The sequence below is a fragment of the Anopheles ziemanni genome, chromosome 2 (genome assembly GCF_943734765.1).
Source record: "Anopheles ziemanni chromosome 2, idAnoZiCoDA_A2_x.2, whole genome shotgun sequence".
Taxonomy (NCBI): domain Eukaryota; kingdom Metazoa; phylum Arthropoda; class Insecta; order Diptera; family Culicidae; genus Anopheles; species Anopheles ziemanni.
The window spans coordinates 82,492,628-82,563,973 of record NC_080705.1 but is presented as its reverse complement, the minus strand read 5'-3'; the positions used below and the strand labels follow the sequence as shown (position 1 = coordinate 82,563,973).

At 44.5% G+C, this 71,346-nt stretch overlaps 5 protein-coding genes across 5 annotated transcripts; 3 read left to right on the top strand and 2 right to left on the bottom strand.

The window, feature by feature from the left end:
- Nucleotides 1-42,309: 42,309 nt before the first annotated feature.
- On the top strand, nt 42,310-45,854 carry LOC131281384 (membrane-associated protein Hem). Its single transcript, XM_058310713.1, has one exon. The coding sequence runs from the start codon at nt 42,435-42,437 to the stop codon at nt 45,801-45,803; it is 3,369 nt and encodes a 1,122-aa protein (XP_058166696.1). The 5' UTR covers nt 42,310-42,434; the 3' UTR covers nt 45,804-45,854.
- Nucleotides 45,855-46,243: 389 nt separating this feature from the next.
- Nucleotides 46,244-47,036, bottom strand: LOC131288020 (phosphomevalonate kinase). The gene has a single exon (XM_058317120.1). The coding sequence runs from the start codon at nt 46,979-46,981 to the stop codon at nt 46,400-46,402; it is 582 nt and encodes a 193-aa protein (XP_058173103.1). The 5' UTR covers nt 46,982-47,036; the 3' UTR covers nt 46,244-46,399.
- A 652-nt stretch (nt 47,037-47,688) lies between these two features.
- On the top strand, nt 47,689-50,383 carry LOC131292463 (transmembrane protein 161B). The gene is made up of 7 exons (XM_058320827.1): nt 47,689-47,862; nt 48,049-48,423; nt 48,493-48,572; nt 48,673-48,888; nt 48,958-49,074; nt 49,140-49,280; nt 49,353-50,383. Exons 1-7 carry the CDS (start codon nt 47,860-47,862, stop codon nt 49,963-49,965), a joined length of 1,545 nt encoding a protein of 514 aa, XP_058176810.1. The 5' UTR covers nt 47,689-47,859; the 3' UTR covers nt 49,966-50,383.
- A 1,049-nt stretch (nt 50,384-51,432) lies between these two features.
- LOC131281674 (heat shock 70 kDa protein cognate 4-like) lies at nt 51,433-53,811 on the top strand. The gene is made up of 3 exons (XM_058311021.1): nt 51,433-51,557; nt 51,765-51,971; nt 52,058-53,811. The coding sequence occupies exons 2-3, from the start codon at nt 51,767-51,769 to the stop codon at nt 53,782-53,784; spliced, it is 1,932 nt and encodes a 643-aa protein (XP_058167004.1). The 5' UTR covers nt 51,433-51,557; nt 51,765-51,766; the 3' UTR covers nt 53,785-53,811.
- A 3,650-nt stretch (nt 53,812-57,461) lies between these two features.
- LOC131281551 (uncharacterized) lies at nt 57,462-68,875 on the bottom strand. The gene is made up of 7 exons (XM_058310893.1): nt 68,524-68,875; nt 65,822-65,965; nt 64,893-65,054; nt 62,955-63,131; nt 61,436-62,026; nt 57,638-57,924; nt 57,462-57,551 (listed from the first exon to the last, which is right to left on the bottom strand). The coding sequence occupies exons 1-7, from the start codon at nt 68,873-68,875 to the stop codon at nt 57,462-57,464; spliced, it is 1,803 nt and encodes a 600-aa protein (XP_058166876.1).
- Nucleotides 68,876-71,346: the final 2,471 nt, after the last annotated feature.

Sequence of the window (71,346 nt, the reverse complement as noted above, 5' to 3'; positions counted from 1 at the left end):
ACGGGTTCGGGGAGGGGCGAACGGGAGGGAGGGGTAAGCGAGTTAATAATTGATCGTATCTAAAAGTGCGGGCTAGAATTTCGCAGCTCGTCTGAATAATGCAAGAAACAATGTTACACACTTTTCATCATCATGAAGCTTCGGTGAGCTGCGTTAGCTCGGCGACTCCTCAGCATTTCCTCGAAAACTACTGGCGGGGGAGGGGGGGTTGGACACGTTGGCGAAAGTCACTCGTAAATCGATCAACATTACACACTCTACCGTAGGCCGGCCTGTTAAACCGTTTCTAGAACGTCTCGAAACGCCAGCCCATGTGCCACGGTGCTGGGAGGAAAACCCACGAGAAAGACACTCCCACTGGGCGGATGAAAAGCTCATTTCTCAGACGTCCGCTACGACGGAAACGGTGCAATACTTTCCCGCTGTAGGAAACATCTTTCACACAGGTGTTGGTTTTCTAAAACATTATTTTATTGTAAGCTAATCCTCCTTTACTCGCCACAGTTCTCTTCCACACGCTGGTGAAGTGGGTATGAATTCATTCGGATAAAAATCGCCCAAATGCGATGCTAACGAATATCACACTTTTCCTCCTGGCCGCTATCGATTGGATGGCAATAATTCAACGACAGTATCCTGCACACACCAGTTGGAAGATATTTTCCAGAATCGAACTGCTGGTCCACTAAAACGGTGCAACCCAACCAGGAAGCCGAGGCCTCCTCGCTGGCAGCTGCGACTGATGTACGCGTTGCTGTCTCTGCTGCCGGCGGTGATCATGCGCACTTTCCCCGGGTGGTCCGGACCGGTGCTGGTGGACTCACCGAAAGTGAGTGTTTGCCAAAAAGTGGGAGGGGGTTAGCCGTTACACTTCCGAGAGAGCCCTTGTAACGGGGGAGCTTTTTTGGGGAGGTGAAAGTGGAACTTCATCATCACCATCATCGTCAGTGAGTGACCGAAGCCACTCACGGTCCGTTATGAGAAAATGAGTTCGCGTGGGGAAAATCCCCTTCAGGATCCATCATTGAGCGCCGGACTTCCGGCAATTCTCCCTCCCCCCGATGAGCTCACTCACAGATGTTCACTCATTTTTCCGCCCCAAACCTCCATGGTGGACTCATTTTCTGCACCCCCCCCCGCTCCAGTTAGATGGATTTACTTTCCGTGTCACGCTGGAAGGAAAACAAAAAAACAAAAATATGCAAACACATCATCCCAGTCGTGGCTAAGTATTGCTCCGTCAATCCGGGAATGACAGATCGGTAAGGTGAATTTTCCGGTCCGCCATACTGGAAACGCAGGGACGTAGGAAAATCGCTCCCCAAAAAAAAAAAAAAGATAAGACATTCGGTACGCGGTTCTGCGTTAATGCATAACTTTACTTACCACCGTAACTTTGATACGCATAATTATTTCCTTACCAATCATGGCGTGATAAGTACGAAAACTTTTCAACTTGCGCACCTCGGACGGATGGCCGGGGAGGGAAGGGGGGAAAATGAGGAGGGGAAAAAACTTGCTAATTTTATTCCGTCACCGTTTACGATCGGTAATTTGCTGTGTGAAGCGTGGAGCGGTGTTATTGTGTACTTAATACATTTTTCCCCCCCCCGTAAGGCTCATAAACCTGATTTTTGTGATTGTGAGGATGTTTGATGGAAACTAAAGCTGGCTTTAAAAGTTTTCGGTGTTTAACGGCAGATACTTTTTTGAAAGTCTACACAGGATCAGCGATGAAACTATGAACTATTAAACATTTTTAAATCGCCATCAAGCATCAGAAATGATTGTATCTGTAAACAACTTTAAGAGCTATTCCTGCCTTTGCCTCGCGTTGATGCCAACAGTACCCAAGTGCACTATAAAACATTCAGCAGCTTGATGCCGGTAAACAATCCCCTCCGTAACGATGTGGTTAGGATAAATGGCACGCATTTTCCCCAAAAAATACCCACCTGAAATCATAACGTGGAAATTTACGCATTGCAAATATCGTTAAATCCATACCGGAAGGTGGAGAGTGGGAATGGGAAGTGAGCACGAGATCAGTTGAACCTACGGGGGCCTCACCAGAAGTACTACCCCTGCCGTCGCACCGACCGTTCCGACGCTGTAAAAAGCGTTATAAACCGTGCTTATTAATACTGCTAAGTGGTGACCACAAATCAACCGACCAAACCAACGACGTCTACGGCGACCAATTAAACACATCATATTAGTGGTTAGCTCGGTGCGACTGGAGGATTAGGAGGAACGACTGGCTGAAGGTGATAAAGTAAATTATTAATGCCGAAACTCATCAAACGCACGTTGGCAAAGTGTTGCAAAGTGCTCGCCGCCGCTGCCGCTTTGAAGCGTCCCGTATTTCCCTCGGAACCGTTTAAGGGCGAGTGGAGATGGATGCCGACGATAGCAACCTGTCATTAGCCTTCCACCGTGCCACACGGCTCGCTGTCGATGACAAATCCCCTTTCGTAGGGGCGGTGAGGCTCGGGAGATGTTGGAGGTGGTGCCCCGTAATCCGGCCGATGATTACCACGCACGAAATGGGGAAGAAGGGCGGAAGAAAACCAGCGAAAAAGTGGAAGAAAAAATAATAATAGATTGGCTACTTTTCACGCACTTTCCCCGGGGTAAGGCTCCGAGGCTATGGCTCAGCTTCCAGATCTGCCACCAGCGACTGGGCGGCTCCATCGGCATCGGCAACAACAACATCTGGAAGAGGAAAAACACCAACAACCAACCGGGACGAAGAAAAAAGTAAACACACCGAGAAACACCGAGCCGACGCTCAAGAAAAATGAGATAATTTCCCAGATAACAAAACCAAGACATCCGAAATGGTTCCCTCCTCTGGCTGCTGGCAGGCCGGGATCCCGAAAACATCCAGCCACCACCACCACCCCCGCCTAGTGCCGAGCCACCCCGGTGGCTCAACCGCACGCCTAAACATAAATAATCCAATCAAAGATATAAATTACTTCCCATTACCGCTGGCATATTTCATTTTCAAAATTAATTGAAGCTCGTGGTGTTGAATCGTATGCATCGCCCGGCATTCGTACACACGGGTGTCGCGGGGGAAGGAAAAACATTGGTCGCCTCCACAGCCAGCACCTTGGCGCTTAAGGACCGGTTTGGGGAGTTTGGGGGAAATTAAGGATGATCGGAGCCCAGAAGCTTTACTCGACTCGTGTTGATGGGGCGAGGGAAAAGATGCCTTTTGTTTGAAAGCTCCTATCATTCGCCAGCGTTAACCGCAATCTTTCACCGACACGTCCTCGTCAAGGTAAACACATGAAAGGTTTCGTGGAAAGCACAGTTATCGTCGCGAAAGGGGGAAAGAACAGGAAAAGCACCACCGCCTTCTTTGCGGAGCCAAGCTAAACAAACACCGTCGAATGCTTTTAACACTTTTTCGCCATTCGGTTCGTTCACAATGGATTAACCGAACGACGAAACGTCGAAAGAGTTTACTTCCACAGGCTGAAAATTATTTGAATGAGAAAGAGAGATTTTTAATGAATTTTCGATTTAGGTCACGAGTAGATTTAATTCATCTTAAACTTTATCTTCATTTTAATTTACCAGATTTTGAATGATAAAACAAAATCTCAGCTTCAAGAACGAATAAAACTCGTTTCCCGAATTAGACCCAGCACGTTTGTAAAAAGGTGCGTGCAGGTGTTTCGCTTAAAATTAGAAAGTTAACCCACCAGCTTTACTTTCCAAATAAAAATCAGTAATCAGACAAGCTTCAGCCCGTTTGCGGACGTTAAGGACCTGCAAGACGAAGAAATAAATAAGTCGAGTAAGCGATAGAACCAACTCCTGATAAGCTACTACTCCGTGCCAGCAGTCCACAATAATGACATCTGAGGTTAGTAAATTCTCTAATCAAATCAGACGGCTGTTTTCTTTTTCTTTCTCCGGCTCGTACTGGCAAGTGCTTGTGGTTGTGGTTCGTGCCAGCTCAAAAAGAAATAAACCATCCAGCATATAATGGTGCGGCGCAATTCTATGGGTCCGTTCTGACCATTTCAGCGTTCGTTTTCGTGCAGCTTTTCTTTCTCGATTTTCTCAATTTTTTTTCTCTGCTGAGTTATCTTGACATTGGTTGGATATGTGGAGGGCCTTGTTTTTTTTCTCTTACTTGTACTTCCAGTTAAAGAAATTATTTTTCCTTTTTGTAAACCCCCTTACCGTACCGTTTGCATCGGAGTTTTCACCAGGCTGGCACAATTTTGGGACGGCGAAAGATTTGCCCCGTTTGTTGTGTTTGTCCGGGGAAGATTGAGAATCTTCCATTATCTCCTCACCGGTGGCCAGCGTCCAACATGAAACGGACCGACCGACCAAAGAAACAACCAACGCTCACGAATGCCGTGCGGCCACGGCGTATGTCTTCCCTCCTCCCCAGGCAAAGCACACTCCAACGAAAACAACCGGCAGCATCTGGTGAGATATTATGTTTTGCAAGGGAAGCGTAGAAAAAAACGGCGCAACATCTAGCTACCATCAACTTCACGGGTCGTCTCGGAACAGGCCCTTACACTAGCGCCACGATCCGATCAACGACCGGGCGTTACTTTAATGGCGGCATTTGGTGATTGCCTTCACCCGGTAGGGGACACCCGTTTCCTCCCGCGGGGGGGGGGGGGGGGGGCGGTTTTGGATACTAAACATACTTAGCCCCAATCACGCCTGCTTGTGCGGCAAGAATTTATCATCGCGAGTCCCTTTCGGTGCTTCCATCAAAAGCCCCCTAAGGATGTTTTAGAGCGGCGAATGAGAAATTACCCGGTGAAACATTTGACAATTAGATCCGCCTGAACGATTTGCAACGAGCACTAGAGTCGAGGATTGGAAATGGTAATCTGAGGGCTATCGCTATGAAAAAAGAACACAAAAAGCGTATTTAATAGATTTTAATTTTACCATAACTTTAAGTGAATTTTACATTTCTATATAGGGTAACTGTACCAATAGTAGTGCACTTAGTACTGTAAATACCAATTAGGTGTAATTTATGAGTGTTAAGTACACAATATTCTACATATTTGAAACAATTATGATCGAAACATGACTTTTCTTCTGAAAAACAACTATTTTCACCGTAGCCCATACAAAATACACGAACAAAAGCGTATTTTTCTTCCTAGTCGGTTGCTCCTATAATGGTGGTATGTTGTAAAGAAGTTGTGGTATCGTGTTCCTATAGTGGTGGTAGTACGAACTTGAATATATTTTGACTATGACATATTTTTGAAGCATATTTCAAGCAAAACGGTAAAAATACTCCTTGACCAATGCGTTGTCATTGAAAAGACTGTATTGTTTTAGAGAAATATGTCCAATTATAATTCATAAAAAATGGTTTGAATATTACAGCTAAAACTATAGTATATGCTTCATAGTGTATCTTTCGCCCGCTTTCTCTTTTCTTTCCTCTGCTTCTTCTGCTGAGCCTCCTCCTGTTTACGCCGTCTAAGTCTTGCTTTTGGGGGGTGCCCATGGAGCAGCGGTAGCGCGAGGAAACACCACACCACAGATGTGGGATCGAATCTCGAGTCTGGCACCCTCCGGTATTACGAACGGCTGACCACCGATCTATAATATACCGTCTTTCGGTCACACAAACTCTCTTCGGAGAGAGGCCTTGTCCCACTAGGGGATGTCGTGCCACATTAAAAAAAAAAAAAGTCTTGCTTTTTCGATTCTCTCCAGTTCCACTTTGTTTATTTTGTAGAAACTGAATAAAATCACTAAATTTACCTGATTGTATTGATCAAAAACGGAATAAAACAAAAATATACACGTTCCTTTCTTCTGTGTGTTACTTGTGAAAAATCTATGGCTACTATAAAAACATCTTAGGTTTTTGTGCCTATAGTCTTCTTCTTGGCGTAACGACCTTGTTGGTCATGCCTGCCCTGTAAAGGGCTTACGAGACTTTTTACCCTATGTGTACGTGGATAGTCAGTCCTCTCGTACAGGGGAGGGTCCGGTCTCGGTTGGGATTCGAGCCCACGCCGTCGAGGTGGTGAGCCCCGGCGCTCATGGGCCGATTTTGTGCCTATAGTGGTACTATCAAAGACAATCAACAGACAGGTCGGGTCAAAGCTGTGTTTTGCTCCGCCATTGTTGTGACAGTTGGTAAAAAAATGTTTACAAAATTTCCAGGATACTTGTGGGAGATCTTCGCCAAAATCTTCGCGAAATAGGTAATTGGTAATTCTAGATCACAGTATCCATGGTTTTGCGGGTAGAAACTGCTCTTCTGTGTGAAATCATGGGATATAGATCCTTTTGCCCTCCGTGATTGCCGAAATTAAGTGTGTTGGTCTGCTTTATACGGAGCCTTCCTCAAGAACATATTTCGAACGCCTCAACTCTTTGTTCTGTTGATGAAACATACCAAATTTACAGTTTTACCCCACTTTCTTCGCCGTTCGTGAGAAATAAACAAAATTTTAACCAACTGTCAAAAATTTTCCCACGGTTTTCGGCTCGTTACATGGTATGCTGCGACCTGTCTGTTAATTGACTTTGGGTACTATGGTAAAAACTATGAAAATAGAATAAAATTATGCTAAAATGCACTAAGTTCGTATAAATCAATTAAATTGAGGTATATAAGTAGCGAAATCATATGGTTTTAATGATTTGGTAGTGATTTATAGCCTAAAGGAAATCATGATATTCGATATAGCTTCTTAAGGAATGAGGCATATTGGGACAACCTGTTTAAAAATTTGAATTTTGGAGCTTCTATATTTAGCGTGTTCTTTTCTCAACAAATTAATCAAACCGTTCGCGATGAAGTCTGAGATCGGAAGAATCGAATTTTATTCCTACTTACTAAATTACACTAAGCACACTACTACATCTTCAAAGCTAAAATTCAATAGTGTCTCGATTTGAGGTAACGCACATTTTTATAAAATATACAGTGCTGTGCGCAATTGTAAGGCTGCCACAATACTCCTCTCCTAGACTAGGATCCCTCTATTGGTATCTGGAAGGGATAATAACTCGTCTGCCAGAGCGAGTTACTCTAGTCGGTGGAATCTCGGCAGGAGTTGTGGCTGCTGGTTCTGTTGACGTTGGCTGTTCACTGCATATGTACGCGGGTTTCAAACGGTCGATCGAAATGTTGACTTCACGTCCCCGTATGCTCAATTTGAAAAACTTTTCCGTTCGATTAAGAATCTCGAATGGTCCTTCATACGGAGACGATAACGATGGTCTTATTGAATCGTTGCGAACGAAGACGCTCTTACATGTTCGCAGGTCCTGGTGCATGAAAATGTTTCGCTTCCCGTGCCTGGCAGTCTCTTGGGGGCGAAGATCACGCATAGTCGATCGGAGTTTAGCGACGAATTCTGTTTCGTTAGGTCTCTGCAGGTTGTCAAAAAAAAAAATTCGGACGGTATCTTGAGAGTCGTGCCTTCGGCAGGCGAAGTTTTGATGTCCTCTTTGTAGGTTGTCCGTAACCCAAGTAAAATTACCGGTAGATGTTGACTCCAGTAGTTGGGATCGTGGCAAAGGATCGACGACTTAAGGGTCCTATGCCATCGTTCGATGATTCCATTACACTGGGGGTGGTAGGCAGTCGTGCTCAGGTGTTTGGATCCGATCAAACGATGATTTGAATTGTCGTCCTTGATCAGACGATATGAAGGCGGGAACACCGAATCGGGATATCCATCCGGAGACTAGAGCTTCGGCGATTGAAGACGCGGTCATGTCCGGCATGGGGAATGCTTCCGGCCTCCGAGTGAACCTATCGATGACTGTAAGACAGTAACGGTTTCCTTTACTCGTAGGGAAGGGTCCCACGATGTCGATATTAATGTGCGAAAATCGGCTGTCCGGTGCTAGGTACCGCGCTATTGGCGACTGCGTATGTCGAGTCACTTTCGAGCGTTGGCATTGGAGGCAGTTTCTGGCGAAGGCGATGCTGTCCTTTCGAATGTTCGGCCAAACAAATCTCTCAGTCATTAATTTGGCTGTTGCACGAGTGCCAGGGTGGGATAGATGATGCGTTGCCTGGAAAGCTGCGTTGCGAAACCGCTTTGTAACGAAAGGACGAATGCTGTTACTCGAACAATCACAAAGCAGTTGATGCCTTCCGCCTGGAACCGAAAAATATTTTAGAATCAATGAAGATTTAATTTTACCCTGCTGAATATCCTGTAGTTCGCCGTCCTCAGCTAGCGCGTCGAAATCAAGCACTGGCACAGTTTGGATGCTTTCGATGCGAGAGAGTAGGTCTGCTACGATGTTGTCCTTGCCCACTATGTGCCTGATGTCTGTCGTTAACTGCCCGATGAAGTCCAATTGGCGAACTTGTCTGTTGGATGCTTTATCAAGCTTCTGCTGGAAAGCGTAGATGATCGGTTTATGGTCTGTGTATATGTGGCAACTCCGTCCTTCTAACATAAACTTGAAGTGCCGCACTGCGAGGAATATAGCAGTGAGTTCACGATCGTATGTACTGTAGCGTAGTTGAGCGGGGTTAAACTTCTTCGAAAAAAATCCAAGCGGCTGAACCTTATCATCGACAATTTGGTGAAGGACCGCGCCTGCGGCAATATCTGAAGCGTCAACCCAGAGGGACAATTCACCTGTTTTAACGGGGTGAGCCAGTAGGGTTGCTTCGGCGAGCTGAGTTTTGCATTTTGCAAATGCAGCTTTTGTTTCGTCGGTCCACGTCAACGGCGTACGATCGTTGCGCTTATTGCCGGGTGTCATTGCTAATAACGGTTATTACGGATTGGGATGGTTCATCTTTTGAACACTCCGCAGAAGATCAAAGAACATTTCATGGAAGAACAAATAACTCCATTGTATATATATCGGCGTAGAACTAGGATTTTATTCCACTAAAACGACTATTGGTATTAGCTTCACTATGGGTGCACTTACCCTAAAGCTATTAATTTTGTTTCTCTTATAAATGTTCTAAAGAGAAACAAAATAATTCATAAAGGAAAACAACGGTACATCAGAAAAAAGGCTTAGTTGTATAACATTTTATTGAAAAATATATATGATAAACGCATCACTATAATTTTTATCTTTTGACTGTCTCTTTAATTTATTTTACCATAAACCGTTTGCTACATTTTCCTTCAATACTTCCCGAAAAATTGCTTGTAAATGCATGCAATTTACGTGCCTGAGGGGACTCAGTTTTCCAGTTTTCTTTATTGTTAAAGCTTTGCGGAATCAGTTACGTTACCAAACCAGCGATGGTGAGGTGAAACTAATTGGTGCACCAGCTAAGCCCCCGAGTGGTATGTTGAACAGATAAGTATGGGACTAATTTGGCCATGTCTTGGTGCAGCCGGGTCGGCAGCCTCCACCGACAGTTTCTCCTGCACCCCACCAAGATGCCGAGTTCCGGCGACATTGGAAAACCACGGCTCGCACCGTAGCGCTAAAAAACCGTTAAATGTTTCGGTCGTTTTCCATCCGGTCGTCGCCACTCCGGAAGCAGCTCTTTCCCGGTGCCCCTGCCCCCTGGGGGCCTTTTAATGATGACTGTCGCCTCTTCCACCAGCAAAACAATGCGAGAAAGATTGTCTCGAGTGGCCTGTAACATCTGCGTCTCGTCTAATGAGGAAAGTATTTTCTTAATTACGTAATAATACTATTTTTGGTTTTGCTCGAGAAGCCGAGACCGAAACTGTCTCCACTCGTTAGTGCCGGGAAACTCGTTGGGCCGTCCGTCCAGGCGAAGGCTAGGAGTGCCATAGTGGTATGGGGCTTGTGGTGACGGCAAACGGCAGGATAAATGACAATCACAGCTGCCGGAGTGTAAGTAACCGGAGCTGAAGTCGGACAAGTCATCGGGCTCGACGCCAAAATGCGAAACCCCGGGCCCACTGGAGAATGTTAATGCGCCCGGAGCTTGCCTCGAATGACATTTTGCCTAATTTCACCGAAGAATTCATAGACTTTTGCCACGAGATGAATGTAAATGAGTGGACCGGGTGGAAGTAAGACGGTGCGACCGAGACCTTCGCAAACGAGAACGAGAGAAAGCGAGAGAGGGAGTGGCACGGGTGAGTGTGTAAGAAACCCTCCCGACCAACCCCTTTGGCGAAGGACATTGACCTGGGCGACGGGACGATGGCGTGGCACGTCCGGCGGTGACATTCGATTTCCGGCCAGGAGTTTATTTTAAAACGCCACTTGGGCGCAAAGTTATCTGTGCATTTTCTTGACAAGTTTATTAAAATCCGTTCCATTCCAGTGGCCCCGAGACAGATTCCCGTGCAATCATTGGCATCACATCTCCATCGTTCGCATCTGCTATCGGGAGATATTGGATCGGGTTGGTTTGCAAGGGGGGAACACTACTTGCTAACCCTTCCGAGGTGATAGCAACTATTTTCCACAATGCTGTTCTCTGGATGGACTCATAATTTGTTTATATCTTTTTCCAATTCCATACGAACTTTATTGAGATTGAATTGAAATAATATGGTTACATGTTTTATGAATAAAGCAAAATGTGAGTAATTTTTAAATTTGTTTTTGAATGATGTAAACCTAGTTTAAAAATAAAACAAATGAAAAATATTAGCAAATCAATAAACAATATATCATGCAATCAAATTGGAGTATCGTAAGTAAACTTAACATAGTAAAATTGTCATTTTTTTTTAAATGTGTATAAATTTTTAAACTATGATCTAAACACCGCTCACGGTAAACTTGTCTCACGTTTTCTTTAACACTAAAACCCAAATAGCGGTCATGTTGACCGCAACACGATTTTAGATTTAATGTCTTAAAAATGACTGAACATTTTGGTGGTATAAAAATTGCTTGAAGTTAAAGTTACATCTACAAAAAAAAATATCGGTTTGACCCGATGTGTGCAAGCAATGATTTATAATTTTTTTATTATAGGCTATGAAAATTTAAATTATAATATTTTTATTGAACTTCGAAATTGATTCATTTGTTTGAGATGTATTACAATCCTTCTTAAAATATGGTCTACGATTTCATTATTCAATTTCCATTATTTCATAGGCATTTATGTTATAAGTTATCTTCAATTGTAAGCCCCATAAGAAGCAATACTTGAACGCCTAAGGATGTATTTTAAATATTTTAAATAACAACTGGTAGGTAGATTGCGATCATCCTCCTTAGTGAAAGATAACCTATGCAGTATGTGTGCAATGAAAGAACAATGAATTGTTTTGATACATATAGAAAATTGGTACCACATCTGTCTCATACAAAATAACAATTTATTAAAGATTTTTAAGCCCATATTAAAAGACTCTCCTTGAAAAACGTTCAGAAAACTTTCAACCCTTGCGTAAGTGAATTGCCTCACCGCAAGTGAACCCATCATTTCAAAACACAAAGCACCCCGATGAAACATTCATCGAGCCGTAACGTTTTGTAATTTGGGGGACATTAGAAACTTCCGGAAATTAATCAACGAGCGGCGCTAGTGGACGGGCGAGTTTTTGGGAACAGCTATCATTCAAAATCTTCCCTCCAAACGATAGAACAAGAATCCCGCCCGTGGAGTGGACGCCATCCATTCAAATGGGGGGACAAACGCAACACCAACGCACCCGGCCAAGTGATTCGTCTCCATCGAGCTTATCCCCGATATAAGCTACCGGGTTCTTACGCAAGGTTCATGGCGAGAAAAGAACTAACCAGGAGAGGAAAAAAAGCAAACACCCCCAAGGGGGGCATATCGCCCACCATTGGCTTTTCCCGTCGTTGGTTCCTCCAACGAGCGGGCCGCCCTACATTAATCAAGATTACACTTGTCCTGTTTCGTCTTCGAATCATCGCCGCAGGCCTAATCCGGTGTGCTTCCGGCGCTGACAAGACGTGAAAGTGCAGTAAGTAAGTTCCGCCTCGAGATCCGTCCCGGGCGGGCTTGATAAATATGTCAACTGACTTCTAACGGGTGGGAGGGAGGGTGACTATGATGGTGACAGTGTGTGGGTGTGGCAGGATGTGTGTGTGTGTGTTTGGTTTTAGCCTACGCCCTCAAGCGCTCCACAGGGTAGAACGGGCTGCAATCCGGAATCCGATACGCACTGGCAGAACAAACATAAATCTTGCACCATGCCTTACATGCACGAAAGCGGTAAAATATTACGATCGATTCTAAAATTCCGCCACTTTTTGTCACCGCAATAATGTTGCCGGTGTTGGAATAATATTTTTTCTCCTCACTGTACCTCATATCACTGTCACAGTGCTTCCTTTCATTTGCCCCTCTTTTTTACCGCTCATTGCTGTGCTACATGTTCCGGCGCTTTCGGCCGGAGCGGCCATTCCCGGTTCTCACACTTGACCACACCGTCGTCGCCGGCACGTTACGTAATAAAGTGTGGGTGGGCGCCCGTAAGGAAGCGTATTGGAGTTGACAGAATCAGAACTCATCCACCCACCGGGGGCGTGTGTGGGGTGGAAGAGCCAAAGGCAAAGAAAAACCCGGCCCCAAAGGGGGAGGACTCGGGCGCAGGGAATGGACCGCTCCCGAAAAGAGAGCGGAAACTTTCAATCGTGTAACTGTCTCGGTTTGAGCGATTTATGGATCGCTATAATTAAGCGGCTACAATATCTACCCTCCATTAGGGGGAGGTTGGGTTCCAAGTTTGCACAAGAAGCTCCTAAGTATGGGACTAGGGAAGGGGGAAAGAAGGGGGGTGTTTATTTTACGCATCGTTTACCTCACGACGGAAAGCATCAACTACGCCGTCGTGGATAAAGGGCGAACGCACAAAAAAAAAACGCAAGCCGGTTTGTGTCTCGTAGCCAGATTGATAGGAGGCTGGGAAGGATTTCTTCAGATCCGCCCACCCTTGCCTCCCGAGGGTACCTTGCCCTGTACTGCAAAAAGCCACCGTTTTCGTTTCATAAAACTTCCAGCAAGAAGTGATTCATTTTTCTCGTTCTGCTTAAAACGTGAATCAATCTTGATTTAATTAGAAAAAAAACTCCCTTAAGCCCTCCCTGTATCTTGAGTGTACCGACGTCCAATGCCTCTTTGCTCCTTGAACTTTCCCTACAAAGCAAGGAAAAAACACACGAAACGCTCACCATCGGAAGGAAAACCACGACATAGCCATTGCTGCCTGCACCGGCAAACCGCAGAAGCGACACGAACGAAATCACGGCGACCTGCCGTGGTCCGGGAAAACGCCCCACCGAGGGACTGGAAAAGCGAAATTTAACCGACCGACCGAACCTCGGAAAGGGGTCTCCGAAAGTGCCGGCTCGAAGAACTCGCGCTAAGCACTTGTACAAGTCCCGGCGCTGCTAATAATAATGAAATAATCCGCGTCGCCCTCGAAATCGTCATCCCCCCGCCGGTTGCCCCCGCTGCCGCCGACTTGCCCGCCCGGAGGGGAAGCCGTCCTCGAAATCTCGACTAGATTTTCGCCAAAACAAACTTAACACACCGAACCCCGGGCGCAGCACCGAAGCAACCACGAGGGCCAGGGCATCTTCGCTGCGTCTTCGATGCTTTTTCCGGTCAGGCCACAGCGGATTACGGGCTCAGCGTGCCGGCTCGAGATCCCCCGCCTCCGAAAATCCCGGGTTGTGCGAGAAATTTTTATGAGCTCATAATAGTTGTTATATTATGGAAATATAATGAATGCTAATCTGCGCTGGCTTTAATTTGTTGAACTTCAATTATTCAACTGCCCTTAAGTGTGAGTTGTTTTTCGTTTTTTTTTCATCTTCCTCTCGTTTCGCTCGCTTTCTTTGTGAAGATATTTATTTGATGCCTCCCTCGACTTCCCCCCCCCTTCCTGTCCAGGCTAATCCATGTGGATTTTAGGTGTCCTTGGAAAGTGGTAACTAAGATATTATTTATTCAGTCCCGAGCAGATTCCACGCGGAGAAAACCTTGTATCGGACGGTGCTTGGAAAAGGTCCACTCAAGGTAAAGTGTGTTTTCAATGTTGTACACAAACACTGTCGATATGTTTATCTTTGAGCTCGCTTTAACTTTATTTATTATGTAAAACTTTAAAAAAGTAGTTAAAAAATATATATTAACCTCTAGGGAAGTCATGAAAGAAATGCAATTACCAAATGATCTACATCTAAATGAGTTTATGTTCTGCACAAATGAGTATGAATTAAAAATAATAAACATGGAAACATGTTGAACACTAGCCTACTTTGATGAGGGTTATGAATAATTAACATAACAAAAAAGTCTGGAAAGTCATGGGGATAAGTTAAATAAAAGTACCATAAATGAGTTAAAAACATGATCCTTCAAAAAACAATGAAATATAACATGCTTAAAGAACAAGTGTTATCCATTTGTTACACAATGTGTTTATTAATTTTGGCGAGATGACCGCCCAAGCTAAATTGACTACGTCACATCTCAAACTTGAGGTGGTAGTAGATTTTAACCCTAGAAAGACAGAAAATAAATTTAGTGCTTTTTATTAATGTTTTAAGACTATTTATTGCAAAAATGTGAAAAATTAGTTAATCTCATGCATAACTGTGTTATGAGAGAATGAGTGAATCTTATTATTTGTTTGATTTATTAAAGCTCACACGGGCTTTGAAGTTAATGCAACTATTTTTTTGTATCCCTTATAAAAATTTGAATCCCAAAAGAGTGAATGTGTGATTTAAAGAGTAGCTCGTCGCCACAAAATCCCTAGGAAGGATTTGAATCTGAAGAGAAAATTCGAATCTCAAGAGAGGGTAAATCAGTTAGTAGTCGCTACAGGAATTTGAATCCGAACAAGGAATCGAATCATACTCAGAGATTTGAAACTCAAATAGGGGTTCGAATCTCATATAGGGATTTGAATCTCAAACAGGGATAAGATAAGAGTAGAATAAACTGGAAAGAAAGTATATTAATAATGTTTGCATCTGGATGGGAATCCAATCCTTGTTTAGGATTCGATTCCTTGTTAAGGACTCAAATCTAAGTGGTTTACCAACCTGCTACTAACCTACTCTTGAGATTCATATCCCTACTTTGGATTCGAATCACTATTTGGGGATTCATATTGACTTATAACTCATTTCTCGCGGTTTAAATCACAAGTAACCAACCTAAAGAGTAGAGAGTTAGTAAAAGATTCTAATCATCGTGATAGCCAGTCTGATTCAAATCTCTAAAGGGAGTTGTTATTCTCATCACCATAACTTATCATGCAAATCATACTTGTTAGCCATAGAAAGTCATATAAACGCCGAATCTACTGAAACCCTTGTTTAATAAAAGACCCATTTTTAACTTCAAAAACAAAAAGCTCTGATTTACCGTAACTCGTCGTACTACTCTACCCAATATAGCTGTTCCTGCAAGCCTAGCTCGTGCTGGACCGTTTGTTTGAATGGCTGAAAATTATTTTTTATCACATGATGCATGATGCAAATAGGAGTCTGCATCCATTGTTGCTATCTGCTGATCTGGCAGTGATTTAGCATCACCACCCAGTGCGCGCGCCGACTTGCAGGATGCATTAGAGCCAATTATGATGCACTCGTTGAGCTATGAAGCAATAAAACATACCTCCCGCCACGAGCCCACAACGCTGCATGTCATCCGCCGATTCGCCATTGCGCCGTCTTGGGCGATAATATAGCGACCATTCATCCTTTCATTTCGCTCTGGTGCGGCCGGGTTCGGGAGGCTAGGGATCGCTCCCCCATTCCGGTTACATATTCATGAGTACCCCCGGCCCATCTTCGTATTTATTAGCGCGCCAAGCGTTGGTGCATTCCAGCCCGGGCCAGGGCCCTGGACGCTTCTCGGGCGAAGATAATCAATGAAACATCATAAAACATGGATTCCATTCCCGCTTTTGTGATGGACAACTGCTGGGGCCCCAAACATTTCGTGTATTTATATGTAAATTCTCCCGGTTTTGATAAACATCCGAATGGGTGCCGCCCTGCCCGGAACGGTCGCCGCTCGGCCTGGGCGCGCTCGCACGGCGGGAATTCGTGGCCGCCGGTAATTTCTGCGCGCCTCAATTTCTACCCGGGATGATTAATTATGTTTTGCCTCCCGCCCCGCCCCCGCCCCGCATCCGAGGCCCGGCAGAGAAAAGCCCACCTATCCGCCTTGGCTTTATTTCCGTCTCAATGATTAATATCATTGCATCGCTCGCAGCAACCTGGCCGCGCGTTGCGCCTATCAGTGGCAGGCCTTTATGCCGACGCGTTGGAATGTTAATTTCGATCCACAAACGCCATCAGCGAGCGCTGATCAAAGAGAATTTCCATTAATGCCACCGTTTACACACACACACACACACACACACTCGCCACCTGTCAAACGAAGGTAGGCTCGGAGACTCTGACTAACTTTGTAGTCACCAGGATGCCTCAAAGGACTTTTCATAACGGTTTCATCCACGCTCAAAGTCAGTGTAAATGTTTAGAAAGCGCGCAAACCGTTGGCTGGTAAATCAAACAATGAACTGCCGAATGTATGGCGAAGAGCCTAAATAATGTATCCCTGCTTGTTTCCGTAGAGAAAACTGTACGGAGTCATCACTCCATGATGCTTTAAAATGCAACGAATCTCCAACGGACCACATTTACTCAGCGGTCCTTTCTTTCTTTCATTTCCACCTTTTACGCCACCCACCCCCCAAAACCCCCAAATACCCACGCCATTATCGGGATGCATTTCATTTTGCTCCCGCACCCCAACTCCAGCTCCCATTAATTCGGTGAAACGTTGCGGGAAATGTGCACCGACGTCAAGTGTGCAATTGAAATTATTCGCATTCATGTCTTCTGAACTAAACATTTTAAATTGGGAAAAAGGGATCCGTTGCGAGAAAAATGCGCGAACTCCCGGTCCCTTGTGCGATGGGCAAGTACATAGATGTGGTTCAACCACGGAGGGATTTTTCGTTCCTACCCGAAGGAAATGTGCATGGCTAGGCAGCGAACCAAGGGCCGGGCTTTCGCTACGGATGCCGTAAATGAACCTGAGTTTTACCTTGGTTTGGTAAAAACCTGAAGTACGCGAATATCAACAACGGGGAAAAGGTTGAACCAAAAAAACAGCTGCACAGCACACAGTCCCTCAAGAGCACTCGGGAAGGAAGGGACTTTGTTTTTTTTTTTTTTTTGTTAACAACGACCTTCCAGTAGATGCATGTTTGCCGCGAGTGACGGGCTCTAACATTTCCTTCAACAAGAGTCACGCTCAAAACTGCTAAGGCATCCACTTTATTCATTAAACAACCCTCTTTTTCTCGACATACTTATTCGAATTTGGGTAGCAAATGTTGGTTTTCCAGTTCATAGTGAGCTTTTATAATGAAGATGACGAGATCTCTATACCGTTTAGTTGTCAGCTGAAATAAATTATCATCTTTAACACGTTCTGTACTACGTTACCTATAAATGGGTGACGCTATTATTCGTGTCAGACATAGATTTGTTAATGCTCCTTCATTTTTTCTTTTTTTTTACATGTGAATTATTTTTTACTTTTTCCTACGTTCTCGTTAACGCCCGTCTTGTTTATTGTGAAAAGATGCAAAACTCATCCATTGATAGTATTATATCTCAACGAAAACCAAACTTTTCAATCAAACTATTTTTTATGATGGATTTGATGAAATTGCAATTTGATGAAATGGAAACCAGAAACTTCAGAAGTTAAAAATATATCAAATCTGATTGTCTTCTCTCTCGCCACGGTGCCGGAAATATTCTCAAACTTTGATGGCACGTTTCAATGACTGCCTATTGCTGGCCTCAATATTTTTACTCTCCATCCTGCTTGACAATGCAATAGATATCGAGTGAAAACTGAGATAAATAACTAACAATTTCGCTTCTCTGCATCAACGGTTCGAACGATTTCCACCGCGCTTCTCTTCTCCCGCATCCACCACCACGCAGGGGGCGAACTATTAATATCGCACCAACTTTTCGTTCTAGCCGATTTCTCTCTGACCCCGTAAAGAATCTTAAAAGCAATTCATAACAATACAACTTTTCCGCTTGCCAAAAGTTGGGGAAGTCATTTTTTACACTTAGAACCGCACGCGGACCTCCGCCCACTGCCCCGCGAACCGTCGCCAATGTTTTAATCATTGGGTCTGTCGGATGGTTGCGAACGCTTTCATTCATTTCGTTTCGTTGCTTTTTTTCCCTCTCGCACACTCTCTCCCATTAGAAACGGGATACAACGGGATTCCAAATATAACTCGACCCAAACCCGGTGCCCATCAGGGAGGAGGAAAACCCGTGGGGTGGGGGGTGGGAGAGGGAGAAAACGCTTATACCAGCGGTAAATATTGATTGGAAAACTTTGTTGGACCATATTTCGGGCCAAGTTTATTCAATCAAAGGGCTACAAAAAGCGTCGGGAAGATTTGTGGTCAGAAATAATTATTTTTTGAGCATCTTACGCTTCTGGTTTTGCAGTTCCGGCCTTGATCCGTCCGCTGGCAGTATCCTTTTGTTTCATTAGTCGCAAGAACAGCAGTTTATCTTGCCAATAAGAAGAAAAAATTGCGAACGGAATGAACGGTTGGACAGAGATTTGCTACACGATGAGCTTATGAGTGTTTCACGGTCGTAAACAAATGGAACGGATTGGGGAAACTTTTTTTTCCACTTTGTTTGTTTTCAAATCCATTTCGGTATTGCCACACATCGGTGCTTACTTGAACCTCACCCATGTGCCTATGGTTCATTTAACATTATAATCTCTCGGAACGTTCCAAAACGCCAGAGCGGCCGCTCGGCGGAGCTTTCGGTCATCATAAATCATCCTAACGCGTTCGTCAAACACGGCGTTTTAATCTGGTTATTAATTAAAGTGACACTTTTCAGCACGAGACGTACATCTTCGGCACACGGAGCGGCCCAATGACCTATCCGTACGCCCGGGCGATGGTGCTGTTGATTTAATGACTTTCACTAATGACTGATACTAATCCTCGCAGCAAACTGTCCCAATTGATAATCATCCGGTGGCTCAGCGATGCAAATGAATCTCGTATTTGATTCGCATTGACAACATTATTTAATGTGCATCACCAGCGACAGATTGCTAATGACATCGAGCATATGTTCGGGCGCGTGGATTCGCTTCACGTTCCCACGGTGGCTGGATGCGTCGGCAAACTACCACATGCTATAAATTCGATTTAGGCAAAAAAAGGATGACTGGTAAAAAAAACCTAGTCTGCCTTTAAAGTGCTTGAAATGAGTTGCAACCAAGTGGTCCAAGGTCACTAAGGTCCAACATTGACATGCCTCTAATCCAAACAGTTATCAATCAGAGTATTACCTGTCTTTTTAAAGCTACACTGTTGTTAAACACATTATTCCGATGATTATCAATTCTCATAACAATCACTTTTATTAATCTTTACTTTGTTTCGGTTTTGCTCATTCTACGTTAATGAAAAATGAAGTAAAATATAAAACTAGATCAATAATATATCTTTCAAATTGGTTTACAATTAATTCCAACCCGCTATCATTGGAGTTGATTCAAGAGACTATTTATTTCATCCATCACATATGTAATTCGACTAATGTGAAGACCCCCTTTAAGTTCAAAAATGACGAACACCCGATAAAGGGGAACGTTATACACGGGTTGATACTTTTAGATGCTATATCAATGGATATAGAATTAATGCAAAACTAATTGAAAAACTTTTTCCTAAACAATGAATAGTTTATCAGAGGGTTGTTGTACACGGGGAGTTCATGCACGCTAAAATACGAAAACGAACTGTTAATTAGTTTTAGTTTTAGAGTTATAACAGTGAGATGAACGTCTAGTAAAATAAATCCAGAGCAATCATAACACAAAGATCGCTTTTAAAAAATGTATCATAATCAATCGTGTAGTATAAAAATTAAATTGCAACATAAAAGTTATTACTTACAACCGAGAGAATATAATGGAAATCCATGTGGATGTAATTGAATCTCAAAAATTGTTTTTATATCGAAACAAACATGTGAGCACAAAAATGTGTTGTAAAGCAGTATGTTTTGTTTTGTACAATAAAGCGATGAAAAATCCTCATAAAATACATGCTGGTCTTACAAATAGTAATAAAGAACACAAATAACCATAGTTCAATCAACGAGAGATGTTCATCACAAATGGTAATAATAATTCATACCTATAGCTGTTGAAGTTTCTTCTTCTTTGAGCACGTCGTGCTGACATGGTCAGTTGTTGAAGCTGTTTTCATTTATTTCTCAAAGGTACGGTAACTATCTACCCATTCTAAAGCACGACGAACCTCCACGCCGTTTTCGGTGTGATGGACAGGCTATTGCTTAAAAACGCAAACTACATCCGACATATTACATAATTTGCAGTCATAAACATCAATTTGTGCCGCGGCCGCTCCGAAAGTAAACCCACGCGTCCAGTTTTCCCTCGGGGGGAAGAATAATCAAAATCTCATTTCCGCACCACCGTTTGATGCGGTTTGGTGAAGTGGAAAAAAGCGGATCCTAGACCACACATTCTCCCATACGTACACGGCCACAGGAACATTTGTGATGCTCCGCCGATGTTCCCGGCGTCCGTCGACAGCGGTCCTGATGACGTTTCGGTGCGGATCGTCGCCGGCAAGGCGTCCATCTATTACACTGCTCCAAAACATACCGCCAACTCTAGCACGACAGCTACTGTCGTTAATCTACCGCTGACAAAAAGCTTTATAGCGATGCCACAAATGCTCGGCCATCGCCCCGTTTTCCGGGGGCGCCCCAGCTGGCCCTAGCGCATCCGTGCGCCGAATTTCACTAAACACTTGCCAACACCAACAGCGAACCGGCAGAAGCGACCACCCTTTTCTAAGCTGCGATGCATATCGGGATGAGCGCCTGCGACTGAGCACATCATATTCCGGTGTCGGTGGTCTTTCCCCCCCCCCCCCCCCCCCCCCCCGTCCCTCCCGGACAAAAAACACGGCTCACTCCTGCCCAACTCATGCACCAAACCCGACGCCACGGTTGCAAAAAGAACTATTTTTGCATCATAAATCAAAACAGCAACGATACATCACATCACATCGTGATACACTTTCGCCCCGTGATTGGCCATCAGCTTCACCGTGTGAGCGGAAGTGCCATCTTCCGCCCGTGCCTTGCCCTCCCCCCTGGATAACGGACACGGAATCGGTGGACCAGCCCCGGGGGCACAAAAGAGTTGCAGTTATTAATCATAATATACACCCACCCGAAAGCATTCCGAAAGCAATTTTTAATGTCTTCGTGCACACGCCGGCTGGCTGGCTAGCTGACTGATGCTTCCGGTGGTACAGGCAAGTCAAAACTGGGGGTGGGGTCGACGGAAAGGGAACGGGAAGGAGGGGCAAAATAAATCCGGTTCCGTGCCGTGCTGCTCTCGTGACGATGCATTCGACGAATTGTTTCGATTGCGACGCCCCGGCTGCACGACGCAAAAGGAGCATGTACTACACGTTTATTGCTATTTCATAGTGAGATTGCGGATGTGTTGACGAAGTAAGAAAAAAGTGCACGACAAAAGGATCCCCACCCCCATCGCGCGAGGCAGCTCGGGTGGAAACCGTGCAATGGGACATGCAACCGTACGAAGGTTTTTATTTAATGCGAATGTACGAATGTGACCAGAGAATTCAATAAACGCTTGATCGTGACAAGTGCAATTTACGCGACAATCATGTGGTTGCGCGCATCATGCAAGATTAGTAAAAAGTAAGTTCTATAAATTGTGGAACCCGGCTTTATTCAGTTGAATAACAGAATATTCTAGATCTTGTGGAAGCTCTACAAAAAATTAAAAAAAAAAAATTTCTGCTACGCGTCGTATGAAATAAAATATAAACATATTTTTTCCAACACTAAATCAACAGACAAACCAATTTTTCATTGAATATTTACACTGAAAACAATCGATACCGATGCTAAAGATTAGCAAACTATATTAGTTTATTATTCCCAGCAATTCTAAACGCATTTCTTGATACAGTTAACACGTTGACTGCCAAGCGTTTTTAGCACACTTTTTTTGTACACTCTTTTAGTATTAAATTTGTTTACACAATGTATAAAACCGACGGTTTTCTAAGGCTAAGCAAAGACTTAGCTTCGCAAAGAATGTTTTTTAAATATTGCTATATTTTTTATGTTGCATTTTCATTTACTTAGGGAACAAAAAATATTTAGAACTAATGACAGCTGGCTATCAAAAATGATAGCCATGGCAGTTAACGTGTTAATAAATAATTAGTTAAAAGGGGCCCGTCAAAATCGCGAGAAAAGCAGCCAAATTTTGGTGGATTCACTTTAAAGAAAGTTTGTCCTTTAAACTTTACAAGGTATAAATTGCATGGCATAAATTAATACACTTTAATAACCATAATGCAATGCTAATCTTTTCATCTTTCCTCTAACAAAAAAAAAACATGCAACTAGTCCTAAAACACAACCCACTACGTAAAAAATCAATTAAAAGTCGGGAGAGAATAAAACACACCGAAAATGGAGTGTGGAAACGGTGAGTGAAGGGAAGCCACAAAGAAACATTCACACCATGGGGCACTTATCTCCTTACAAAGCATTAGTTTTCCCATTCATCACATTTCGTCCGAAAAGAATTGGCCAACTATTACATGCCAGAGCGGAAGCAAAGCAGAAAAAAATGCATGGTACAAGCCGAGCGCCCGGCGAAAAACTGGCCTATCCTTTGGAATTGTTTCGTGTGAAGCGGTAGTAAAGAAAATTATTTGCGCTATCGTTACACATTCTTGCCGAACATTTGTGTCTGGTTCACTCGCCACCGTCCGTCCGTCCGCCCGCCAGAACCCCCCATCAGGTCCAGGAAGTGGATTACAAAACGGGGCAACGGTGGCACGACAAGGAAAAAGAAGACTCCAATCTAAGCCACCCTCCGATGTTTTTCATGTTCTCCACCCATGCCAATACAAGCGCGGGCGAGATAAAAAAAACGTGCGCCCAGCGGAAAAGCCATCATCCAAGCGTGGAGAAATTATTGCACTTTTGGAATTATGATTTATGCCGCCAGCACACACCCAACCCATCCACCCCCCCGCTCACGATCAACGCCCGGAGGCGTTGCATGTTCTAGCCGATCTTGTCATGCGTCCGCTCCATGGGTCGTCGTCGTCGTCGTCATTGTTGGTGGCGTCGGCGGCCTCATTCACACACACACACATAAACATTCGTACACTCGAAAGCGCACGCAAATTGCCCTGTCTATTTATTTATGGGCTAAGAAAGTTGCTCAATTGTTGCTTGCGCCGGGGTGGTCCGCCTTGTTTTCCACCGGGCGAAAGCGAGAGCAACCGAGCGGTGGTCGTATCATGCTTGAAAGATATAAATTCTAGTCCCGCCACCCGGCTTAGCTGCCATAAACGGTCACTTTCGGAATTCTTGCTGAAAGTTTTCCCGCGCGCCTGACACACTTACACACACACTCACATAAATAGTTCCACGAGCCATTAGTTCCGGGAAAAGCAGCGTGCGAGTTACACTGATGAATATCTTGCCAACACGTGAATTTCATTTCCATCAGGTGTGTACCGCCTTTGAAAAATTATGGATACAACCTCAACCGGTGTCCCCCGGTGCAACTCACGGTCCACTTCCCAGCGCCAACCGTCGGGGAAAGGAGGTTTTCCACCGCTTGGCCACAGTCGTGCCGCAGGAGAGTTACATCGGTCCTTTAAGGCATGCCACCTTCACCTGGCACCGACCTGCTGCACTCGCATATTTCCAATTTGGCTCCATTTTTTACCCACCAACCCCTTCCGCCCCTCGGCCAGCTATCCTTCCCCTTCGTCGTGTTGATTCATTATGAAATAACGCCGGACCCGGGAACGGAAAGGTGAATGAAAAAAAAATCCGAAGCAGAAAGCTGGAAGCAACCCTTCGTTTCGTTTGTTGACCTTTACCCACCGCCCACGGGTGGTGCGGATGTGTGGGATATTTTTCCGATGCAATTATTTCCGTGCAATTGCACTCACAATTGCAACCCGGCACCCTGGACGCGACGCACACAGCAACAAACAATCATAATTATTGAATTTATGGGCTTTCGTGGACTAAAATTTACGTTCGATTGAATCGATTCAATTAATCAATTAATAAATTATGGAACGCTTGCGAGTTTTGGTGGGAAAGCGAGTGGGAAACAGCAGAGGGGGTGCGCTTCGAGCACTGTATCGAGCATTTGTTGGAATGGCCCCTTTCGGGGGGAAACGGCAACAATAAAAATTAATCAAAATGTAACGTTGGCGTTGTTCGCAGTGCCAAATTTGCTCATTTTGTCAACTAAGAACGTTTCACCGGAAGTGGAACCCTCTTGGATTCCCAGAATATATGAGGAAATGTAGGAATTCGTAAGTAAATGCGGGTAAAATATGATTTATCAAGAAAATACCATTACAATATTATCATTAAATCACAGTTCTAATCAGCAAACAACATATCAATGTACATAGCTCGTTCTTTTCTGTTTATGTGGATGAAATATGATTTATTAAGAAAATATCATTACATAAAACCAAATTCGATGTTAGCTCGGGGATTACAGTTTAAAGATTTACTTTATATTAATGGCTTCTAAAGTATTTTATGTACCTCATATGCTTGGCATTGTCATTTTTCATTGGCAGAGGGGTTTTCTCCCATTTTCCCCTGCATTTAACTTTCACAACTATTCTCATAGAAAACAAATTTAAATCGCAAATGGCATCTTAACTATAATAACTATACCCAATTTAATATGAATGTGAATAACAAAACATTGAAAAGGTACAATAACATGATTTCGATGACAAAGACTCGCTTTTTCGCCTTCAGTTAAACGGTTAACGTGTTAAAAGGAATATTGTAGTATAAGTATATACTAAATTATGAAGGCTTAAAGTAAACTTCAATTCAAAATATAACTAAGCATATTCGGAATCAACAAAATCTGTAAGAAACCCTGTTTATTTTTGTTATGTTTTTAATATAATTTTTTAAATTTTGTACTACCACAGTCATAGTCAATCTCTAACGAGCATAGTGATTAACATGAAATAAACATTGCAAAATGCCGAGTTGTCGGTAGAAAAGATTATATTTATTATTTGGCTTGTGATGCTTTCATTCAAACCCTAACTCCCCTTTCAAAGTACAATCATACATTGTAGAAAGTGGGCAAAAAATCGAAAATCTATGAAAAAAGGCCCCTGGTACACGCGCCAAAACCTCAAATAAATTCATTTCGGTTTGTTTGGGGGCTCCAAAGCTGCAGACGAGCGCAACGCAACGCGTGTATCTGATGCGGTTAACCGAAACCGTACGTATCATCGACCGATCGGCAGCTGCAACTGATGCACTCGCTCCGTTAGCAAAACTATCATCCGGTCTAACAGCTTGCATCGAATTATTTGTTAACATTGTAAGCAACATCCCGAGCCTCCCGTCCTACGCGCCTGACGCTTTGTGTGATTACGAACCACCGACCGCAAGCCGTTTCCATGTTGGGGGTGGGCAAGGACTTTGCGTGGAAAAACGGGCTGTCCACAACCATGCAGATCAACCGCATTCGCATCTCAGCTTATGGCAAAGTAGTGCAAATGTTTTAGCTCCAACCGACAATTTGGGGGCCGTTCACTGGCCCGGTCGGTCGGGGTACTTTTTTTTTGCATTCCCAACAAACATCACGCATTACATGCCATAATATCATGATACATTCGGTTTCGGTGGTTTGCAGTTGGTATGTTCGAGTATGTAGTTTTTATTTTTAATACTTTGCTACTGTGGCTAACAGTTTAGAACGCGTGTTCAATTCTATTATTGTACTTTGGTTGATTTGCATTCGAATTTATTATTTAACGTTCGCTTTGAGGGTTTTCCAATGGAAATGTTTAAGGGAAAAATTATGGTACCCATTTTTGACAAGTCTTCTTATGCTACCCAGAGGACTTTCAACCATTATCCAGTCGATTGGGAGACATTCTTAAAGTTGACCTGCCATCAAACTCACCCACACTACAGGAAGCCGACCTGCCGTAACGTGGACTTACGATTGTAAAATAAAAGGACGGAACCCTGTACATTTCCCGCCCCAGTTTACAAGCCCTACAAGCCGCACCAACCACCCTTAGGTTTGCGGCTATGAAGCAAAACATAAAAATCACCATTACTGGCGAAAGCCTTAATCGAATGCAATCCCAAATCAACTGTTTCGCGAGCGTCGTCCGACGTTTTTCGCCGACTACCCCCAAGGGATCCGCTGGGGGAGGATGAGGGCGTCGAGTTGGTTTTCTTTTTCTTTCACCTTGGTGTGTCGCACACGACCTTTTCCCTGTTTTTACACACTACACCCGCACCGGGACGTAAATCATTTTCCAGAGTATAAATCTTTACACAACGACATAAACAATTTATGGCCTTCTTGAAGGCGGCCGGCGGTCTCTTTCATGGTCAAAGTGAGGTGGTCGGGCGAGCGACACGCAGCTTTCCTGGCCGTGCAGACCGGCTTTCGGGGGCAATGTTCGGTCGTTGTGACAAGAGCGCTGAACAAAAAACACTGTCACAGTCGTGAAAGAGAGGGAATCGGGATCGTGGTCGGGAAACATGAGGTAAGAGAAATGAATCCTTATGTGCAATATTGCGTACCGAGGGCGAAAGCGTGACCGGTGGATTGTTTCATTACATGCCATTTCCTAAGATGGTGTGATTTTTTACATCCGCCCGGGAAAATATTCGCCATTCCATTCGGCCGAGTTATCACCGGGGAGTTTTTTCCTCGTCGTAGCGTTACAATGGCCTGTATGTTTACGGTGTATTTTTGGAGGAAGTGTTCTGTTAATAAATCTCGATCACTTTGTTGCCACAGGTTTATTGGAACTCCTTTTTTTCTTTCATATTTCATAACATTACATAACCGGTTATTCGTCTTTGTACACGATTTGAAATATACCTGTTATTTTCCATTTCGATTTGAAAAGGATTTCGAACTTCTTTACTTGCCATTCAAATAAATCAATTTCCATATTATCCGTCGGCCTCCAGACATTTTCATTACACTAAATGTGTCCATACTACTGAGAGCATGTAATCCATTATACATTTTAGCAGTATTGCCATATGTTTTTTTACGTTAATCAATTGAAATAAATTCTAAAAGCAGTATGTAAATTCTTCAGCATGAGTACTTGTGATATAGCAAGAGAAGTATTTAAAAAAAATCATTAATTTGAACCCGCTATGTTTGTTTAATTTCCTATCGAATTTCGGTTCAATTTCGATTTTCAATTATTTCTATACTTTATCAGCAATATGACGATAGAAGTAATTGACAGTTCCACTGTTTGTATTTTGTTGCATATGTATTTTTAAGAATTCATAATATTCAATAAGGCAATGTGTATAAGTTAAAAAATTCCCTGCAATCCGAACTTTGCTGTTTATTATGGCTTCCGAATCCTGCACCGCGACTACATGATAACTTGCTATTGGAAACTACTCTTTTTAATACTCTTCTCGTTTTCATTTCGTTCGGTTCTACTTCTTTTGATAAATATCTATCTATTAAATTGGTGAAAGAGGATTTTTCTTTAAAAAAAATTCAATTAGCTACCATGTAATATTTTGATTTTTAATGGTTGCACAATACATTGGAAACCACCCTCCAATTGTTAAATCCTTTAATTAGTTTGGACAGCGATTGGGAAAAAAAATTACATGAGTAACAATACACAAGTGAATCACAGGAGTTGCAACAGACCGAAATAAGGCAAAAGATATCATATTCCAACAAGGATTTAAAGGTAAAAATTAAAAATAGTAAAGCAATATCAACATATACCGACAATTTTACTAGAAAAAATATATTTGATATCATACAGTAACCAGATTTAAAAGGGGCCCCCTTATGCTCAGCACCACCCCACCCATCCTCCTTCTGCTGATAGGTAGATCCGCCTCTGCCGCGCGTACCATTTTGTTTTGCATGGTTTTTCTCCATCCAATGTAAACTTACCTTCCATTTACCATTTTGTTCGCATCTAGCAGCATTACATTCGATGCGTAAGCTCGTCGCATTACGATGATCCCGAGACCCGAGCCAAAACAATCCATCGCTCAAAGTGGCAGCAGTTCAGGTGGCATAATTCATTTCAAAGCATTCCTCCACACCGTACCGATCGGCCAGACCACGTTGAAAGCCACGTTGAAGCGGCACCCTCACCCTGGCTAGATCCTGGGAAAACCCGGAAACAACCCCCAGCGGACGTGTTTCCTGACGAACAGAGCCACCCTTTTTTGATCCGCTCATCGGGACGCACGGGGCGCACCATCGGGCCACCGGAAGGAGCCACTGTACATTTGCATGTGGGAGAAAGCCCTGCAAATGCGTGGCTGGTGGCTAACAGGGACGCCCCATATGAGGCGAAGGGATTTTGAGAATAAATGTTATTCGCTTGATGTTAATATGTAAACAGGATTGTCCAACGAAAAGCGCAGCGCGAACCGGTGGGCCCTGTTTTCCTGTGAATCAGGCTCCCTTTTTTCGCAAAACCGAAGTTTCGTTCCATCATTGTTAGCGATAGCTCGCCCTACACGAAACCAGCACCCGGTAAAGGGACCAAAGGATTGGTTGATTTTGCTCTCCAGCATCCGCCGTTGGTTTTCTCCGTGTTTTTCGGCTTCTTTCTCGCATCCCAACTCGCCTCGACGAATGAGATGTCCCATTTCGGCGGGACCCAAAGGACCAAGATTTATGAAGCGTTATTCTGGGTGGCCCGGTGCTAACACAATCACACACACACACACACACGGGTGCGGACGGTGACAAGGCCTGCCGGGGATGTAACCTTTGCTAGATGGGAAAGGACGCACCAACGTTCGTGCGAGTCGTGCGGCCGCTCATGTGTACAGCGCGTACACATCATTTCATGCATAAAGTGGAGTCGCAAGCCCCCACGCAAGATGAGTACGCACATATTCTAAGGATATTCCGTTGTGTGCGCGAAGGGTGGGATTTTATATTGCTCCCCGCCGCCCGACACGAGTACGAATTTCGCGGATCAGCTTCGGTGGAAAAGTGAAGCTTGCACGCGAAGAGCTGTACCGCAAAGCGGCCCAAATGCGGCCTAATGGATCGTGTACGAACCACTTTTCTGGTGAACACGGCGGTGCGTTATTCAGGCTCGTCCGGGCATCAAACGAAAACTGAAATATAAAAAGCGCCCAGCTCGAAATAAAGCGGGAATGCTCGTAAGCGCATACACAAAAGCTTACAAATTGAATAATGAATAAGAAAAATTGAAACACAAATCAAAGTCCAAGGCTCGGGCCGCTTTTCAGAATGATGGATGGATGAATGTCGACGCAAGTCGCGTGTGGAGTTCACTTAAATGTATACATATAGTGTAGCTATTTTTGTTTAAATTAAATAAATTACCTTATTTTTGGTAACAAAAATATTGATTGGTATATTTGAGGAATTTGGAAAGGCAAATCAACACAACAAAACTGTTTATAAATGGCGTTGAAAGCGGTTTGAATAATATCTATCGGTTTTATAATAATGTTTTATTTTTATATTTATTTTATTTTTTATACATGTTATTATCCTTTATACATCTTTTCATCTTTGTCCTATGATTGCCCTCAGCAGTTTTCTATTTTTACCTCAAGTTTTTCTAACAATTCTATCACTATTTTCACTAAATACGACCGTTCATGTCTATTTCCATATCTTCTTTGCGTATTTCACAACGATTGTTGATTGATTTGATTCATTGATAGGTAGATCCTCTACTACTTAAATTACCAAACACTGAACTACAAATACTGCAAAAATGTTCTAAAAGTAGGGGTAATCTTACTAATAAAAAACAAGACCCATATATGCACGACCTTCTTGAAAAGCATAAAATATTTCTAACAGCATGTTGTTTGAAATTTGGTTTTAGTTTCAAGGAATTGAAAATCAGTACTTACTCTCAAACAATCATGACTTCTTCCTAGAACTAATTGAATCCTTGTTTAATATCTATAAATCACACAGCTTGCACTCACCACATCCAGCAGACCCTGCCTTCTAATAACCCTGTTCCCACCGGATGGCTCAATTCGACCGTGCAGCTTTCATAATCGGTGTGAAAACAAATGTACAAATCCCCCCGTTCCACTTCGGCACATCGTAAATTGATGGTTATCATTAAATCAAAGCTTATCTTTTGCAACGTCGAGCGCAGCGCAAAACTTTCGCCCTGCATCGATCGACGGGTGTCTAGTTCTCGTCTCCGAGGGATGCCTCCCTCAATGAGGCGGTGACTTGCGGGTGATGAGCTGCGAGGAGGGTAATTATAATGCATGCATTTAATTACAGCACTCTCACCGTCAGCCGCGGTACGTCATATGTAACGTCATGAGTGAAGACGCGGCAACGGCTGCACTCGACAGCAGATTGTACAAAATAAGACTTCAAGCAGAAATTTATTCATACTCCCTCAGCGCCCGGTTTGCCCGCAAGGAAACGCACTCCTTCCAGGCAGTTCTTCGTGCAGTTTTATCCAAAGGGCCGCCGCGAGAAGCACGACTACGAAACGTAACCCATATCGTCGGGTCGAAGCGAACCCCGAACTGCGGATGGAAATCAAGATCAAACTTTATTAATTTACATCTCCAAACATATTTCAACCCGTCAAGATGGTGATTAAATATTCATACCCATATTGCATGGAATGCTAACGCATGCATTCGACTTCGACCGCTGCAACATCATCGCTTTTTACGGTTTTACGTTGCCAAATGCAAACCATCCTCGCTTCACGAGCGCCGGCTGGCTCGAGTGGTCGGATTTGGGAAACCTTCCATCCATCACAAATCCGAACGCTGCCTCGAACGATCACTTCAAACCGCAAACAAAAACTATGGAAAAATCAATTCTGCATTCCGATTCGGCTTTCGTAAGGTGGGTGGGAAGTTTTTCTAGGGAAAATCGTACGAAAAATACCCTCGCTCAATGGCATGTGCTTGGAAAATTAACGATCAGCACATATTCGACGGGTTGTTGAAGTGCCTGTTTCCACGAGTTCTGATCGGATGTAGGGCACACGCGTGCCTGGTGCACGCTCGAGTAAGTGAATGTTTTCCCTCTCGTAATTCCACCCCGTTCGCGTTCATCGTGCGCAGCTTTGAGCCAATTAGTGGACGAGATAATTACTACCGAAAGCGGCTGAATAACTGCGAGTGGCTGAAAAATGCATTGCCCGTTAAGCATTGATCGGGAAACTTCCAACCCCCCTCGAGATGAAGATTAATTAGTTGTGTTTGAATTCTTCTCCGGGAAAAGGGATTGACGTGGAGAAGAAAAAACAAAAAAACACCGAACACATCATTCCTGTAGCTTTATTTCAAGCGAAATTGAATCCATAATGTACCCCCTCACCCAAACAGCTGCTGATTTGTACGTGCATAATTAGGTTGGAAAAGCTATTGAGCCGAAGTTTTTCCTTCGCTCGAGCCCGACATAATTGGGCGACTAATAACCCTATCCACCAGGCGTCTCCATTCGAAACAACACCGAACGCTGGAAGCGAGCCTTCCTACCTTCCATTAAAAGTCATTCCAACCGAACCCCATAAAAGAAACAATAGGGTAGAGTGGGAGAGCGAGAGAGTGAAAAAGAATGGGAAAAAAGATTGCTAAGCCAACGCCGCTCGTCGGTAAGTCATCAATTTTGCCCTCCAGAAGAGCAACAATTAGCTATAAATGTTTCCATAGTTTCAGTTTAATTTTATTTAAATGGCATTTTTCCTTCCGCTGCTTTTCAGGGAAAATTTCCATTACGAGGGAGGGGCGAGGGGGAGGGGTAAAAATATTGCGCCCGGCAACAAGCGGCCAACAGCATCAGCAGGCCGGGCCACACACACACACACACACCGCCGGGTCTCTTCCCGCCACCTGTCTGTTGCTGCGCTCGGCGCTCGTTATTTTGCCAAACAAAAGGGATGAGCACAACGGGCCGTTATTTGCCCATTTTCCACCGCGTGGAGCATCAGCTTTCCTTTTCTGCTTCTTTTTTCTCCATTCGGCATTTTCGGCCATCCCGGAAGGGGTGCCGGAAAAATAACGCATCATCGAGCAGGGCGGAACCGAAGAGTCGTTGGCATGAACGTTGGCCAACTTTTCGCCATCAATTTGGAAAACAAACTGGACACAAACTGGTTTGCCTGTGCCTAAGAGTGGAAAATCGGATTCCCCGAGCAGCTGCCCCGAAAGCCGGCCAGACAGTCCGTACCATTCGCACCGGGGTCCAGGAGTGGCCTTCCCAGGCGTGTGGGAGTTCTTCCCTGCCGGGAAAAACCCCGGCACAAAAATCAACCTCACCGGCCCTGGCTGGACGGAACGGAGGCAAAACCAGGCCTTGTTACAGTGGCCGAACTTGTTCCTGCCGGAAAAGTTTTCTTCATTGTTCCCGAGCCCATCGCTGCGTTCCCAGTGCTCTAAACTGTACGAGTCGTTTGTTTGGTTGTGCGTCCTGGGTTTTTTATTCTTTTTTTGGTGCCTATTTTATTCCATCTCTTCCATCTCCGTACCGGAAAAATTGAATATTTATTACGTCACATATGGCCCGGGTGTATGGTTTTGTTGGCTACAGTTATCCGAACAATTTATTACAATCTTCTTTTTTGTGTCTCCTTTGTCTGCTTGTTTTGTTCTCTCTCGCTTTTCTTCATCACCTTGCCAACATTTTGGTGTCCAGTTTCATTTGTGACTCCACATCTTGGCACCCGGCACCGGGGCGGGAAACCGGTTGCCGATTCCACGTGCAATGATTCATTCTTTTCCGCCTAGAAATGAAGGTAACGGCAGCCGGCAGCATTCTTACGGTGGCCGGTTTCGGGAAAATATTGCGGCCCGAACCATTGTTGCACTTTCGGGGGCCCGGTTGCACTGCTCCGGGAAAAGGAATTTGAAACCTTTAACCAAAGTTGGGCGATTGCAATAAATTGATAGCATAATTGCTTTTAAAACCGAAGTTTTAGCCCGTCCACGCAATCGTTGGCATTCGGGGGGATACAAGCGGCCGGAGTGGAAGTGGAATCGAATGGAATGTATAAAAGATGGGATACATTATGTTGTAAAGCGCGTGAACTATTTTTATTTCGGCTTTTCTTTCAAATTTGATTCTCTTAATTGTTTCATTCAATGTTTCTAAGTTTTTAAAAATATTTACTAATTTTATTTTTGATTCGAACGCATTTTACATGCAATTTTAAAATATCTTTTATTCTTTTATTAAATTGTTATTTATATTACGTCCAGTTCCGCGACAGCCGGGCGGTCTGGACGAGGGGTCCGCGACAGCCGGGCGGTAGCGCCGGTTAGAAAATCGGCCCATGAGCGCCGGGGCTCACCACCTCGACGGCGTGGGCTCGAATCCCAACCGAGACCGGACCCTCCCCTGTACGAGAGGACTGACTATCCACGTACACATAGGGTAAAAAGTCTCGTAAGCCCTTTACAGGGCAGGCATGACCAACAAGGTCGTTACGCCAAGAAGAAGAAGATTACGTCCAGTTACTGTTTGCAAGAACAGCATACAATTGGATAAACAAAATTATAATTCATGGTGGCAGCTCACGAAAAGACAAATTTGACATATTAAAATTTTTCGTTTGGACCAGAATTTTACTGACATGAATTATTTAAAATATCCATTTTAATCGAAATTTCGCTCAAACAATACAAATAGCAAACAAAACAATTACATTCAAAAAACTGCTACAGGACATAAAAATTATTGTATGTTATTGTGTTTTACTATATATGTTGTTGAAATCATGCTCCAGTATAAGTAGAAAAAGTGGAATCATACATCCAATATGGAAAATTATATTATTATTATGGTTGCTAGAGTAAAGGCTTATTATTGAGAATGATTTGTAAGGGTAAAGAATAACAAACGCCATAAATTGGGGGTCCTTACAACTAAAGCCAGTAGAATAATCCATAAAAAAATGGTAAAAAAATTTGCAATATGTGGTAAAAATCGTGTATTTTCTCAAGACTAATAAATTCACCAAAGGCAATCGAAAGCTTTCCACACTTAACTTTTAAATCTGGCCACTTAAGCATTTTTAACACCTCCGGAGTGATATCGTTAGAACAAAAATATCTAACGCTCCACGAATTGAAATCGATCCAGGTGTCCAAAATTGATTTTAAATGTGCCCCACCGTGGGCGTCTAAATTGAAAACCATATCTCCATCGCCTTCGCCTAAAGCCCGCACAATTATCGAGTATCCCATCGGATTTTATTAATTATCAATTAATTACGCTTTTTACGCGGGAAGGTGGTATGTGTTCCATCACCCAAACCCTAAATCCCCCCCCCCCCCCCCCCCCACACACACACACACACATGAGAAAACATGTGTCAGGATTAGGAATATCAGCCGAAACCAACTTCTCCCCTTCGGTCGGTCCAGCTCTGGATGGGGCGATCGGGCCAGCAGCAAAACTGGCGGGGGATAATGAAATGCCTAATGTTATTATGATAATGTGCTCGAAGCTTGCACACTTCCTCCTCCTCGTTGCCACCACCTCACCATTCGATGGACACACTCCAATGTGCAGAAATCCCCAAAGCGTCACAAATGTTAATATGATGCAGCTTAGCAGCCCGGAGTGGCTCGAGGCTCGGGGTGGCTAACGGGGTGGCTGGGTAATGTAAAAGGCTCCGCGCAACCGACTTGAAAGGTACGAGTAGCCACTAATCGGAGCAGTGAAGGGACGCACAATCCTAGATAATCCTTCTGCGCCAATTAACGACCGTTGCCAGCGGGAAGCACTCTGGGGCGAAGATTTTCATGTCCTACGGCTTCTGGTCTCGGAAGGTACTAAGGGAGTTTTACGGAGTTGGTGAAGAAGGTTCGTAAAAGAAAATGATGAAATGTTTAACAACACAATCAAAACAACATAGTTAATTATTTTTTATACCATCATCAAATTCAATTTTTCGTGTCAATGTCTATAATCTAATTCTCAGTTTTCTGCTGCAGTTCTGGTAGAAAATACAATGTTTGAACATCTTTTAAATTGGTTCATTTCGATCATTTTTAAAGGATGAATTCATAAATTCGTTTTCTTACAGGATATAGAATCTTGAAAGAAGATTCCTGCATTCCCGTTTGAATAAAAAATCAGACATTATTTCACATAAATGTTAAGATCGATTCCTTCTGAATTAAATCAAAAAGAAAGGAAGTTCGACATGTCCATAACTTACGATTTATATCAATGATGTTGCTGATGGTTGTAACTTAACAAAAGTCATGGCAACCCATATGAAATAAGCAAAAAGTTGTTTCGAAAGTTATACTTAGATTTATACAACACTTTTGTTGTTGACCTTTCAGAAATTTTAAGCAAAAACAAAAGTTTAACCTATTCGCGTGGCTTACGAATATGTATTACAAATGGTTAAACGCTATACACTCATCATTTAATTTGTCAAATAATATGGTTGTTTGTAAATATATCACGAACAAATAGAAAGACTTTTCGTTCATGCTTATTTTAATCTCATCTTTAAAAAAACATTATTCAAAAAAAAAGTTTTATTGAACAACAGTTATTTATTATTTTAACTAGGATACAACTAGTATTTGGTAGTGAAAAAGGTCATTTAGAAACACTTTCTTGCGTGAACTTCCAATCTCACGGTCCACCTGAGTTACAACCCCTATGACACAAGGCATTTCCAACATCGAAACGTTACACATCCAACAAAGGACAATCTATGGTATGCCTTATTAGTACAGCCATGTATGCTGGGCCTATGTTTAATGAATAGAACCATTTTCCTAGTGGAAGAAAAAACAAACTCCATACAAGCCTGGGAAAACACGTACCAAACCGGAGGACTCTACTTCGATGCCACATGCTCTTGCAGACATAACATCTTCCCTTTCTGACCCGCATAGCTTTATCGAGGGAACCGGTGAGGAATCCCGCGGGGTCCCCTCACTGCCACCGAAAAGGCAATGTTTGCCGAAACATAATGGACTTCCTGATACGCTGCTGGTCGGTGTCGCTTCGGCATAAACTTTGCCTACTAACTACCAAGCGCCCCTAGTCTAGTCTAGCGGACCGATTACTGCTTTGTGCTTCCTGTTGTTCCACGCTGTCGAGGCACCGGCACCCATTCATCAATATCCACGACCCGACTTTCCCAACCCCCAACTGCACTGGAGGGGTGGGTTGCATCGAGTATCGGTAAAATGAGAACTATATTTTCAAACGATTTGCATGAATTACGCTGCACTCCAACTGCAACCGAACTGCAAGCCGCACACACGACACACGACGGTTTCGGAGCCTGGCGAATAATTTTCTTCATCACAATAAACTTTTCCCGGGGCAATTTGCCCCACCACCAGGCCGAACCGTGGGCCGAGGGTCCCTTGAACGCAAGCGAAGGGAACCCGCAGAGCAGAAAACCATTGCGACCACCGAAAGGGGTTTGGGCTTTTTCGTTTTAAATGGTCTATTGGGAATTAATTTACAGTAATATAATGCCAATGTTGGTCGAGCATAATTAAATGATAACATAACAATCATAATAATGCAGCGGGCCGGCTTTCGCAAGCGGACCAATCGGGCCCCGGCTCCCAAATCCGATTCCGATAGCCAACCGGGTGGAACAACATTCACCATGTGCTGGCGGTTGTTGCACGAGGCCATTCGAACGTCGGCGAACGACGAGATTGCCTTATGGAAACACACACGTTGTTTGGTAGTTCGGCCCGACGAATCCCGAAGAAAGACAATCCACCAGCCGGCCGTCCGATGATGCATGGCTTGTCCACGATAATCCCGCTCCAATGAGCCCGCCATCCATTGGCCCGGCAAACGATGCACTTTCGTCCGGGGCTGCATTGTTGCATGTCTTGTCCTGCCCAGCGCGCAATGTCAATTCGCTGCGGCATTGCCGGCGTCCCTTAGAAGTGCCGGGCCCTGTCTTGGACAATAATTTTATAATTGTTTTTAAAGCTTACACATTATAATTTATTATTAATTACCACAGGACAAGCTGATTTACGGACGTTCGTTTCGTTCCGAGCCGTCCGAATGTTCCGCTTCATCTAGTTGGCGGAATTGGGTGTAATTCTGACGCGGAACGATCTGAAATAACGTGAAGCCATTCATTATGCGCCTTATTGCAATACCCGCGTCTTATGCACTCGCGGGTCCTAGAGCTTCTAGCGAGCTAAATTACGATCGATCTGTAACTGACCGAATCAACCGAAACATAATTACCATTTCACGTGTCGGTTTGCAAGGCCGAATAATAACTCATCGAAAGAGGTTGGTTGGCGTACGGTTTCGTAAACGTTAAAGCTCAGTAAAATGCATCAAACGTGTCATACTTTGTGACACACTGATGTGTGTATGTCCGTTTAAATAAACTGAAAACATTAAGGCCTTGATTTATGGTCATTTAATAAATTAGTAATGATCAAAAATATCTCAAAACAAATCAGTGTTGACTGAAAACGTAGTTATGCCATCAAACATAAGAAAGATAAGAAACCTTCCAAGAAAACTCTCTCCAGCATAATTTAACAATAAACTAAACCATATATATTTTATCGATGCGAGTGCGTAAAATATATAAATTAATAATAAATGTTACCAATCACTTCATGCCAAATACCATTAAATTCATAATACAAATCCATCAAAGGAAATTAAATAAAAGTATGCCATAAGTAATAATAAAGCTTAAGAGCAATGCTGATTCTTATTATTCCTGTAATATGTCAGAGGTCAAAATACCAACATGGTAGCCAGGTACTATACTTTTTTGTTTACTTTACTAGTTAACTTGTCGTCGTTCATAAAATTTCATTTTAGCGTGTATGGTTTTCGAAAGGACAGTGATAAGATTTCCCGAGTTTCATCAGGGAACAGAGATCAAAGAACGAGTCAGTCTGCAGGCATCCGGGTTATAACCCGCTGTTCTACTGGTTGGCAGTCGAATCCGTCAGCCTTAACCTCATGCCTATGTCAAATATCCCATCAGCACTTTTATGTCTCTTTATCATTGCCAATTAATTTTGACTCCCTCCAATATGATAAACACTGTCCTGCGTGTATATGCCAGCGTGATTGTTAAAAGTACATCGCGATAAAGCCTCCATCTGAAGGAGATTTTCACGGCCAGCGACACGGACACAAAGGGTTCAAAATTGAATCGTATCGCGATCATTGTCTGATTATTTGCGAACACTTGTTAAGCGCGAGCTTAAGTTCAAAGTTCGAAAGTGATTTACGAAAAATCAATAAAGTCTTTAATTCGATAAAAGGACCAATGATTTACGTAAATTGCGTGCCTTAATACATGAATTTTCTTTAAAGAAATTTTAGGAAACTATACGATTAACTATACGAAATACCTTTTCCCGCTGCACAAAACACTTGAAGCACCTGCCCGGATAAATATGGGAAAAGTGCGCGTGCCATGTGGAAATAAAATAGAACATTTTCCAACCCTTGTTTGAACCGAATTAAACCTTAAACACGGCGCACACTACACGGTAACTTTTACACATTTGAACGAAACAAAATATACACTATAAGTTCGGTCGTGACCATAAAAAGCAACAAATGAACGAGCGCCAACGCCAGAGGGTTGGCAACACAACCCCCAAACCACACCATTTGCCAACTGTACGAAATGGGATGAAAATAAATAATTGTCCAGCGCTTGAGAAGAAGTTTTTCGTAAAAATGATGTCGCTGACCAACTCGTAGAGCACAAGTTTTGGAGTTTTCATACCTTTGATTGCGTTTCTTCGGGTTGTATTGCTCTGGTCGCATGCTGGACGAACACCAATATTCCTGAAATTACTTCATATGGTTAACGATATCAAAATTGTTTAGTTTTCTCCACATGGTGTGTAAGTTTTTTAAAACTACATTGAGGCGAAAACATTGACACGTTACTGTTTAGTTGCTTCCTCTTTTACTTAAACGATAAAAAAAACGTTTGAAGGTATAAAAATAGCAAAAATAATTACTGGAGGATAAATTCGTTCATTTATAATCTACCATCCTTTAACATACGGTCATCTAATTACTTCCTTTCATTACTGCTAATGGGCAGTATCCAATGAAAATAAATCCATGAAGAAAGCCAAATGTTCCACGAACTCAAACGATTCAGTTATAGTGAGCTATTCTACGATATTAATATCTTCTGAAAGTGATTTAGATGTATCGGAAAAAATCGTACGAATGGAACTCCTCTAGACATTTTCCAGAACCGATTTTCGTCCATTAGTGATATTGCGTTATGACAAACGACGGGAAAAAGCGATTTACTTCTTCACGATTATGATCAGCAGAGTTTGTTTAGTGCCTTGAAAAACACCCCCCAGAAAAGAAGGTAAAAACGACCAGTAAAATTACTCCTACTTCATTAGATAGTTCAATTCAAAATTTGGTTTATGAGACAAAACTCTGTCAAAAGCGCTGGTTGTTAAATTTTATATTTCACCACAAATATTATTGTTACGTGAAACAGTGACCTTAATTCTAGTAACCTATTTTTCTTTTAATGCTGTTTTGCTTTTTTTTGTTGATAAAGAGCTGTTAAAAAGACATAAAAACGAAGTCGAAATAAGACAATTTGTTGCATATTTATTAAATATTAAAATTTCATACTTTGTCAATTAATCATTCAGAACATGTGATATTTACCTTTCCAGGAGCTAAACGGTTATTCTTTTTATTATGTTTACAGTTCGATGAAATAACACAGAAAAAATCGTAACAATCTTCAAACGAGATCGGAGATTGGGCGAGTCAATGATCCACGCCGTAGCCTGTTGAATTCGCGCTCGGTTGTCCTTCCCGGCGGCCCAGACGCCGATGTCCTTGGCTGGAAAATACATCGGACAAAAAACTCAAACCAACCGACGCATCGGCAAAATTTCGTCCAGCCGTCTCGATTCCGATTCGATCGTCAACGATGTCAATGATAAAATCCACTCCTGAAGTGGTTCGGGCAGCCCCCGAAGAGATTGACCCGTCATCTTCAGCCGGACCAGGGGCTTGCAAGAGGTGACCGAGCGGGCCGTTAAATTCGTAATCATTTTCCGGCCACCCAGATCCACTCGATTCGGGCTCTCGAAATACGAATACGGAGCGAGGGCAAAAAAAACAGTCGGTTGATAATTCCATTCATGTTTCCATTCCTTGTTTCGGCTGCGGCAGCAAAGTGGTTCCGGTCTTTCGGGTTTTTTGTTTTGCATTTTCTTCCCCTTCGCGGTGACCCCGACCCGGCGGCGGAAGAAATTGGACCACCGGTCGGTAGCCAAGGAACTCGGTACGTGAGCGAAAGCGAAAACTCCCCACTCGACCAGCGGAAACAAATAAATAAAATTAAATATTCAAGATAGCAAGTCGGGAGATGTGTTTTTAAGCAGCAGATCATAACTTTTCCCCAATCGCACAGCTTCCTTCCAGCGTCCCCAGGTGTCCTCCGGCGGGTAAAAATTGATATGCACAGTCCGGAACGAGAGGGAAATGTCGAGGCCCCAAAAGAGCGAACAATAATAGATGCCGTCGTCCGGTGAAGGGACGAATTGTTTCGTTACCATCGTAAGGACTGAGTAAAGGCGGGCCCTTTTTCGAGTTGTGTCTTGACTGAATCCCACTTTCTTTTCTCACACCAAACCCTTTGCCAGGGACCGACGGCGATGGATTAACTGTTTCGAAGGTCAAGAAGGACCTTGTTTCCACCCTTTTCCTCTTGGTGCGATATGATAATGACGTCGATGATGAGTCTAATCCGAATTTGAATTCAATTTTCGACTCTTTTAGAATTCGGTTGTGGAGAAATTTGATGAAAGCTAAGTGGAGTCAGTAAAAGATCTTTCAAACGATAGCAATGTTCTTTCCAAAGACAACTCTTTAACCTCTGATTTTTTTTTTTTTTTTTTGAACAAGAGAAATAAATTTTAAAACAGTTCAAAATTTGGCAGGCTAGTTTTCTGAAATTATACAAAAGGTAGCAAATAACTCATTTGCATATTTATTGTTTACGTTGCTCTTTACTTTATAACTTCACTGTAGCAATCGATTTGCTTTTTTCACCACTTTAGTGAGTTAGTCAGGTACCGGACCTTTGACTTAATACAATGAACCGGACCTTTATGAGGCAATGAAGAAAAGAAAAATTTTGTAAATAGTTTTTGATTTTGTATTTTAATACCAATCCACGTGAGAACAAAGATAAATATTTTCCAACAGATGTCGGTGCACCACACGATGCATTTTTATAGCAAAGTATTTATAGCAGCGTATTAAACACAAAAACATCGCATAATTTTTACTGTAGTTTTAATTATGCCTCTTTCTAGCATAATTGAAAACTAAGAACTACGGAAAAATCAAGTTCGTTTCATTTCATTTCATTTTTAATGATCTTTCATTTAAGGGATCAATCGTGAAAATTGGTTAAATGAATCAATAGTTATTAATAAATTGCCAATTTTTGAGTTTCAATTATCGAGGTTTATCAACCTTGTTCCCGATAGAGTCCTGTCTCTTTTCCACACAATTAAAGACAGAAAAATCTTTTGTAGCACAAGTTGTGTGTCCTGAAAAGAATTTTCATTTGAGGGGTCACATGTTTCAATCGGTTAAGCGATCATAAAGTTATTAACAAATTTGTTATTTCAGCAGAAATTACCTATCCCAAGGTATCTGTACCATGTTGGCTAGATTCGACAGACGTCAGAAGTAAACGTCAAAAGTAAAATAAGCATCGCTAGTCGCTTCTCGTCTCTTCGAATTATTGAAAATATACTCGATCTATCCTGCAAAACTACCGAAAAGTGAGTGGAATCGTTAGTGGAAAGGAAGATTTACACGTTCCAGTTATTTTCCATGTTCGGGTTACGCTATCTATTGGTGTACAGACAGTTTTCCGTTTGCGGTGGACTCGCCCTTTTATATGTGTCATACATTGATTCGTTGGGCAAACAAGGGAGGTGTGGGAGAAGAGGTGTAGTTTATGCATTTTTGTTCAGTTGTTTTCGTGGCTCACGAAGAATGTAGCGGATACGGCTGATTCAATATTCGTGCGTCCCGCTCCGCTGATTATCTAGTTTAGCCGAACGGCCGCTTCCGTTGATTAACATTCTACCGCTTGCATCGCTACGAGGCTTCAATGGTTTTATCACCGTTTCTGTTGTTTCTCTTTTGCAGCTCTAAACAACGAACGGGACGCGGAAGGGAAACCTCAACCCCGTGCCTGCATTTGAAAACATCCGGTGCAGAGATGCGCTAGCTGAGTGGAGGTGAAGTGCGAGAGAGACGAACAAACACCGTCACAACAACAATGGCACGCCAGCTAAACCCGAGCCAGCAAAAGATCGCTGAGAAGCTGATCATCCTGAACGACCGCGGGGTCGGTATCCTGACGCGCATCTACAACATTAAAAAGGCATGCGGGGATACCAAATCGAAGCCGGGCTTCCTGTCGGAGAAGTCGCTCGAATCGTCGATCAAGTTCATCGTCAAGCGCTTCCCGAACATCGACGTCAAGGGGCTGGCGGCGATCGCGAGCATTAAGACCGAGATCATCAAGTCGCTTTCGCTTTACTACTACACGTTTGTCGATCTGCTCGACTTTAAGGACAATGTGTGCGAAATTCTCACCACGATGGACGCACTCCAGATCCATCTGGACATTACGCTCAACTTCGAGCTGACGAAGAACTATCTCGATCTGGTGACGACGTACGTGTCGCTGATGATCCTGCTTTCCCGCGTGGAGGACCGCAAGGCCGTCCTGGGGCTGTTCAATGCGGCCTACGAGATGCAGCACAGCCAAAGCGACCAGGCGTTCCCACGCCTCGGTCAGATGATCATCGACTACGACATGCCGGTGAAGAAGCTGGCCGAGGAGTTCATCCCTCATCAGAAGCTGCTGTCGAGCGCGATCAACTCGCTCACGAAGATCTACTCGATGCGTAACCTGAGTGCGGAAAAGTGGCGCGAGCTGCAGGTGCTCAGCCTCATCGGTACGCCGGCGATGCTGCTGAAGGCCACCAAAACGGACACCATGTCGTGCGAGTACATTTCGCTCGAGACGCTCGACCGTTGGGTGATCTTTGGGTTGATGCTTCACCATCAGGCGCTTGGGCAGCAGGGACTGGTGAATAATATGTGGATATCGGCGTTAGACTCGAGCTGGGTGGTGGCCCTATTCCGCGACGAGGTCATCTACATTCACCAGTACATCCAGAGCAACTTCGAGGGCCTGAAGGGCTACGGGAAGCGCATCTCGGAGGTGAAAGAGTGCTACAACCAGGCCATCCAGAAGGCGGCCCTGCTGCACCGTGAGCGACGTAAGTTTTTGCGCACGGCGCTGAAGGAACTGGCGCTGATCATGACCGACCAGCCGGGCCTGCTGGGACCGAAGGCGCTGCTCGTGTTCATTGGGTTGTGCTACGCGCGGGACGAGATCCTCTGGCTGCTGCGCCACAACGACAACCCGCCGGTGGTGAAGAGCAAGGGGAAATCGACCGAAGACCTCGTCGATCGCCATCTCCCCGAGTTGCTGTTCCACATGGAAGAGCTGCGGGCGTTGGTGCGTAAGTACAGCCAGGTGATGCAACGCTACTACGTCCAGTATCTGTCCGGGTACGACGCGATCGATCTGAGCTACAAGATGCAGCAGGTGCAGATGTGTCCGGAGGACGAAAGCGTCATCCTAACGGCCCTCTACAAGACGGTCACCAGCCTGTCGGTGAAGCAGGTCGAAGACAACGAGGTGTTCGATTTTCGCGCCTTCCGGCTCGACTGGTTCCGCCTGCAGACGTTCATGAGCGCCAAGTCGTCGATCCGCATCACCGACTATCCCGATCTGGCCCGCCTGCTCGACTCGATGGTGTTCCACACGAAGATGGTCGACTACCTGGACGAGTCGCTGGTGGAAACGTCCGATCTGTCGATCTTCTGCTTCTACAACAAAATGTTCGAGGACCAGTTCCACATGTGCCTGGAGTTCCCGGCCCAGAACCGGTACATCATTGCGTTTCCGCTGATCTGCAGCCACTTCCAGAACTGCACGCACGAGATGTGCCCCGAGGAGCGGCACCACATTCGCGAACGTTCGCTCTCGGTGGTGAACATGTTTCTGGACGAGATGGCCAAAGAGGCGAAGAACATTATCACGACGATTTGCGACGAGCAGTGCATGATGGCGGACGCGCTGCTTCCGAAGCACTGCGCAAAGATCCTCTCGGCGGCCGCGAATCGCAAGAAGAAGGATAAGAACAAGAACAAGCACATGGATGACATCCGGCGGCCGGGTGACGAGAGCTACCGGAAGACGCGCGAGCTGCTAACGACCATGGACAAGCTGCATATGGCGCTGACGGAGCTTTGCTACGCCATCAACTACTGCCCCACGGTCAACGTGTGGGAGTACGCGTTTGCCCCGCGCGAGTACCTCTGCCAGCATCTGGAGACCCGCTTTTCGCGGGCCCTCGTCGGGATGGTCATGTACAGTGCGGACACGTCCGAAATTGCCAAACCGTCCGAGCTGCTCGCCTCGGTACGCGCCTACATGAACGTGCTGCAAACGGTCGAGAACTACGTGCACATCGACATAACGCGCGTCTTCAACAATTGTCTGCTGCAACAGACACAGCCGCAGGATAGCCACGGCGAAAAGACGATTGCCGCCCTCTACAACACCTGGTACTCGGACGCGCTGCTGCGCAAGGTGAGCGGCGGCAACATTGTGTTCTCGCTCAACCAGAAAGCGTTCGTGTCGATCACCCCCGAGGGCTACATTCCATTCAATCCGGAGGAGTTCTCCGACTTCAACGAGCTGCGCGCACTGGCGGAACTGATCGGACCGTACGGCATCAAGCTGCTGAACGAATCGCTCATGTGGCATATCGCGAATCAGGTGCAGGAGCTGAAGCGTCTGGTCGTGCAGAACAAGGAGGTGCTGATGATTCTCCGCAGCAACTTCGACAAGCCGGAGATTATGAAGGAACAGTTCAAGCGGCTGCAGCAGGTGGACAATCTGCTCCAGCGTATGACGATCATCGGGGTGATCTTGAGCTTCCGCCAGCTGGCCCAGGAGGCGCTGGTCGACGTGCTAGAGCAGCGCGTTCCCTTCCTTCTCTCCTCGATCAAGGACTTCCAGGAGCACGTCCCCGGTGGCGATCCGCTCAAGACCGTCTCCGAGATGGCGTCGGCCGCCGGGCTGAAGTGCAAAGTGGACCCGGCCCTCTCGAACGCGCTGAAGGCGCAGAAACCGGAACCGGACGACACGGACCATCCGAGCATCTGCCTGCTGATGGTGTTCGTCGCCGTGAGCATTCCCAAGTTGGCCAAAAACGAAAACTCCTTCTACCGGGCGTCGCTGGAGGCGCACACGAACAACACCCACTGCATGGCCGTGGCGATCAACAACATCTTTGGTGCGATGTTCACCATCTGCGGCCAGAACGACATCGAGGATCGGATGAAGGAGTTCCTGGCCCTCGCCAGCTCGTCGCTGCTGCGCCTCGGGCAGGAATCGGACAAGGAGGCTATCAAGAACCGCGAATCGATCTACCTGCTGCTGGAGCAGATCGTCCAGGAGTCACCGTTCCTCACGATGGACCTGCTGGAGTCCTGCTTCCCGTATGCGCTTATCCGCAACGCTTACCATGCCGTGTACAAGCAGGAACAGTTGATGCATTGAAAAGACACCCGAACTCGCAATGCAATGCAATCCAAAAATGAATAATTGACTTCTCCCTCCCTCTCTGGGGACCTCTGTGCACCTTCAAACCTCAGAGTGCTGCTTTCGTCGGATGATACTAAACGGCATCATTTAATTTATTGCATCCACGTGGAATCGTGTGTGCGTTTCGCTTTCCATTCGTTCGCATTTATTTGTAGGGGGCAATCGATAGCAAAAGTGTATCAGGAGTGTTTGCTGAACAGCAGATATAATAAGGCTACGCGGCAAAATTCGTGCAACAGTTTATATCACATACTACTTTAGGATAAAGCATAAGCATTTACTCCCTATGCAAAGAAGAAACATTACTAAGCAAAACCATTACATCGCGTAATCGTAATCGTATGTCGTTTGGCAACATTTCTTATTTCTCGTACGAAATAAAATAAATCGCTAGGTATAGCTCTTTCAAATGAAATCGATTGTTCTTTTATTGGAAAGTTTCTTTAACCATATCACCCATAATTAAAATAAATAAGTTAGTGTAAGCTGCTTTTAACTTTGTGCCCTCTTAATTGGTAAGTATTTGGAAAACACCTTCCGCTCGTGAATCCCTACGTTGGGGAACCTATTCCTTCGACAATTGAATACAACCGCTGCAACATTTCATCGACCCCGGCAACGCCATCATTCAGCAGCCGCAAATCCCACCGATCGTACTCATCCAGATCGCATTCTGACTGCACGTCGTCAATTCCGGATTCGAATCGCCACCCTCGACTGACACGAACGTCCTGGCTCGTCTCGATCCGCACCGTACGCAGACGTTCCGGGCCGAATGTCTCCAAAAAGAACCTTATGTCCGTCCTCCGCCGGACATCGCTAACGATGCAGATGTCCCGGTCAATGGTGCTACAGGCCGCTCGACAGAATACACCGTAATCCTCCCGTCGCCGATTTTCACTCCATTCGATCATCTGCTTCCGATAGTGCTCTTTGTACGCACTGTCGCTAAGAAGCTCCGCAAGATCGAGTCCCATCGATTCAGCCCAGTGTCGCTTGATCGGTTCCGAAATGCGGATAATTTGGGCGCGGTCCGTGCCGAGCTTCTTGAGCAACGCTTCGGAAAGGAAATCTTTACCACACTTTCGTTTTCCACTGAATAATATCACTAGTTTTGGGGTGGTTTTCTCCATGGTGCACTACTGGACAAGACGATGTTGTATCAGCACGATCAACCCTTGACAAAACAGCATCCTAAACTAAGGAGGTTACCATTTATCGTTTGCTAAACAATTTATATATTTTCATACTGTAGATGTTATTACTTTAATAAATCTTTAATGAACTTCAGGAATGTGTTCCATTGCCGAGTAAACGAAAATTTAGGGGTTAAAGCTCATAGGATTCGTGTTTACCCTGGAAAACATTGTAAAAACCAAGATAAATACACACTATATATTCAGTATTTAATCATCTTGGTAAAAACATTTGAGGGTATTACAATTGGGAGCGCGGAAACGATACACTTCTCGACACTGCCCCATACAAAAGGTAAACAACACTTTGAAAAAAGCGAAAAAATGGCTGGCCGTCTCGACGATCCAAAACGACGCCACCTACGTGTCGAGACGATGCGCGGAAACGAAACGACGCGGCTAGCCATTTTTTCGCTTTTTTCAAAGGTGTTGTTTACCTTTTGTATGGGACCGCGACGAGAAATCTGACAGTTCGTATCGTTTCCGCGCTCCCAATTAAAATACCCTCAATTGTCAACAACACACCGGGAGTTTTCGAGAACCGATTATAAACACTCTCCCCTGACCGGGTAGCTTTGACGTTTTGCCGTCACGAAGATTGGAATAAAAAAAAATATCAAAAACAAAACTCGCCGTAAAGTGTTGGGAAGTTACGTGAAAGGTGGACCCCTAGGAGTTGCGGGCCAATTTAGTGTAATTGTGTATGAAAACGTGCTCTGATTAGGCACGCCTTCATATATCCGTCCCGCCACGAGTCACCCGTAATGACGATAGGCAGTCTTCATTGACCAAAGTGATTGGAAGGACACTACGAGATGGTACGAAATTCCCACCTGCAACGCCCGAATCGGTTGACCTATTTTTAGCGTAGACCGTGGGTCTATAATTAGTGCTAAATTAATAGCTTCCTAATGCATTTAGGCGTTAACCGGCGTGGCCCGGCGAAAGCGTGCTCCTTTATCGGATGAAATAATGTCGAAATGTGGTCTTCCCTTTGCTTCCAGGCACTGCTTGGCGCACAACTAGTCATTACGCTGATCATGGTCAGCGTAATCCAGAAGCTTAGCCCGCACTTTTCGCTCGCCAAATGGATACTCTGTTCGACCGGGCTGACACGGTACCTGCACCCGTCGGACGACGAGCTCCGGAAGCTATCCGGTGTGCCGCGGGAAAAGACCAAAGCGAAAAAGGATAAGCGAAATGGCCAGCAGGCTAATGGTGACAAAACAGGCACATTTCACGTTCCCCGCAGCTTGGACATTCAGCTGGACACGATACCAATTGCATCGTACGACATCGTGCATTTGCGGTTCTACACGGAATATCAGTGGCTGGTCGACTTTAGCTTATACTCTGCCATCGTGTACACTATTTCTGAGGTATTTCAAGTGCTGCACTTGAGCTCCCGGATGCCGGTTTCTAACGGGATTTCTTTCGATTCATTTTAGGTTTATCACTTTTTCTTCCCGCTCAAGGAGGAAATTAATCTAAGCATGCTGTGGTGCCTTCTGGTTGTATTTTTTGCATTGTATCCTTTTCAACACAAAACGGAAACAAATCGCCGCACACTTCGTGTTGCACACTTCTTTGGCGTTTGATAAAGTTCCTTAACATAAATGATTTTACAGTAAACTTTTAGCTTCACTCACCGTGCAGTACTTCCAAAGCGAAGAGTCGATAGGAGAACGTTCGACCTGCATCGTGACAGGGTTGGTGTACCTGTTGATTGCCATGATGATTCTGATCGTGCCCGAGCATACGCTGGAAGTCGGTCTCGACAAAGCATATCAAAGCTTCAACCAAAGCGCTTCCAGCTTCCTCGAGGGACAGGGACTCAATTCTTCGTATGTAATCGCCTGCAATAACATGACCAAATGTGACCGTAATGATTGCAACATTTTCCCTCATTGCAGTGGACCAGCATCTAAGATAGTTGTTAAGTTTTTCATCGCAGTCAGCTGCGGCATCCTTGGTGCGCTTTTCACCTTCCCTGGACTGCGAATGGCGCGTATGCATTGGGACTCGTTGAAGTGGGTTGACTCTCGATTTTCACAACTTTGAACTGCTTAACGGATCAAGTATCTTTTCGTTGTAGATTTTGTAAAGATCGCGTGTGGCTGAAGCTACTCCTTAACGTCAGTTTCGCAATGCCATTCCTCTTGGTTATCCTGTGGGTGAAACCGTTGGCCAGAGATTATCTCACTTCGCGAGTGTTCTCCGGCATGACTGCTCCCATGTGAGTCAACATTAATTAAATGCCGTTTCGAACGACCCAAATAACTGACAGTTATGATTTTCTCGTCAACAGCCTCTCAACCGAAGCGTTCGAAACCATGCGGCTTGCGGCCGTTGTTGTGGCGGTGGTTCTCCGGTTCCTGCTGATGCCCGTCTACCTGCAGGCCTATTTGAATCTCGCCTACGAGCGGGTGGAAGAGCAGAAAAAAGAAGCCGGTCGCATCACGAACGTTGAGCTGAAGAAAAAGATCACATCCATCTTCTATTACCTTTGCGTCGTGACGCTCCAGTACGTGGCACCCATCCTGATGTGTTTGTTCTTCGCGCTGATGTACAAAACACTCGGCGAGTACACCTGGTCGGGCGTCTTAAAGCAGTCGATGCCACTGGACGAATGTTCCGCCGAGCTGGAATACGAACAGTCGCTCCTAGCGACGATCGAAAAGGCGACCGTAGAAACGGCCGAGTTTGCCGGGGTCACTCCGGAAGGTGAACCGACGACAGTGGAGCCGAACATTCTTACCACCGCCCAAAGCTTCCAGCTGTCGATGCAGAGCCTAAAATCAGTGTTCACCAAGGACGTGTACCGCGGTCTGTTCGGCTTTGCCACGTGGTGGAGTTGCTTCATTTGGTTTGCGGCGTCCTCGCTCGGTATGGTCTATCAGTCATACTTTACCAAGTCGTGAAGCGTTCCGGTTTCGCAGCGACCGACGATCTCCTAGCCGATGTAGTAACACTGTACATACGAAGGACTCATCAACGCCAATCGGTATCGCCACTGTTCGTTTCTCTACATACTTTGTTGCATTTGTTGGGGCCCCCATCGTGTACGGCCGGCATCGTCCATGCGCTCAAGCAACGTCAATCAGACAAACTAGTTTTAAACCCATTCATTGCGCAGCATACTTTGATTTGTTTTTTTGGTAGTGACTCCATTGAAAGGGATGCATTTTGTGACGGCGGGTCTCGTTTCTGTTTTTCGTTGTAGTGTTTATTATGATTTCGTTTTCCATCCTTGTTTCGCTGTGGTGAATCAAGCATGAAAAGTCATTAGGGTAGACAGGATCCACCAAATAAAGTGTCAATAAAAGCGTTTTACTCTACAAAAAAGTTTAATCTTGTGTTAAATTACAAAGCAAATGTACTGCTGAAATCAGTAACTTCGCAGGTTAATCCATTTGAACGTGGTACAAATTTCCGACCTATTTTCAAATGAAAGATCCCTTAAGATTTTTGTTTCATAAACAAACCTTATTAAAAAAATATCATCAATTCTTCGTCCAAGAATAAGAATAAGATTTCAATGTGTGCGCAGAGTAAATCTTTTTGTATCTGTATAATATTTACTTACAATCATTAATTTTTCATTCATTTCGAGTTCAAAACCTACGTCAACGCCTTGGTGAAATCATTCTTGGATTGCGCAATAGAATAAAACTACAATAATTTGAATCGACTGTCCCTTCACGTGTGTCGTATAAATGCCATGTGACTCATGATTTTCCCTTTCCCTTGCCCAGGTAAGCAATATCCAACATTGTGTTGAGTCCAGTCCAGAATGTTTAAAAATATCCTCGTGCAAAATTAGAAAGATGCTGCTAGCATGAGAATTTTAAACCGACAGGTACTTTCCATGGGCACGTTTTTGTTTTCCGTTCACGTGGTTAAACAAGTCCGTTGAGGCGAACAAGTAAGACAAACATGGGTTTAAACTTGGTTGAACTTCTGCAGAGATTGCATTTCCGCCGACGATGACCCCCAGGAACTGTATCTCAAGATCACGAGATTAACCATACATTGCACCTGTTTCTAGTTGCTTCTTTTTCACTCGCATCGACCAATACTTGGTATGTGCCGCGACGCGCACGTCAATGTAAAAGGAAATGTGCAAAAGAAAAGTCCACAACGACAACTCGTTCGGTGCCACCACCATCGAAAAACGATGACGATCATTCTAGATCCTCTGCGGTGCGCGGTGAGCATCATCTTCGGGCCGTTCCAACATTCCGTCACTATTTTCGTCACCTCCACCGCGGACCGCAGAGACCGGCTTGTGACATAACGCGGGCCGAAACTATTTTAAGCCCCCGTTCGGAGCGGCCAAGTCTTTAGTCTTCACTGAAACAGCAAAGCGATCGGTTCGCAACAAACCCAGTACAGCCAGCCAGCCAGCCAGGGGGCCTTGGAGATTCAGTGCGTAAACCGGTGAATCATTCGTGATAGAGCACGTGGTGACAATCTCTCTATTAGTTCGAGGATAAGAAAAAGTGTATTAAAGGTGCGTGAAATTATCGATTTTTATGAAGATGCGTTGGTTGAATTCGGTTTCCCGAGATTTTCTTTCCTGCGTTCCTGCCCACTCACTGGCCAACTCATCCGGTTGACCTTTTGGGGCGGTGATGGGGCGGATAAAAATAGTTTTCCGCACGTTGCGTGCAGTTGGCTAAAAATGTAAACGTACAATGTCTTTTCCCGCACTTCCCAGCAATGGCAAAGACACCGGCAGTTGGTATCGATCTCGGCACGACCTACTCGTGCGTCGGCGTGTTCCAGCATGGCAAGGTGGACATCATCGCCAACGATCAGGGCAACCGCACCACACCCTCGTACGTGGCGTTCACCGACTCCGAGCGGTTGATCGGCGACGCGGCCAAGAACCAGGTGGCCATGAACCCAAATAACACTATTTTCGGTAAGTCGGGGGGTTTTTTTTTCGTTTTTTGCACTTGGCCCTAACCTCAAATCGAATGATGGTCGACAACGGTTCCTCGTTTACAGATGCCAAGCGGTTAATCGGACGCAAGTTTGAAGATCAGACCGTGCAGAGCGACATGAAACACTGGCCGTTCGAGGTGATCAGCGACGGCGGAAAGCCGAAGCTGCAGGTCGAGTACAAGGGCGAGAAGAAGTCGTTCTTCCCGGAGGAGGTGTCCTCGATGGTGCTGACCAAGATGAAGGAAACGGCGGAGGCGTACCTCGGCAAGAGCATCGCCAATGCCGTCATCACCGTGCCGGCGTACTTCAACGACTCCCAGCGTCAGGCGACGAAGGACGCGGGCGCCATCGCCGGGCTGAACGTGCTGCGCATCATCAACGAACCGACGGCGGCGGCCATCGCCTACGGGCTGGACAAGAAGGGCGCCGGCGAGCGCAACGTGCTGATCTTCGATCTGGGCGGTGGCACCTTCGACGTGTCGATCCTGACGATCGAGGATGGCATCTTCGAGGTGAAGTCGACGGCAGGCGATACGCATCTCGGTGGCGAGGACTTCGACAACCGCATGGTGTCGCACTTCGTCGAGGAGTTCAAGCGCAAGCACAAGAAGGACATCACCAGCAACAAGCGTGCCCTGCGTCGGCTGCGTACGGCGTGTGAGCGGGCGAAGCGTACGCTGTCGGCGTCGACCCAGGCCAGCATCGAGATCGACTCGCTGTACGAGGGTATCGACTTCTACACCTCGATCACGCGCGCCCGCTTCGAGGAGCTGAACTCGGACCTGTTCCGGGACACGATGGAACCGGTGGCGAAGTCGCTGCGCGACGCCAAGATGGACAAGGCGAGCATCCACGACATCGTGCTGGTCGGTGGCTCGACTCGTATCCCCAAGGTGCAGAAGCTGCTGCAGGACTTCTTCAACGGCAAGGAGCTGAACAAGTCGATCAACCCGGACGAGGCCGTCGCCTACGGTGCCGCCGTGCAGGCCGCCATCCTGCAGGGTGACACGTCGGAGGCGGTGCAGGATTTGCTGCTGCTGGACGTCACCCCGCTGTCCCTCGGTATCGAGACGGCGGGCGGCGTGATGACGGTGCTGATCAAGCGCAACACCACCATCCCGACCAAGCAGACGCAAACGTTCACCACCTACTCGGACAACCAGCCGGGCGTGCTGATTCAGGTGTTCGAGGGCGAGCGGGCCATGACCAAGGACAACAATCTGCTGGGCAAGTTCGAGCTGAGTGGCATCCCGCCGGCACCGCGCGGCGTTCCGCAGATCGAGGTCACATTCGACATCGACGCGAACGGCATCATGAACGTGTCCGCCATCGAGAAGTCGACCAACAAGGAGAACCGCATCACCATCACCAACGACAAGGGCCGCCTGAGCAAGGAGGACATCGATCGGATGGTGAACGAGGCGGAAAAGTTCCGCAGCGAGGACGAGAAGCAGCGCGAGAAGATCGCCGCCAAGAACTCGCTCGAGGCGTACTGCTTCAACATGAAGTCGACGATGGAGGACGCGAGCATCAAGGACAAGATTCCGGACACCGACAAGACGCTCATCCTGGACAAGTGCAACGCCACCATCGCCTGGCTCGACGGCAACCAGACGGCGGAGAAGGAGGAGTTCGAGCACAAGCAGAAGGAGCTCGAGGCCGTCTGCAATCCGATCGTGCAGAAGCTCTACCAGGGTGCCGGCGGTATGCCCGGTGCTGGTGCCGCGCCGGGTGCCGGTGGGCCACCACCAACTTCCGGTGCCGGTCCGACGATCGAGGAGGTTGACTAAAGACGGTCGCAAGGGTTGAGACAAATAAACAACAGCGACAGTGAAAACTGTGAAAACAAAAATCTCCATTTTATTCATTTAGTTGTTGGTTCTAAAACAATTGTGTTTTGCCTTCCTGTTAGCATTGTTTAGTAGTGGGGGTTTAATGCTTGTTTTGCTACACCGAAATTGGAGTAGATTCCATTGAAACGGCGTTTTTTTCGTTTTTTTCGGGTTAAAAATCATAACAAACCATAACCATAATTTGGAATTTCTTGACACTAAACCAAATCATTAGATTTAATGTATCGTAGAGAAGGCGGCAGGGCACAGGAGCACGCAAAGCTTTAATCTGTTCCATTTTGACTCCTTTTTTTATTATTTTGGTTGTTCCACTGTTGCTGAAGCGAAATTGAAAGCACTTTGCTGCTCGTCCCGTACGGGTTGGAGAGGGTCGAGCTTGTTGGCCACTCTCCTGGAAGAGGTCAAAGCTGGCCCGCTTGTTGTCGTAGTAGTAGTAGTAGTAGTAGTAGTAGTAGTAGCCTAACATCGATGCGATTCGCTTGCACATTTGCATGGCAGGGGGAAAGCGCACAGCAGCTAGAAGGGTCCTTTATGTCCCGCATGTTACATTCGCGTATCCGTTGTCCGGAAAAAAAAAATCCTTTTGTTGTTTCACAAACCTTTACGCCACACCGCGCTCCTTTTTGACACCTTCTTTTCCGCGTTTTGGGGTTACCACAGAATTTACCAGTCCTTTTTGGCGGTTCTACAGTATGCTCGTTTGATTTCGTCTCATTTACGTAAACACTGATTTTCACATATAACTTTATCTCCCTTTTTTTGTGTGTTCAACGATTACCATTCCTTTTTTGCTTCTATAGGTATATCAGTCTATTTTCAATATTAAAGTTATAATATCAATATCGTGTGACGTGTACAGAAAGGGAAAGTGGCCATTGTCCAACACTCCTACCATGTAGTTTCCCTTCAACTTCGGGGTAAATATGGTTTCGAGGAAATTAAAGATCTTTGCGAAACATCGTCACAGAATCTGTTTCCCTTTTTCTAGCTTTGTTGGTTTGTTCACTTCATTACTGCAATTGTTTCTATTAACTTTTCCCTTTTTTTGTTTTTTTGCTACCATCCACCCGAAAGACATGTAGTCGTGATTTTTTCCTTTCTTCGTTTTGTTCCGAACTGAATTATCGATATCGTTTAAGATTGTTTGGAATTCATATTTTAACGATTTTACGAAACGGTGCCGTAACATGGAAGCGAAAAACTCGAAGGTAGGAATTTGAAAAAGACGGTTGAATCTTCGATCAACGTTCGTTGCGCTATTGAATGTGCCGGTTAAATAGGAAGATTAAGTAGGAAGTAAACACGTTGCGTCTTTAAACCGTGGTAACGAACCATGTCAGTAAATACAGTATCGAACGCTGGAAGAAGGCAAAAAGTCAAAGTTGTTTCAATTGGTGAAAACAGAGTACTTTGAACAATAGTTACTGGACAATTCATACGATGCTCTTTAATATAACTCTGTCGAAATGCTACGCCATAGGATTACGTACAACTTGTAATTCAACTTCGCGTGCGCAACTGCACTCACAATTGCGGTTGCGGTCACATTGGATTCGTCTAATCTTACATCCTATTTTGTCTCCGTTACACATGCAAACTCCAGGGAAGAACGGAGAGAAAATGTTGTGAAATTCAAGATTCAAATTGCAATCTTTGCACGAGTAAAAAAAAAAAGCAAAACTGTTGAGCAGTACATTGGAAGAGGCCATAAATTATAACAAAATGTTTATGTAATCTACTATTCGTTAAAATAAGACAAATCTTTTTTTATCCGCCTGCAAAACAATCGACTGATCTTCTTAGAACTAAACGATGCTGATCTTCGAGAACCTAAACACTAACACGTTACTGGTCTCTACAAACCTGCTCCTCATCACATTGCACATCAACAGAACGGTATTCTCTTGGAACATTATCTACTTTTATAAATTAATAGTATTTTTTCATCATCTTTAGAATAATTTTTTAATCAATTCATCCTCCAATCTGCTCCCTCGGGTCCTTCGTTAGCGCGTTGTACTGGGTCACACTTCGCACTCAGCCACAAACACACATTCACATTTATCTCTTTTTATTTCTTTTTTCTCCGCGCACCGTGCTCTTTTCTTTCGTCTCGCGACCAACAAATCCTGATCCTGAGAATCTTATCAATTTTATTATTTGCCTAAGGCTGAGCACGTACATTCGGTTGATGTTTATTACTTTCTTAATATTAATACAACATTTAAGTCAACATGAACGTGCTAATTTACGGGTTTCTGTTTATTTTTGTTTTGTTTGAATCTGTTTCTTGTTTTTTTCGGCTCATTGTTTTATGCTTTTTTTTGTAATTTCGAAACATTCCGCTTTTCGTTTGTTGCCTTTTACCGTTTGTACCACTAGAGCATTCATATCGACATCCTTTCATCCAATCAAACGAGAGTTTCATTGTTGTTGCTTATTGTGGGGGAGCGTTTTTCGGGTCATTTTATTTTAAATTTGTTAAGTCACAGATTCTTCTACAGTTAACCGGATGCTGGTGACATCTTTTATTCTTTTGCTCTACGTAAAAAGACTACTCAAACTTCGAATCAAACTCTGTCGCCTGCCAGCACTTTCACTCTAGTTAGGTTGAAACGTTATGCAAACCGTAAAAAGTGTTGGTACAAAAACGGTTGTCGAACTCGGTTGGATAGATAATGGGACGATGGGGGTCATCGGGGGCAGGGGAGGGAAAAACGTGCACTGACAAAAGCTACCGCAAACTTCGTAATTTCTGTAGTAAGGAATATTTGTGTTATGTGGTTTCTGTTTGTTTCAATTGGTTTTAATCTATGCTACTGGTAATAGATAGCGTTAGAGATTCCTCCCGGCGAGGGCACACACTGTTTTAATGAGAAGTTTCTTGTTAGAGTAATCATAAGAATGATTTTTTGTGCGCCCGACGCACATCATCCGAGGCCGTTAGAATTTGGGGTGTTTAGCGCTTGTAATGTGTGGGTTTTTTTCCGTTACACTGTTCACTACCCTATGCACCCGGACTGGTGTTCGTTTCTCAAATTGTTATATTCCTTAAACTTATAACTTGAAGCTACTAATGGAAAATAAAGATGACTTTGTTCCCTGCATTTCCTCTACCAAAACAAAATGCAATCTTGAAACCTAGCCTCGCTCCAAAAATAAACTTCCTGCGGGGAAAATGCACTTACTTCCGTACTATTGCTTTGCCATTGTTGAGATTTCTCCTGACGTGTGCGTATGTTCGATTTGCTCATGTGTTTGCAAGCTGCTTTTTGTTCTTGTTCGGAAACTAGTTCCTGGTCAAACTGTAGAGACGTCGATTGGTCGGGAGTGGGTTCTCCTGTTTGCTGGTTGTGTTTGCATTGTCACTTCCTGCGCATTTTCTCCGGGTCGTTGAGAAGGTCGCCTCCCCCTTCTTCCGGCCGTGTGAGAGAGGGAGAGAGAGAGGCAAGGATCAGTTCGGTGAAGATTCCCCACTCTTTGTGTTGTCGTATGCCTAGGTTTCGTGTTTCGCTCCTTATCGATGTAAAAATTTCCATAAAATGGTGTCTATATAACATTCGCCTAGCGTCAACGGCTAAGTTCGTCCCTCCGGAAGGCTACGTGTGCGTCCACTACTTCAGCAGCTCCGTCGAGCTGCACGGCCCGTCGAAGCACCCGCCGGTGCTGTCGCTAACCGATCGCTGGCTGAGGTTGGGGGAAAACTGCATTGCAGAAGGGTGAAAGAGAAAGGCTAAGATTAGGCGCACCATCCGGTTTTGCGGGCCATATCGAACGGGCGGATGCTGACTTCCTGCGTTTCGTCCACCGACGGCAGTATGTCGTCGACCGAGTTCGGCGTCATCGGGCTGGGCGTCGTCAGGATGGGCCGGTTCATCGGGCACGATATCACCTCGCCGATGATGATGTTTGGCTTGATCTTCTGCAGCTGCTGCTGCTCCTGGAGCCGCGCCAGGTGCCGCTTCATCTCCTGCCGTAGTTCCTTCTGCTGGATTTCCTGCTCAAACCGACGCATACTGTAGCTCCGCACGGACGAACTGGTGCTGTGTACGGAAGCTAGACTGGGTCTTCGGGAACCTGCGGTCATGGGGGTCGTGGCCGGTGACGGGAGAGTGGAGGGGGAGAAAATACAAAGGGGGAAAAAGACCATTTTCATCCTCTGCCGGCCCAATTACTTATCTTCGATGTGGATGAACCAATGGCGTGTGTCTTTGGTGACGCGTTAGAATTGGTTTCGAGATAGTAAGCAACCATCGAATAGAGTGACAGTGATAAGAGAAGGAAACGATAAAGACACATTCATAGATTTTCCGTGAGATGCTTGCAAGCTGGCAGTGCTACACAAAACAATGCACATATCCTTTACGAACGTAATTAAACAAAAACATAAATCCTAACACAAGCCGTAGAGAAAATATAAATTATAAATTTTTAACTGGATGGCAACAGCGATTCATTATAATTTTATTTAAAAAAAAAACCATTGGAGTTTCAATCTCTTTACTAGTCTCGAGCAACAATTTGTTGTCTAGATTTATTTTTACAAATGTCTTGTTTTTGCAAAAATAAATTTATGTTCAATGAACCAAATATCTCGGAGAGAAATGGAACAATTTCGTTGATATAAGTAACACCACAAACCATGGGAAGAGCAGTAAACAGAGCAAAACATCTTCAATTGCTAATTTGTAGTGATTTTTTGCAACAACATCCGTCCGTTGTTTTAAATGCAATGGTAAGATAATTGTATCACTTTCACAATGGAAATCGAAATAGAAATCAATGCATTTTTATTCTGCGCTGTGGAAAAAAAGCTGCTAAGCAGTGCGGTTATACACAGGAATATTGAACGGTTCAACGAAACGAAATTAACTAAATGAAACATCAGTTTAGTTAGTAGCAACGAGAAGAAAATGAATAAAAATTTAATATAGAAAAATGTGTATTGTGTTGGTCGGAAGCAATATGATAAGAAAATTATCCTGCAGCTCAAGTAAAGCTTCGTGTGAATGCTACTAGTGGCTTAATTGGGAGAAAGAGATTCAATGTTTAATGTATGTTCTACTTAGAAATGTAAATTACAGAAAGGAGGCAAAACTTGTTTGTAAATTGTAGAACATTTTATAACTTTTTTTACAGCCGTAGAATTGAATAGCTAGACGTGAGAGACGTAACAGCCAGAGTAGCCTAGTGTAGAGAGAAAGTGTAAGCGTATGCCAAAAAAGCTAATGTGAAACGTAAGAACTGAAATAAAAACCGCTGGAAAAAAGATAAAACGCAAACCAAGGAGTGGAAAAATAGGGAAGTAGATGAAAGTAACACATGTGATACATTGGAAATAAAGTAGAAAAAACCTATTTAAAAACCATGACAACAGCCTGTGGATGTCAGTATCATTACCAGATTTGTGTGAATGGTTTCGTTCATATTGTTTTTCTTTTCGTTCATGTGTGTAGGTAAATCATTTCGCCATATTGCTTATATGCATGAAACACTTCTGAAATTAGTTCGTCATTTGTAAATGGAAAGAAACGGAAACCATAAACTTACGCTGGCCGCCCGTCGGAGCGGAAAATCATACGGACGGTTAATGATTAAACACTAAATCACAACACTACTACAAACACCCAAAAACACGAAACACAGCTATGCGGGGAAGAAACGTGGAACTATTGTGAAAGGACTGTTTTTTTCTGTCTTCTCTTTCCGGGGACCTTTACGACGTACGGGAATGCGAATGTGTGAAGGACACAATCTTGTTCATCACGGCAGCGAACGTTTATAGCACGCTAAGAAAACGTGACTTGAAAAAAGGAATACGGCCGACTTTGGCACCAAATCCCTATCCTTGACAATTGTTGCGGTGTTTTGTACGTTGCTTCCGGCCAGCTACTTCCCTTTCCGCCCCAAACCGCGCAACCGGGTGCATGCGCAACGTCACGCAAGTGCATTATTTTGTAATCAGTGGCAAAAACAATTTAGCCGCGATTGGCAGGTGTGGCGAATTAGGAACGTTCGGGTTTGCGTGTACCAGTGTTGGGTTCGTTTCATCTCCTCGTTTAGTTTTATTTCCCTACGGCGTGCGTGTTTATGTCCAATTTATCCAACCATGCTGTACAGTAATTGATTGGTCGATACGGTGAATTTTGATGTACTAGTTTTTTGTCTGATTATATGCTTTTCGTGTCTTTAACCGCTATCTGTTGCTCGTTAATTGTGATTTTGTTATGTATAAAAAGAAGATCTAATATTAAATTGCTATTTTGCCATGCTTGTTTTTAAGTATTTAAAGGGAAAATAAACTGTATTCCAAACCAAGTCTTTGGTGAAAAGCTTCTAACACCGCATTGTTTAAAAAATGCTTGAACACAAATATGGTTCAAAAAAGCTGTTTACTTTCAAAACAACCATTTATCAAAACCACACACAATTTGAAGCGTAACTTAATTGTTAAAATATATTTTATTTTTAAAATATTTTAACGAGTCTAGCGAAGAAAACCCTTTTCGATTGCATCGCTTTTAGATCATTTTCAAGTCAATTTCAACGCCCATAGGTGCGTTAAGCGTGTATCACCACGTGTAAAATAAATTTAAAATTTGGTTACAAGTGAATTGCTAGTAAAACAAGCATTTGGTAGTCCTAATCTAATCCCAGTTAATGGTTTTGCACAGTAAATCGTTATGCAAAAAGTCCAATTTCCGTCTAAAACTTGTAAATTTTAGTGATAATCAAATGTATTCTTCTCTGTTTCATAAATATTTATCTGTTATTCCATCCAATCTACATGGCGCGACTGCAATAGTAAACGAAAGTTCTCTTGGCAACCAATAAAGTTGCCGCACCGACCAATTACGCAATCAAAGTTCGATTTTCCTAACCAAGCACCGTGAACGTGGCGGGACGCGTGACACTCAATGCATCCATAAATGCATCAGCCGCAACGAGATGGAAGTAGCTGTTGATTGCACGCATTCGGAAGGACATCCTGCCCAAAGCTCAATTGCCGGGGGCACAATCGACCGTGTAAATCCCGATCGTTTGACACCTACATACATACACGCGGAGTGCTACGGGAGTGCGGTGGGGTAGGACACGATTGTGGAAGAGGAAAGGAGCAGCAACACCACACATCGAATAAAATGAAACCAAGAGAAAGTAAACATCAGAATGTAACGGAAACAGCTAGAACATCGATTCCACACTATACACACTAGGGTTGTGGTGGGAGGGTGCCGGAAGTAGTCCCGGGCGCGAAGGAAATTGGGGCTAGGATGTGGGATATGTGTGTGCGTTTTCCAGGAGCTGGAGTTCCATCTAACATTCGGTAATCAAGTCGGGGTTAACTGCGACACACAACAAGGGACACACAGTGACAGACAGAGAGACAGAGGGATGGTGGAGAGAGAGAGAGAGAGAGAGAGAGAGTGGGGGGAGGGGTCGGGTAGCCTGTGAACGGATGTGGAGTGAATGTGTTTTACCGCAACGTTTGCGACCTCGCAAGCCGGAGTCGGCAGGGCCCCGAGCTCGATGCTGTCGTGCAGATCGTAGCTGTAGTAGTGGTTGGCGAAGCCGGGCTCGCCGGTGCCGTGTCGGTCGTAGTGGTCGTCGTCGTCGTTGTCGAAGCTGGAGTCGTCGTTGACGGACGCACCGGCGTACCGGCCGCCCAGCCGCCCGGCGACGCTCCCCATGGTGCCCGCGGTGTGGCCGCCGGCCTCGTCCTCGCTGCTGCTCGCGCCGCCCTGGTACTTCCGGCGGCCCCCACTGCCGGCGGCGGCGGCGGCCGACGGCTGGCCGATCAGTGCGGTCGCCTTGCAAAACTTGGAAAACAACTTATTGTGCGTTCTGAGCGACGGTATGTCCAGGTAGAGCAGCTGCTTCTGGTGCTCCAGCTGGCGCTCGAGATATCTGGTCATATTGTCGTCGCTCAGATAGCTGCTGGGGTGCTGGGAATCGGTACTAGTGGACTGACTATTTCTAATTGCAGATATGTGACATGATACAAGCAATATGGCGGCAGATCGGGCCGCACCTGTGCGGGAGGTCGAGACCAGGACCCCCTTGGAGCCGTGCAGCGGCGCGCTGGACGACCGCCGATTGCCATAGGAACCGATGGAGCCGCTCGAGCGCTGACTGGAACGAGATGACGGTCTTGCCGACTGTATTGTCAATGGTATCCCTGCGGTGGACCCGGGCACCGGTTGTTTGAATGTGTGTACAAGTGGTTTCCCACGGCAATGCCCGGTTATTTGCGTGTTTTGGTCGAGATGTTGTGTGACGTGTGACGAACGTTTGGTTTCAAAATGGTGTCCCGACGTTAGAAAGAAGGTTAAAACGTTAACGCCGTCGTGTTTTTGTTATTTTGTGTTAATCGGTTAGCATGAAAGTAGAGACGGAAAAAAGTAGAACAAATGAAAACGCGTAAAATTATCACTCAGCGTACTTAAGAACACACACACACACACGCACGCACACACGCGCATACACAGATAGAGTGAGAGAAAAAGAAAAACGAGGCATTAGGCAACGGAAATTCCAACAGGACCATTGTCGAGATGGCTACTGGAGGCCGAGCAGGAAAACGTAAAAGACTTCAACTTAATGATAGGAAATGTGATGGAAAATTAATGCAGAAAGTCGAGTGGAGGGTTTTTTTTTAGAGTGCCATTTTGAAATAATGGTATAGGACTGGTGACCACTGGAGGATGCATCGGGAAGAAACGACCACTAAGCGTCGCGTGGTTTAAGGGCATGCAGCAGTTTTCTCCTTGTCTAATTTCTTGATCTACTTTTTGCGTCATAGGGAATGTTTTCCGTGGCACAATTTAGAGTAAAATGCAGGGAAAAATGAACCGAAATGCAATTGCAGGTTTGAACCAAACCGGAAGGAGTGGAAAGAAAAGAAATCCCGGAAATGGAACCGAAAACGCGACACTACCAAGGTCGACTCGCGATGTGGCACGAGGAAACAGAGAGGAAAAACTAAGAAAATCGCTGGGTAGGCCATCCTTCGTGAAGGGGGCAATGGTGGGGAGGGGACGGTGGTCAAATTATAAAAATAGTCACACGAACAACTGCACATCGAGGAAGTCGCGCTGGAAGCCTACCTGTATCACTGGAAAATAGTATCGGTGGTGCAAGGTTCGCATCGCCGAAGTGCCTAGGTCGAGGGTATTTCGTTTTGCTAAATAAGTGCAGCACCATGCAAATGAGGCCCGCCAGCACGGCAATGCCGCTCGTGACACCGAAGAGCGTCGGAAGATCCGCAGTTATGGAGGCCATGTCTGCGAAGTAGATTAGAATGTTAAATGATTGGCGCTGCCGGAACCGCAGTGATTCCGCTACCGTATATGTGTTCCTTTGTGTGTGTGCATGTGTCACTCCTGAATTGTCCCTGACGTCCTTTTTTACACTTTTCCTTTTTCCTTTTTTTGTAACAGCTGCTAACCCCCCACGGGATAACGGGGAATTTTGCTGGCGGGTTTTTCCTCATTTTTCCGCACAAACACAATCGCACTGTTTCGTTTTCTTTTTTCGGCCTCTGCACTGCCGCGTGTGCCTAGCTGGTTTTGGGCCCCTGCCAGATGTTGTCAAATGTCACGGCATGGGGCGGCGTGGCCCTCCAGTGCACGCCAGGTACCTGCGGGTCGTCCCCAGCAGGTGTCGCACGTAATTCGAACCATTATCGGGCGCGCTAGGCCGTGTTTTGCCGCAGCATCGGATTCATTTTTGCATAAATCAAACACCGAAACTGCCGAACCGGACAGGAGCAGCGCGACCGGTCGATTAAGGTAGGCTCTCTGGGTGCAATTTTTTCGCTTTTAAGCGAGCCTTTTAATGTTTTTTCTGTCGAGTTTTTCGTTCTAATGCTTTCCTAGACAAAAGTACCTAGCCCGCACTAGGTTGTATGATTTTGATTTAAAATTTTTCCGCCCAATGTTAGAACTATATGATGACATGAACATTTTGAGAACTAAAATCTTAGTGACAATTCAATAAAAATATTACATACAATCCTGAAATTCTTGTAACATTACAACAAAAAACAAAGTTTTTAAAAGATGGAAATGATTCATTTCAAGAGATAGTACAGATCAGTGAAAGCCGAACTGCTCCTATACATTAGAGCAGGGGTCGGCAAAGTCCGGGCACCATTTTCCATGCGGCCCGTAAGAAAATTCGAACCTCGAATACCTCACTTGTCTTTACCTGAAAATGCACGATTAAACTGTTAAATCGCCATGTGAAACTGTATACCATACTCTGGCGGTAAAATAAGATCTTTACGTTGAATCACTACATTCAAGTTATATAATTTACGACTCCATCAGGTAAAATATGGTTTCAGGGATAATACAAGAAATTAACTTCAAATACAATGAATATTTTGAAATATCATAGCTTACGTTTATGTTACTTTCTGGGCTTAAAAAATCATGCTAAATTCGAATGAGGCGCAATATCACCTTCAAAACATGAAAAAGTCGTCTAAAGTATCACTTTCATGCTGTTTTTCATCATCTGCTTTAGAGCAATTGAATTAACTCCAGTACAGAAAGTACAAATTACCATTTTATTTTATTAGCAGAACATATTCATCGACCAAAAAGCGACGTTCGTTGTCTAACTATAAAATATAAAAGACGAAAACTATGAAATTCTCTTATTGAATGTTACCAAAACCAATCAGCCAAGTTTCTTCGGAAAGTTAAAGAACTTCCAATTTTTGTTTGTTATGTTAAACTTAAACGAATTGACAATTTAAAAAAAATTGAATAAATGCACAGACTATTTCGACAGTAGCCGGATTTTCCCTTATTTCTCAATTCTGTCAATTCATAGAATCAAAAGTTCTGCCCTGATCTTCCGGTACTTAATTTGTATGCTAGGAGCTTATGTTTCTGTAGAACCGATTTTGTAGCAATAATTCGAACCCAATCGCAACTGGCGAGAACACTGTTTGCTTTTGCATTTGCTGGGAAGCCGTGACCGATTTCCCCCTCGCCTGCCCGTGAGTGACACGAAACCCATCGGTGTATACTTACCCTGTGTGCAGAAGACACGTTTCGTCGGCTTCGAGTAGCTGACGGAGTGGAAACCGGGCGCACATTGACAGATGGCGTTGTGCACGATCTGCTGGCAGAGCGCATGCTCGTCGTTGAAGATGCAAGTTTCATCGTAGAAGCATTGTTCCCCAAGTTTTTTGGCTGCACGGTGTGTTTTTTTTTTTAAATTTTGGAAAAGTAGAAAGAGAAAACAAGGTGAAAAAGGATACACGCGCGAGCGGAGGGGATAAATGCTACGCTCCATCGGAACGCATTCTTCCATGGGGCAGGAGGTAAGGAGGGAGAAGGAAAACACGGGAGGGAAGTCTTGTTTGTTTGTTGACAGCAAGTCGAATTGCTGGCAACCACGGCGGGCCACGGCTCTCTTCCATTCAAAATCTCGTCATTTAACGCTTTGTGATTTTCCTTCCGTAAGTTGAAGGTTGCTTTGATGAGAAGCGCAAAAAGTAAAACACAAATCGCAACAAAGAAGGCACTAATGTTCCATCAGGCGAAACGTGATCCATCCCCGAGCGGGGCGACGGACAATATTGGACGCGAGGACATTTCAAATGTTTACCAGCTCGGAACGGGCGCGCGTGTATGTGCGCACCTACAAATGTGGCTTTTTCTGTGGATAATTTCGAGAACCGGGCTTTGGCATTTGTCCAAAAGCCGAAGCAAAAGTTCGTCCGTTTCATCGTCGTCTGCGGTCAGCTCACCGCACGGTCTGGACATTCACGAGCGCGCCCGGCCAGCGTACGCTAAAAGGTGAAAATAATATAAATGGAACAGGAAAACGGAAACATTCCGCGCTTCCGCTCGGCCCGACCGCACCCCTCGGAGGGGTCGTTTTCTGGGGCAAAGCTGGGAAAGGATCGACTTTGAGTAGTCGCCGAAGACTCGCGATGGGGCGTGGGAAAACTTACGCTTGGCACATCCTTTCAGTACTCCAATCACCACGGCGTAGTCTTTCTCGCAGCTGCAGGTGTTCGTCGTCGGGTCGCAGTAGACGTGATGGAGGGTGGTGTGGCACGTAAACTCGCACGGTGCACCTATGTACCGTCCTTTCGCTGGAAAAGCACCGTGAAAAAGGGGGAAGAGGCAAATGCAAGGAAAGCAGCAATCAGTAAACCGATCGAAGGTCCATTTATTCGCTGATGATGACTGATGGATGTAAATGAATAGACGCACAACGTTATGTAGGTTCAAGTTGATGGAGCATGTTGATACTAAATTCGGTAGTCAGTTATAAGTAGTTTCTATTCTTACTAAATGTATTATTTAAAGGTGGTCCAGTTTACTCTTCAGTTTTTTTATCATTTGTTTTCGTCAAAAAGCATATCGTATTGAAGAGTTGTTCAACCATATTTTCATTTTTTTTTAATATTGCTCTGAAAATGCTACTTTTAACTCTTTTATTTTAGTTAGTTACGTTTAAACTTAGCATTTGTTCTATCCTTCATATGAGGATGAATTTTTTAAACAAAGTTTGTATATATTTCATTTCCGTGTTTTTATGTAATAATACATGAACATTTATGGTCACAGGGTGTTTTCTGCCCTATTCTGTTATTTCAATTATGTTCTTGGTTTAATTTTGGCAATTGCATTATCTAATTTTTCCACGACCTCTTCAAAATGTCAACCAATCAATGATGGAAAATATCATCTTCAATGTAGTTTAAAACAATCGAAACGTACTGCAATAGCCATCGATTATCACTAAAAGTCAACCACGCCGGCAAATGGCCGCCCTTTTCCTTACGTAACCCGGACAGGTTGCGCGGTGTGTAAAAAGTGTTACATGATACGGCCATAACTTCTGCTTTTATTATCACCTTTTCTTGGCACATCTTGGCAGGCGAGCGGGATTTTTATGCTTTTTTTTTGTTTTTGATAAACAGAACGTTGGCCGCTTGCCATCGCCATTTGCCAACCACTCGGCCGTAGTATGTAACGCTGGATGACAGATATTTGGGTCATTTTGGCGAACGCGAATGCCGGGCTGCCGTGCGCCTGGCCAACATTGCCGTCTAATATTGTCATTTTTTAAAACGTACAACGTTGTTACTTTGCCGGCTCCCCCGTGGGTGGATTGGGCAAATGTGCCAAAAGGAATATTTATGGAAACCTTGAGGTGCAGCTTTGCGGGCGCAAAAGTGTGACCTTTTATAGAATTCAATGAAGTTTGCCGCAACGCAGTGGAAAGGGGAAGTAAACAACAAATAGGATGTACATAAAATTACCCTCACCAAATAAATAATCATTAAAAGTTGTACAACAGGAAAGTAAACAAGTAAATAGATAGATAACTTTTGCCTTACATCTCTTTTTCTCTCACCGTTCTACATAATTTAGAACTGGTTATCTGATTTAATAATCGAGCATTTGTGTGTTCGCTATCGTGCAAAATTCATGTTTCCTGATTCACGTTTACCGCAAGCGTGCGAAACACGTCCAATTATCGAGTAATTTAGATGGCGTTTCGCTGACAACACGCTTGTTCCTTTAATGAGCGAACTAACCACAAACCGACCGGGCAACCCCCGAGACCGAGCCTGGACCATGCTTTCGTGCTTTCGACATGCAGCAATAAAACGCAATCATTAAACGCCATCCGAGGCGGAAAGTGACCGGCAGTGAGTGTATAATCACGGAGTTTAAAAGCACGCGGACATGAAAACTCAGAGCAGCCCGCCCCATGGGACCCCTTAACCACCGTCACCCCTGCCCACCGTACCGTTTTCCACCCGGCATACGGGTTTTCGCCCGTTTTACTGGAACGCTCTGCAGCACTGCGGTTACTTGGGCTGTTTAATGTTTGGGAAAACGGCCAAAAGCCAAGCATCCGACGTGAGTCGGACAGGGATGAAAATTGTTTTATGCATGACGGTGACGGGAAACCTCGCTGATGGGAGGAGAATGTGGAGGGGTTCAATGGGGGCAATTAATCAAATTTTCTGATGAACGCAAATTTGTCAAGCTATTTTTGGGAAAAATAAGCCTCGTTCCCCCGGCGAGTCCGGGGGGACGGGACAGAATTTCGCATGAATGGGCAATTTGTTTTGAATTAGTTTCCATTCGGGTTCCAATTTTGCCGCTCTAATCGTGAATTTTCTGCGCAACAACTCATCGGTGTGGTAATGTTTTGTTTCCTTTTTCGAGCTACACGGAAGCATCTTTTCATCCACGAGATCCGAAGCTACTCCGTCGCCGGATCTACCGCTTGTCTCATGGTTTGTATCCGGTACGTAAGGCCAAAAAGACGTTACGCACTAAATTGTATTATTTTTCTGTCGAAACGACAGAGTCGGCCATAGATCAGGCAATGTAGCGTTATTGGATTTACGATAAAAACGAATTTCGAATGTCACCGGTACGCGGGAGGATACTATCTGCATTTGGATGTTTGTTCCTGGTAGCATTTCATTTTCGATCCAGTTTTCTTTTTATCGCCGAATTTATACGTTTTTTTCTTTCCATTTGACATGATTCCGAGAAGGGTACGACATTTGCAAAGGTCAATTTTTATGTTTCCCTCGGTTGGTGTATTGTATTTTTCGTTTATCATGCCTTACCCTCGTCCTGGGGAAACTCACCGCCCAGCGCACGGAAGCGAACCACTTACCGGATTTATTGTTCACGATGTCGTACTCGTCGCCGTAATCGTCGATGTAGTCGTCGTCCTCGTCGCCGAGTGGCGCCGCCCCCACCATTTCCGGCACCGTGCGCGGCTTGGCGGGGAGCGAGGTGATCGCCTTGGTGCCGGTGTGCGACTCGATCGCCAGCGTGACCGGAAGCATCTTGATAAAGACGTACGACAGGTAGAGCAGCGCGAAGGACGACTTGCGCAGGTTGCGGTTTTTGTACTTATCGCTAATGAGGGCGTAGATGATCTTATGGTACAGGAGGTGTTTCTGCTTTTGGTGCTGCTTCACTGTACATCCCCAGACACTGTCGGGGAAGAAACTCACTATCATCTTTGATGGGTTACTGCAGGCCGGGCATTGCGTGATGGCAGACTCATTTAACAACGCATGCAGTGGTTGTAGGCTGTGGCTGATGGTGCAAGGCTCCACCTTAACGCGATGGAACCCGTTCGTTGCACTTTAATGCTGCTGCTGCTGCCGTTGGTGCACTTTGGGCGAGACCGTTCTGTCAGTCACTTCTGTTTGCACCATTCCTCACATTTTTCACTATGTCACACAACTGCTTGAGCTCGTCGAGAAGTCTGTGGTTTAGCAGAGAAGAGCGTTGTAGAATTTGCGCACTTTCATTACACTTATTTCAGGCGATGTGAGCAGAACTTTGCGAACAACTAATCTAAAAATTAATGCTAGATTCTATAAAATATCATAATCGTCCAAACGACTCCATCCAGGTAAAGTATCGAAAATTTTCACTTTTCTACAATGATCAGTTCGCCACCAATCCGGTTTTCATTTTGCAGTTATTTAACCAATAATTGATCACTTTACTTCTACTCTAATACTAGTAATAGGTAAACTTAACCTTCTTACATGTTTTCTACACATCACTTAACTTTCCATAAACCTTTAGATGGTTTATTGAATTCCTTTGCAATGAAAACCCTTCATCCGAATTTTCAATGTTAAAAAGGTTTTAACAGATTCCTGGATTGTATTAAATGCTTAGTATTTTTGCTGATGTTTTGAAAACCAAGCATTAAGGTTACCCGGATTTCTGTTAAAAACCCAAACTCAATAATAAATATAGATCGACACTAAAAACCAACCATAAAACTACTGTTAGTCCTGAAAACTTACAAAAATAAATGTCTATTAAAGTGGTTGCACTCTAACAGATACTTTAAAATCTTATTGCAATCCACAAAAATTCCTTTCAACAAACGTTTAAAAATCTAAAGCAGCATTTGCAGTAAATTCAAATATAGATTTTCTGTATTCAGTTAATTTTTTATAGAAGTTCGACAAATATGTTTCAAATAATCAGTTTACTGCTCAGAAAAAAAATAATTACAAGATTGTCGGGTACAGCACGGACTACGATCGGATAAAATCCGTTCGAATCGAGTTGTCAAAGGTCACTCACATTGAAAAGCGCGGGCAAATCTGGCTGTCAAGTTTCACTCACCTCCTCTCAAATGTGTTCATTTTACCTGCCATTTTGAATATGAACGAAATGAACTCTTTTCGCAAATCCGTTCGTTCCCGTTTGTATGGGAAGAAATCCGCGAGGTTTTAAGCCGCGGATTCTCAACGAATTCGTACATTTGAGAGTTCTTATTTAAAAAAAGAGTGTTTATTGCTTTTCTGAGGATCCTATTTGTAATTTTTTATGAGTTTATCATCATTTTGTATAATTATTGAAATGAATACCAACGACTTCGTTTGAAAAGATACAATCATCCACTTCACGGAAACACTTGAGCGTCTTAGGTATAAACGAAGCTGGAGGCTTCAAAGGAACCTTTGAACATATAAGGTATAAACGCACAGAGTTCATTTTTCACCGACCGTCGAACGGATTTTATCCGGTCGTAGTCCGTGCTCTACCCGTGTTATTATTTTGCATACAATCATAAAGACATCCATGACTTCAAAGGAGTTGTGTGATTTTTACTCAGATTCATGAATGTGAATGATTCATTGCTTTTTAGAGATTCGCGAATCTTTTAATGCGAGACTCATGAATCCCAAAAATGCATCAATTGATAGAAATCTTACGAGAAAAAAAAAATTGGTTGGGTGATCCATTTTTTATGGTCGCATGATCCACTCCAATGAAGGAATCATGGAGAATCGTGAAAGATCCATGAAAGATTCATAAACATTCATTAGGGTTTCGAAAGAAATATAAACGTTTTAAGATTCGAATCCCAAAAGATTCATGAATCCATCTCAATGAATCTTCGGTGAAAGATTCATATGAATGAATCTCGCTAAAAGATTCATAAGGCAGAACACTAGACGTCAATTTTTTTAAATGAATCATTTCCTCAATCATATTTCTAGATTAAGGTAAGTGAAAAACCGGAGATTTCTCTTCCGTGTGAGATCTACTGATATCTCTCCTCCTCAGATTTCCTCTACTGAATCAGATCCCTCTTTCAAGTTTCGTTGATTGAATTAAACAAGCGAGTGGTAAGTACTATGGCAAACATTTGCCTAGCGGAAACTCGGTTTGTTTTCCCGCCCGGTATCGATTACCACTCATAAGTGTATGACCCCGACCCCGCGCACGTTCGCCTGCACGCACGTGACCGCGCGTCAGATGAAAGCTCTTCGCTCCGGCATCAGGATGCTCCGTGCCACGCTTATGTGTGTTCTGCATGACTTCATGACCTTTGCTCCGCGGGCTGGCTGAAGCAGAAAACGAAAAGTGGCTAACGAGCAAAGGAGTGCAATAAGGTTGGCAATCTTTCGAAAATAGACATGAAACTGAAACGCACACACATTCGCACACGCGA

Coding starts and splice junctions, on each gene's coding strand:
- LOC131281384 (XM_058310713.1), top strand. CDS start 42,435: ATGGCACGCCAGCTAAACCCGAGCCAGCAAAAGATCGCTGAGAAGCTG.
- LOC131288020 (XM_058317120.1), bottom strand. CDS start 46,981: ATGGAGAAAACCACCCCAAAACTAGTGATATTATTCAGTGGAAAACGA.
- LOC131292463 (XM_058320827.1), top strand. Junction 49,075..49,139: donor ATGCATTGGGACTCGTTGAA/GTGGGTTGACTC, acceptor TTTTCGTTGTAG/ATTTTGTAAAGATCGCGTGT. Junction 49,281..49,352: donor TCCGGCATGACTGCTCCCAT/GTGAGTCAACAT, acceptor TCTCGTCAACAG/CCTCTCAACCGAAGCGTTCG.
- LOC131281674 (XM_058311021.1), top strand. CDS start 51,767: ATGGCAAAGACACCGGCAGTTGGTATCGATCTCGGCACGACCTACTCG. Junction 51,972..52,057: donor CCCAAATAACACTATTTTCG/GTAAGTCGGGGG, acceptor CCTCGTTTACAG/ATGCCAAGCGGTTAATCGGA.
- LOC131281551 (XM_058310893.1), bottom strand. CDS start 68,875: ATGATAGTGAGTTTCTTCCCCGACAGTGTCTGGGGATGTACAGTGAAG. Junction 65,966..68,523: donor CATCGTGAACAATAAATCCG/GTAAGTGGTTCG, acceptor GTGCTTTTCCAG/CGAAAGGACGGTACATAGGT. Junction 57,925..61,435: donor CGACCACTACGACCGACACG/GCACCGGCGAGC, acceptor CCATGACCGCAG/GTTCCCGAAGACCCAGTCTA.